Genomic DNA, 65,279 nt, shown 5'->3' with positions numbered 1-65,279 from the left:
CTTTTCCACATTCATTACATTCATAGGGCTTCTCTCCTGAATGGCTTCTATAGTGTACAGTGAGGTTTGACATCCGAGAGAAGACTTTCCCACATTTACTACATTCATAGGGCTTCTCTCCCGAATGGATTCGGTGGTGGATGGTAAGATAGGACTTCTGAGAGAAGAACTTCCCACATTCATAACACTCATAGGGCTTCTCGCCTGTGTGCACTCTTTGATGTCTGAAGAGGGATGAATTATGGGAGAAGGTTTTCCCACATTCACTGCACCCATAGGGTTTCTCTTCAGAATGACTTCTGTAATGTATTGTGTAGTAAGACAACTCAGAAAATAATTTTCCACAGATGTTACATTCATAGGATTTCTCCCCTTTTGGAAGCGACTGGTGCCCATTGAAGGTTGAACTGTCAAGGAAGATTTTCCCACACTCATTACATTCATAGGGTTTGTCTCCCAAAGGAGCTGTAGGATGGTCAGTGAGATATGAGAACTGAGAGAGTTTCCCGCATTCACTACATTCGTGGGGTTTCTCATCTGTGTGTACCTTCCGATGTCTAATGAAGGCTGAATTTAAATTGAAGGTTTTCCCACACTCGTTACATTCATAGGGTTTCTCTTCTAAGTGACTTCTGTAATGTATAGTGAGGTATGACACTCGAGAGAAGAACTTCCCACATTCACTGCACTGATAGGGTTTCTCTCCTGTGTGTGTCCTCTGATGTGTAATGAGGGTAGATTTTCGGTAGTAGGATTTCCCACATTCATTACATTTGTAAAGTTTCTCTCCTGTATGCGTTCTTTGATGGTCACTGAGGGCAGACTTGCGGGAAAAGGATTTCCCACATTCGTTACAAGGATAGGGTCTTTCTCCTGAATGATTCCTCTGGTGTAGGGTGAGATGGGTCTTCTGGCAGAAGGTTTTCCCACATTCATTACATTCGTAGGGCTTCTCACCTGAATGAGTTCTCAAGTGTTGGGTGAGATGTAACTTCTGACAGAAGGTTTTCCCACATTCGTTACATTTATAGGGCTTCTCCTCTAAGTGTGATCTCCGATGGACAGTGAGAGTCCCCTTTTGACTGAAGGATTTCCCACAAACATTACATTCATAAGGTTTCTCCCCTGTATGGGCCCTTTGATGTATGATTAATTTTGACTTTTTACAGAAGGATTTTCCACATTCGCTGCATTCAAAGGGCTTCAATTCCATCTGTGATCTCTGGTATACATTAAAACTTGACATCTGGATGAAGTCTGACCCAGAGTCATTCCATTCATAGGGCTTTTCCCCTATATAAGCTCTCTTATGAGCAAGGAAAACAGCTTCATTGTCTAAGGCTTCCATGCATTCATTATATTCAAAGGGTTTCTCCAAAATATTAATTTTCTGAAGAATACTTTCTTCATTTTGAGAATAGCTTTCCCCATTTTGATTACATTCATAGGGTTTCCCTCCATGGTACATCTTCCCGCATTCACTACACTCATCAGGTTTCTTTCTTGCATAGCTTCCATCACTAATAATTAATTCTGAAGTAGATTCTAAATTCTTTCCACATGAGACACAAGTATGAGATATTATGCTTGAAGGAACAAGGCTTGTTTCCACATTATATGTTTTATCAAATACATTCTCTCTCTCTTCAATCAGGGTTTTGTCATTGACAGAAATAGCTTGCCTTGAATGTTCTTCTTCATTTCCTGGGATTCTCTCTATCAGGTCATCAACCTTCCAGACTTCTACAAAGGAATAAAATTAAACAAATTTTGAGAATCTGAACACACAGGTATCAAATGGGAGTGTTACTCAAGTGCCCTACTGTGGAGCTGACTCTGGCTTTACAGCCAATCTCCACAAATAAAAATCATCACAAGTATACAGACCCCCTTTCCCCTTGATTTGTCACATAAGACAGACCCCCACACACACATGGGAGTGGGGTGGGGTAGGCACAGGGAATGGATGACGGGGGACAGGACTCAGCACTAGAAAAAAAAGGGATAGTAAACTCACACTGAACACAAGTACCTTTGTTACTTCACAAACATGTTCAAAACTGGTAGAAAAGGTGAGATAAACCCAAGAACTGGTGAGCAGAGGGCAACATCACTGTAAGAGCACAGATTAAGGCAGAAATGGGAGGTCTCTTGACTACGTCAGTTCAGCGAGAGAGCAAGAGCAATTGATGCATGAATGTTCAAAGAAAACATCCAAGTATGGATTACACTGGCAGTAAGAGATAGCAATTATATTAAACTGTGAAGTACTACTTCATACTAAGATTACTATGATGACATCCTCACTGGCCCACACCCTTCAAAATCTGTCTTTCTATTCTGCACATAAATCCAAATAAACATTTTACAAATTCCTATCTCCTCATCTTTAGAGATAATCCTACAACCAGGGCTCCAACTCCCCAGTCCTTGTTCACATTTACCTGGAAGCAGATATCTAGGCATATAAATATCCAAAGGAAATGTAAGATGGGACCAGATGACAAGAGACCAAGCCACTAACATCAGCTTTCAGAAGTGTTCCCATGGCTGACTCAACCCTAACTGCACCTGTTTGCACAACAGAGTAGGTGGCTAAAAGAGCAGAGATGAGGCTACCTCGATTCAGATCCATCTCCAATGTACTACTGGCTGGGTCTTGAGCAAGTTATTTAACTGTGCTGCAGCTTCACACAGCTGAAATGTGCCCAAAATACAGCACTGGGAAAGGACCAACTGAGTGCATGTAAATCTCTCAGAACAGTATATGATAAAAAACAAACACCATCGATTTTCTTTCAATTTGCTGACTTAAATTTCATATCAGTCACATCACAACACTGAGTCCTGAAAACCAGCAAGAGTTGCATAGGTGCAGATTTTGTTTAGTGTAAAACCTTAAATCACAGATTTCTAAAGCTGCCCCTACAGGATTAACTTTTATTTCTATGTCTCTCACAAATTTTTGGAGCCTCAGAGCTACTGTTAGCTGTCTTCATCCACAATCAGTGCAACACCAACTGTTCTGTGCTCAGAAATTTACACTACTCCTGGGCCCCAAAGTTCCAAATACCAACAGGAAAACAAAAAAACAAAAACAAAAACAAAAAGAACAACAACAAAAAACAGAAGTTATCATTTACCAGTAAGATTTTTCATTACCTGGACTCACAAATATATTCAAACTATCATTTCACCAATCTTCCAAAATACCTTCTGCTACAGGAAGCCAGGCTATGCCCATTTATTTCCAACCACCAGCCTGTACTCATGCTCTTATTCACCAATATGGCTTCCAGCAGTAGCTATACTTAACATCTGTTTATAGTTCAGGGGAAGCTTTAAAAGATTTATCAAATCACTTCTTACCCACTTAACTTCCATTAATTTTTAAAATAGCATGATTACAAAATTGCATGTAACACATACTTGAAAGTAAGTACTCTATATGAAAGCTCCATCTGAACAACCCAGGCAGCCATGTTCCCCTTTCCTAACTAAACCCGGTATCTGAGAAGGGTATGGCTACATTTCCTAGTTTTCCTGGACTCTGTGATTAGAAGCTAAAGTACTTCCTAACTGATCAAATGGGGTGCTTTCAGGTACCACCTTAATCCTGTTTTTTGTTTTTTTTTTAAGATTTTATTTATTTATTCATGAGGGACAGAGAGAGAGGCAGAGACATAGGCAGAGGGAGAAGCAGGCTCCCTGCAGGGAGCCCAATGCATGATTCGATCCCCAGATCCCCAGACCCTGGATAGTCTGGATCACGCCCAGAGCTGAAGGTAGACACTCAACTGCTGAGCCACCCAGGCATCCCCACCATCCCCATTTTATCAAATCCCCAGTTGAGGATAAATTATGTCTCAACCGATCAGTAATAAAGGGCTTTCATCCCTAGGTTTTCAGTCTGTGAAAAATCTACAGAATGCCTTCAATATGTCACATATCAAAGCAGAGTGAAAAGATCCTTACTCTTTGGGAGACTTTAATTCAGGTAGAGAAAGGCTCAAGTAACAAATACACAATCATATCTAACTTTTGTGGTAACTGTGGAATGGGGATCAAGAGAAGGAATAGACAAATGTGGTGAATGAGCAATTAAGGAAAGCTTAAATAAGAGGTGAACTTTTTTTTTTTTTAGAGGTGAACTTTTAAGGGTAAAGTTCTAGAGGTTCTATTGCACAATAATGTGAATATAGTTAATTATCTTTGAACTGTATGCTTAAAAATGTTAAAATGGTAAATTTTGTTATGCATCTGTGTTTTTCTGAGCCTTGATATTTCTTTTGGGGTAGGTTTTTAAATTTTTTATTATTTATTTATTTATTTATTTTTTTAAAGTTTTTTTTTTTTAATTTTTTATTTATTTATGATAGTCACAGAGAGAGAGAGAGAGAGAGAGGCAGAGACACAGGCAGAGGGAGAAGCAGGCTCCATGCACCGGGAGCCCGACGTGGGATTCGATCCCGGGTCTCCAGGATCGCGCCCTGGGCCAAAGGCATGCACCAAACCGCTGCGCCACCCAGGGATCCCGGTTTTTAAATTTTTTAAATTTATTTTTCAAATTCAAATATAATTAACATACAGTGTTATATTAATTTCAAGTATATATTGTTATCTCTTTATAAGTACAAAAAAAGAAGGAAAGAAATCAATTTGAGTAAGAAAAGTGCATGTGGAGGGACTATGATAGTCTTGAAATCTAGACAAAATGGGATTTAACAAGAGTCTGGGGAAACAGGACATGAATTTTGATGGGCAACATCGCATCATATTGGTTGGGACCTGAAAAGAGAATATAAATTCTATTTCAGAAGACACAGAAGAAAGACAGGCTCATCCTGTCAGCCCAGTGTTAAATCAAGTGGATATTTCAGATGAACAGCCTTTGCAATTTTCAACTAGGATTCACTGTAATCCAGGTATGAGAAAATATCCTTTACGATGATGTCAGAAGAAATTAAGAATATGCAGGAACTTTTTAAAGCATTTCACAAAAGATAAGAAACAGCAACCTTTTTAAGGGACCTGAAGAAAACTAAAGAACGGAAAACAGGCTCCTTTCCTCTATTAGTTGTTTGAAGCTCAGAGGTCATCATGAATGACCCACGAACTATGCCATCCAGGAAGTTCACAACCGAGAGACAACTTCAGGAGACACAAATGATCACTGATGTTCTTCGTCCCAGGAAGGCCACAGTAATTTGGGAACAACTAGCCACAGCGTACAAGACCACAGCACGCGTCAGCTTTTTATTTGGAATAGGAAATTCTGGTGGTGGCAAGACAACAGGCTTTGGCATGATCTAGGATTCCTTGGATTATACCAAAAAAAGGGAACCAAATACAGACTCACAAGACATGGCTTATACAAGAAGAAAAAGACCTTCAGGAAACACTGAGAGAACGCAAGAGCAGGACGAAGAAAAGTCAGGGGGACTGCTGGCAAATGGTGAGCCTGAGACTGGAAGACAGAAGTAATGACTCTGCAGTGACTTTATCTGAAGTGATTGTGAGGATTTTTCATGAGGATCAATACACTCAGAACTTTTCAAAAAAGAATGGCCAACGGGGTCCTGGGGGCTAACCTTACTTATGAGTGAACACTCCCTGCATATCCCTGGTGGCTGCAGGCGTGGGAACACAAAGGAATGCAGGGGGAAAAGAAGAAGGCCTCACTCATTGCCGCTCTGCCACACCGAAACCGCTTAAAGCACAAAGCTGAACAAAAATCAAGATGGTTGCACCGATGCTGCAGCAAAGCTGGATTTTATTTTTTAATTTTTTTTTTTTAATTTTGTAAAAGATTTTATTTATTTATTCATGAGCGACACAGAGAGAGAGAGGCAGAGACACAGGCAGAGGGAGAAGCAGAGTCCATTCAGGGAGCCTGATGTGGAACTTGATCCCAGACTCCAGGATCATGCCCTGGGCCAAAAGGAAGGGGCTCAACTGCTGAGCCACCCAGGCATCCCAAAGCTGGATTTTAAAGTACGCTTTTCTCTCACTCCTGCAAACCTTCCTTACCATCCTTCTTAGCTTGTGGTCTCAGGACCTGGCTCCACCCTGAAAACAACTGCTAAGGCTGGCAGCATATAGACAATTCCTGTGAAACCGGCTAGATCCTCTATTTCCCTATAACCCCCCACCTCAAACCCCTTCCTCGCAGTTTGTGAAGGCCACATCCCACTGCAGCCTCCTCTGCCTGACAAAGCAACAAGCTCTTTATTATTATTTTTTAAAAGATTTTATTTATTTTTTCATGAGAGACAGAGAGAGAGAGAAGCGGAGACATAGGCAGAGGGAGAAGCAGTCTCCTCACAGGAAGCCCGATGTGGGACTTGATCCAGGAACCGGGATTACACCCTAAGCCAAAGGCAGACGCTCAACCGCTGAGCCACCCAGCTGTCCCAGCAACAAAGCTCTTATTCCTCTTTATCCCCAACTGTCTTCAAGTTATATTTGGGCTCCGAAGCACGGGGGGCCAGTTTTCAACATCATCACCACGGGAGGACTGGCTTAGAGGCCTGTACTCATCACTGCCCAACAGCACACAGATGCACCCATGGCACGGCAGTGGCCGCCCTCCGCCCTCAACCAGCTCAGGGAGGGGACAGGTTTTGGTATCTGAGTGGTACTTGGCACAGAGAAGGGAGTGAAAACAGGCAGAAAACCAGCCTGAGGCACTTCACAGCAAAGAAGAATGAAAATGGAAGACAAAAAGAACGAATGAGAAAGCCTCAAGTTCATTTTTCTCTTAGACTTCTGAATGCCTGCAAACAACGGAATTCTGTACTCTCACGAGTAGGTGAGTTACTAAGAACGCAGGAGGAAGTGACTGGATCCTTGGCATTAGCTGGCACGGAAAATGCCTTCAGGTGTACATCAAATGTAAAATCAGGAGAACAGCCTGCCTGCTGCACTGGAGGGAGCAACGTGCTGCCTGTGCCCTGGGATGTGTCGCTGAAGCACGAGAGGCAGAGGCTCGGGGTGACCATGTTCACAACAATACCATGCTAACTTACCCAGATGACTCTGACATGGCAGTTCACCTTCAGCTACCCATGGCTCCTCTCCCTGTTCCAATTTGAGGATCACTTTCGGTTTGGTGCTGTCATACCCTGTGAGAAACAGAGGCAGACTCAGATGGGCTGCTGGGCTCTCTGAACTCTGAGTCTGAGATCCTGTCCCAGAGGCCTAGAGGCTACAGGATAAAATGGGCCAGTTTCGCACCTTTGCAAAGTCAGAATGCTTCAATGGAGGCAAACGTACAAATACCCTATCTGGTGCCCAAAAGGAGTGAAAAGGTCCTATCACTTATTTCTTCAAACCTGAGGGAAAAATTAAATAGGCAGTTGCCCCTCATACCCCACCCCCGGGGCAGCAACCCAGACAGCAAGCTCTTCTCACCCACGGAGACGAGATGGCTGTAGTTCTCCAGCATCACATCCCTGTAGATGGTCTTCTCATGGCTCCAGCTGCTGCCACTCCTCCTGGGTGAAGTCCACAGCCACGTCCCTGAACGACACTGGCCCCTGTAATGGCATTGCGTTGGAAATAGTAACATGGAAGAGGTGTGCGTGCATAGGAGCTTACCAAGTTCACCTGATAAAGCCACCTGTAACATTGAAAAACCTGACTGTATGTTAGACCCTGGAATGAAAACAAACCACAGTGGAAACACACTGCCTCTTGGTTTTCACATGACCCCTAAGAAACCAAACCCCCAAACCAGAAAACCAGAGTTCTTGTTGGTTCAGTTCCAGAGTTTTGCAACTGAACTGAGTTCTGGGGGACATTAAGATGAATAAAATAGCATTCCTGCCCTCAGTAAGCTTCTGGTCTGGCAAAGGAAACACAACATGGATAAACAGGCATTTGATTCCCTGGACCTTCCCTTCAGCCACCTTGATGGGGTCTGCTGTAGGACTGAGGGGGAAAGAAGATGCAGAGGTGTGAACATACCAACGGCAGGAACAGTGGCAGCAGCGACACTGAAGAGGCTGGTAGGAGGAAGAGGGCGGCGGGACCCTTTCTTAGGGGCAGCTCTCTACAGTACAAGATGATTCTCATTCAGGAGAATAAACTGCACAGTTACCTCCCTGCTCCCAAAACAAAACCAAACCCCCTAAAAGTCCAATTTGAAGAATACAAAAACAGAATCTTGGAACACGAAGGCTGTTCCCTGGGCAGGAATTTCTCTGAGGAGACTCCTGACACAAGGAGTTTGAGGAGAAGACGAAAACCCGGAGCTGCTGAAGGCAGGGCTTTACACTCAGCACACACTGGGCGCCAGCAAGAGTGGACTGCGGGCTGCCCTTGAGAATCCCAGGCCCATCAAGAGGGGCCCAGAATCCCTGCTGGCAGCCGAGGTGAAGAGCAAGTAACCACAGGAGCACCTGAGGAGCCCGAGCAGCTCCATTTTTGGTAACCCAGAGCAGCCAGATGACAGTTGGCTGTGAAAACCTCTTGGCCGTGGACACCGCGGCCATACACATGGAAGAGTGCAACATACTTCAGCCTCCACATGGAGGTGGTGGTCACACATTCACTGGCCAAATAGACTTCAGTCTGTGATAACTGTTAAACCGGAAGGAATATGGGTGCAATCCAAGAGTTTCTTGGGCAAACCAGGACACACACATTAACTCCATCTGTGTTGAACATGGGTGATCTTCCTGAAGGCAGCTCTCAGAGAACTACACTCAGAGGAAAGCGACTCACACGACTTAACCATGTCTCCCAACTTTTGACCGGTTCAAAAACAGGGGTGGTTGCCTACAGATTCTGTGGCCTAAGAGACACAATCCACAGAAGAAAAAAGATAACCTAGAAAATGGGAAAAATTTCTGCCAACTATGTATTTTGGTAAGGGATTCATACCACCAATATAGAGAGAACTCCTAAGCCCCAACAACAGATACCTACATGATTCAAAATGGGCAAAAGACCTGAACAGACATTTCTCAAAGACAACACATAGGTGTCCAATAAGCACGTGGGAAAATCCTCCACATCACTAGTCATGAGGGAAATGCAAATCAAAGCCACAATGAGTTACCACCTGCCATCTCTTAAGATGTCTAATACCAGAAAGCCAGGAAATAACACATGTTGGAGAAATTAGAACCCTCGTACACTGTTGGTGGAATGCAAACTGATGCAGCCACTGTATGCATGAGAGCTCCTCAAAAATTAAAGATAAATTACCATATGATCCAGCAATTCCACTTTTGGGTATATACTTAAAAAGAACTGAAAGCAGGGTCTCAAACGTATTTATACACCCATGCTTGTTGCAGCATTATTCACAACAGCCAAAATGCAAAAGTAATCCAAGTGTCCATCAACATATCAAGAGACAAGTAACATGTGGTCTTATGTACAATGGAGTAAAATCCAGCCTTAAAAGGAAGAAGATTCTAGCACCGGCTACATAATCCTCAGTGAAATAAACCAGTTACAAAAAGACAAATACTACATGATTCCATTTAGGTGATGGTACTTAGAGCAGTCATAATCATAGCTACATAATGTACAATGGTTGCCAGGGGCGAGGCGAGGCAGGGTGGGAAGTTAATTATTTAATGGAGACAGAGTTCCAGTTATTTGCAAAGATGAGAACGTTTTCCATATTGATGGTGGTGATGGTTGCACAACAATGTGAATGTACTTAATGCCATGAACTGTATGTTGTAAAATAGTTAAAATAGTAAACTTTACATAATGTGTAATTTACAATAAAAAAAAACGGAAGAAAAAGCTGAAGTGATGTCTATCTAAATATATTTCCCTAATCCATTAACTTCCAGAGCTCTGCAGTCATCCCCTCCATAAAGAAAAGAGCGAAAAGGGGTCATTATTTGAGTATATTCATGTTAGCTAGTAGTAATTTTTCTCTCAAAAACTGAAAAAATCAAGAATCATCAGCTAATTGAGGAAAACAGTGTAAATAAAAGATAAGCATCAAGATGAGCAGCTCAAACAATGATAGAATCAATTTCATAAAGAAAAACAACTTACATTTTTTCTAACGATTTACATTTTTCAATAAATTAAGAAGGATACTTCTTCCATAAAAGGAGAACATTCTCCCAAAAGCAGTCAGCAAAGATTACTTAGAAATTAAAGATTAAATAATTTAAATTAAATTATTGAATTTTTAAAACTCCCAAGAGGCTTAAATAACAAACGAGACACAGAATATGCAATTTAGGAAAATCTCTCAGATAACAAGAAATTGAAATGATGGAAAAGAGATGCTTGAGATACAAAAGCCCATATGTGATCGGTTTCAAGTTTTCAGAAAGAGAAAACAAGAAGGATGGACACAAAGAATCAAAGACAGAATGGTAAATGATACCTGAGCTGAAGGATAGCATAAGCCTTCACTTCACAAGGGGCCATCCAATTTGCAACAAGAATATTGGGGGGGAAATACAGATCTAGAAATTTCCTCATAAAATGCCCAAAACCAAAAAAATAAAGGAAAACTTCTAAAAAGTTACAGGTGGGGAAAAATCACCCCTCTAACTGCCTTGGTAGTTAAAAAAACACCCTGGTAACCCATTCTACTTCTCACCTGAAAAAAACCCTTGGACAACTGCCTATGACTTGTGAAAGAAAAAGATATTGGACCCAGAATTGCACAGCAACCCAAGCTATCATTTCAGCCCATGAACATTAGACACTTTCAGGAAAGCAAGGCCAATTTATTATCAAAGGAAACACTTCTCTCAAATGTTCAAGATATATGCCATCTAATATGGTTAAGAAAATACTTTTTCCTCCACAAAGATGCTGAAAAAACCTTAACAATATTCAAAATACATACGTGATTTAAAAAAACCTTCAAGAAAACAGGAATGGATACTTCACTAGCACAAATATATGTATACACACAACATCCTTATATCCTAACCTTAATACGCATAGTATGAGTGATACCATAGACATCTCAATCACATGCAAGCACATTTATGTGTTAGGTTATATGCTCAGGTATATTTATGCAAGTCCTCTCAGTTCTAAAGTCAGAGTTTTACTTAATGGACAAACACTAGAAGCATTCCCAGCAAGACCTGGAACAGGACAAAATGCTCACTATCTCCGCTGGAAAAAACAATTAGAGGCATACTAATCAATAGAGAAAGAATAAAACCATTTCTATTTGCAGGTGATATACTATATCCAGAAAACTCAGAGAATCAAAACAACAAACCAACTCAATAAAAGAATATTATTAGGTAAGAGAATACAAAAATCAACACATATAAAGCAACAGCCTGGCTGGCTCAGCTGGAAGAGCATAAGACTCTTGATCTTGGGGTCGTAAGTTTTCGCCTCATGTTGGATGTAGAGATCACTTAACTTAAACACAAGGAAGAAAAAGAAAATCATTAAAAAAACACACACACACACAAAACCCAACAGCCTTGGTTACATATTAGACTAAGACAGAATTCAAACATGCACACAGTTTATGGAGTACAGAAAAGATAAAACTGTTAGTAAGAAATGTTACCAGGGGATCCCTGGATGGCTCAGCGGTTTGGCACCTGCCTTCAGCCCGGGGCGTGATCCTGGAGACCTGGGATCGAGTCCATGGACAGGCTGCATGGAGCCTGCTTCTCCCCTCTGCCTGTGTCCTCTGCATCTCTCTCTCTCTCTGTCTCATGAATAAATAAAATCTTAAAAAAAAAAAAAAAAGAAAGAAATGTACCAATCTATCCTAGGAACATTTTAAAAACACTCCTGAAAGACACAGAAGCACACTGAAACAAATAAAATGAAAAAAAAAAAAAAAAAAAACAAAACAAAACCTCAAAGAACAAATAAAAGATGCTCCTTGTTCCTGGACAGGTCAACTCAATAATACAAATAGGTAAATCACCCTACTCTCAATTATTTTATAGATATGTGATACCAACAAAAATACCAAAAAAGCTTTTTCCTGGAACTAGGTGAGCTAGCACTAAAGTTCATATTGGGGGGGGGGGGGGGGGGGAGAGGAGATCAAGAACTGGAAAATCGCCAAAAAAAAAAGAAGCTGGTTTAGGGAGGCTAACCCCTACCAGACTTAAAAAACACAAACCTTCATGATTAAAAGCGTTTGGTATTGGCATATGGATGGAGATTGGATCAATGGAATAGAGCACAAAATCTAGAAATAGACTTGTGTTATTACATGACATATCATGAGAATGCGTGATATCATAATACAATATAACAATCCACAGAACTGATTTTTAATAAACACTGTTAGAGCAACTATAGTCATTTGGGCGTGGACCAAACTAATCCATGCCTTATACTATGTAGAAAAAAAGTCCAAGTGAATCACTAATCTAAATATAAATATTAAACCACACAGAAAAAAAAATAGGTGAAATTTCCCTATAACCAAGATGTGGGAAAAGGTTTCTAACTATGACTAAAAATATAGGAGTCAGGACTGCTTCCAACCAAGATGAACAAGGAGCAGATTTACCCTGCCTCCTGAAAGCACACTGAAAAACAAAATATACGAAACACTGGTTTTTAAGACATGGATCTTGAAGCAACGAAGGACAGGAATCAGAGTGGGAGATAACAAGAGGAGGCCTGTTTGTTACTGCTAAGAGGACTTCCAGCCCTGGAGCAGGGAGGGAGAACTATGACAGAGGAAGGAAGGATTGACAAACAGGGTAAACACACAGGAAAATAACCAGCCATACAGAAAATCATTCATCTACTGAAATGGGCCTAGAACAGATGTGGATGTTACAAGTGGTAGAGAACTTGTAAAATAGTTTACAACTGTATTCCTCATGTTCAAAACATTTGAATAGGAAGAGGGAAGACATAAAAAAAAAGACTCAAATCAAACTTCTACACATAAAGACTACAGTGTCTGAAATGAAAATTACACTGCACTAGATTAGCACAACACGGAAAAAAAACATCAGTGAACCAACAAGCATAGCAACAAAAGCTTATGTAAAATGAAACACATACAGAAAAAGGAATTTAAAGAGAATGAAGAGTGTCAGTGGGTTGTGGGACAAACTTCGACCAGTGAAACAAACAAGTAAGAGGAATCACTGAAGGACAGATAGAGGCGGGGGGAAATTTGAAGAAATGTGGTAAAAAATTTCCCAAAGTTGATGAAAATCATAAACACACGGATCCAAGAAGTTCAATGATCCCCAAACACAGACATAAAGAAAACAATATCAAGAGATAACACAATCACATTGCTCAAAACCAGAATAAAGAGAAACATTTAAAAGCAGCTAGAGGAAAAACAAGACAAAAACCACATAGAGAGGAAAGAAGGTGAGAGAATGATGTCACATTTCTCTTAGAAATGATGTGAGAACACAGTAGAGGAACATGTCTGAAGAATACGAGAAAACCAGCAAACCTCCCTTGAAACAAAACCAAGGCAAAAAAAAAAAAGCATTTTCTGATATGAGAGCTGAAAGAATTCATTAGCAACTACAAGAAATGTTCCAGGGGCCCCCTGGGTGGCTCATTTGTTGATTTCAGCTCAGGTCATGATCTCAGAGGCCTGGGATCAAGCCCCAAGTCCAGCTCTGTACTCAGAGCTGAGTCCGCTTGGGACTTCTCTCTCCCTCTGCCCCTCCCCTCCACTCTTGCTCTCTCTTCCTCCCAAATAAATAAATAATGCTTAAAAAAAAAGTGTTCTAAAATCTATAAAGGAACTTATCAACTTAACATGCAAAAAACAAATAGTCCAGTTAAGAAATGGGCAGAGACGTGAAGAGACATTTTTTCCAAAGACATCCGGCATTCTTTCAAAGAAGATATCCAAAGAAGACAGACACATGAAAGATGCTCAACATCACTTATCACCAGAGAAATATAAATCAAAACCATGATGAGATATTCACCTCACACCTATCAGAAAGGCCAAATAAAAATTCAAAAAACAACATCCCTCTTCTACTGTTGGTGGGGAATGCAAACTGGTACAGCCATTCTGGAAAACAGTATGGAGGTTCCTCAAAAAGTTAAAAATAGAGCTACCCTAGGATCCACCAATTGCACTATTGCTAAGTATTTACCCAAAGGATATAAAAATACAGATTCAAACATTCTGATGTTTATATCCGCATTATCAACACCAGCCAAACTATGAAGAGAGTCCACACTTGATCTTAGCCAAAAGGCCGAGAAGCGATTATGAAGAGAGTCCAAATGTCCTTTGAGTAGTGAATGGATAAAGAAGAAATGGTTGGACCATAAAGTTCAGGGTCCACTTCTGGATTCTCTATTCTGTTCCAATGATCTATGTGTCCTGTTTTTGTGCCAGTACCACACTGTCTTGATGACCACAGCTTTGTAGTACAACCTGAAATCTGGCATTGTGATGCCCCCAGATATGGTTTTCTTTTTAAAATTCCCCTGGCTATTCGGGGTCTTTCTGAATATTCGATAAAGGAGGAAAGACTATCCATTGGAAGAAGGACAGTCTCTTCAATAAATGGTGCTGGGAAAATTGGACATCCACATGCAGAAGAATGAAACTAGACCACTCTCTTTCACCATACACAAAGATAAACTCAAAATGGATGAAAGATCTAAATGTGAGACAAGATTCCATCAAAATCCTAGAGAAGAACACAGGCAACACCCTTTTTGAACTCGGCCATAGTAACTTCTTGCAAGATACATCCACGAAGGCAAAAGAAACAAAAGCAAAAATGAACTATTGGGACTTCATCAAGATAAGAAGCTTTTGCACAGCAAAGGATACAGTCAACAAAACTAAAAGACAACCTACAGAATGGGAAAAGATATTTGCAAATGACATATCAGATAAAGGGCTAGTTTCCAAGATCTATAAAGAACTTATTAAACTCAACACCAAAGAAACAAACAATCCAATCATGAAATGGGCAAAAGACATGAACAGAAATCTCACAGAGGAAGACATAGACATGGCCAACATGCATATGAGAAATGCTCTGCATCACTTGCCATCAGGGAAATACAAATCAAAACCACAATGAGATACCACCTCACACCAGCGAGAATGGGGCAAATTAACAAGGCAGGAAACAACAAATGTTGGAGAGGATGCGGAGAAAAGGGAACCCTCTTACACTGTTGGTGGGAATGTGAACTGGTGCAGCCACTCTGGAAAACTGTGTGGAGGTTCCTCAAACAGTTAAAAATAGACCTGCCCTACGACCCAGCAATTGCACTGTTGGGGATTTACCCCAAAGATACAAATGCAATGAAACGCCGGGACACCTGCACCCCGATGTTTATAGCAGCAATTGGCCCACAATAGCCAAACTGTGGAAGGAGCCTCGGTGTCCAACGAAAGAATGAATGGATAAAGAAGATGTAGTTTAGTGTATACAATGGAATATTACTCAGCTATTAGAAATGACAAATACGCACCATTTGCTTCAACGTGGATGGAACTGGAGGGTATTATGCTGAGTGAAGTAAGTCAGTCGGAGAAGGACAAACATTATATGTTCTCATTCATTTGGGGAATATAAATAATAGTGAAAGGGAATATAAGGGAAGGGAAGAAGAAATGTGTGGGAAATATCAGAAAGGGAGACAGAACGTAAAGACTGCTAACTCTGGGAAACGAACTAGGGGTGGTAGAAGGGGAGGAAGGGTGGGGGGGTGGGAGTGAATGGGTGACCGGCCCTGGGGGTTATTCTGTATGTTAGTAAATTGAACACCAATAAAAAATAAATTAAAAAAAAGAAGAAATGGTGTATATACACAATGAACTACTTAGGCATCAAAATGAATGGACTCTTGCCATTTGCAATGACATGGATGGAAGTATACTATCCTAAGTAAAGTAAGTCAGAGAAAAAACAAATACCGTATGATCTCATTCATATTGGAATTTAAGAAAGCAGATGAATATATGGGAAGGGGGAAAAAAAGAGGGACACAAACCATAAGATTCTTTTTTTATTCTAAAAGATTTATTTATTTATTCAGGAGAGACGCAGACAGAGAGAGAGAGACAGAGAGAGAGAGGCAGAGACAGAAGCAAGCTTCATGCAGGGAGCCCGACGAGGGACTTGATCCAGGGCCTCCAGGATCAGGCCCTGAGCTGAAGGCCGCTCTAAATCCCTGAACATCGAGGCTACCCAACCATAAGATTCTTAAGGACTGAGAACACACTGAGGGTTGATGGAGGGATGTGGGTGGGGGGAGGGGCTAGAAGGGGGAATGAGTATGAAGGAGGGCACGTGTGATGAGCACAACGTGTCTCATATATGTGGTTAATCACTGAATTCTCCTGAAACCAATACGGCACTGCATTTTCCCTAACTAAAATTTAAATAAAAATTAGGAAAAAAACAAAAACAAAAAACCCCGAGTGTTCAAGAAAGTCCATCAGGCAGAAGGAAAATCACAGGAGATCTAAACCTGGATAGACATAAAACATAAAGAAACCAAGAGTACCAGAAATGGTAACTATGTTATTTTCTTATTCTTTACAAATATAACTCTTTACCTAAAAATCACAATATCTTCGGGGATTCATTCTACCTGTAAAAGTAATATCAACAAGAACATAAGGACCAAGAGGGGAAAAATGGAAATAACAACAAGCTCCCTATAGTTGAAGTGAAACAGTACATTACCTGAAGATAAAACGTAAAATATTAAAGCTGCATATTACAAACCCCAAAGCTATAAAAACATAACAGTGTTAGAGCTAATGATCCCGCAAAAGATGTAAAATGGAATAAAAAAAAAATACACAATCCATTCGAAGGAAAGAAGTTCACAAAAGCAAAAAAGAAACAAAGCCAAAAATACAAAGAGAAAACAAAACCAGACTACAACCTAACTGGTTATATCAATAATCAGATTACATATAAGGTGGTTTAAGCAACCCAATTAATAAGCAGAAACTGTTAGACTGGATTTAAACACCAAAATCCAACTAACTGCACTTCAAATATAAAGATGGAAATAGGGGAGATCCCTGGGTGGCCCAGTGGTTTGGCGCTTGCCTTTGGCCGAGGGCACGATTCTGGAGTCCTGGGATCGAGTCCCACGTCGGGCTCCCTGCATGGAGCCAGCTTCTCCATCTGCCTGTGTCTCTGCCTCTCTCAAGATCTCTCTATCATAAATAAATAAATTAAAAAAAAAAAAAAAAGGATGGAAATAGGCTAAAACTGAAGGGTGAAATCACACACAACACGTCTCAAAAGCAAGCCAGACTGGCTACATGACAATGTTATAAAAATATACCACGTCTGGAATTCACCCATCAATCAATATTCTTGATTTTAGTAGGTATAATCTGAAGAGGGACTTGACAGATGACATCTGCTGTCAAATGATTCAGATAAGAATATATATATATATATATATATATATATATATATATATACACACACACACACACACAAACACACACACAGCTAATAAAGCAAATGTGGGGAGAGGTAAAAAAACTGGAGTATCTGGGCAAAGGGAACATGGGAGTTCTCTAAGATCCTTGCGACTGTTGTGAAAGTTTGAAGTTTTTTTTCAACATAAAATGTTGAATAAAAATGAATGTTATCAAATACATAGAGGATGTTGCAAAAGGACTCAGAAACCCATGTGAAGGGATTCCTCTGGTCAAACACAGAACCACTTAGACATCAAACAGAAAAACGACTTCAATGTACTGAAATACTTAAAATATGTGTAAACCCATGAGCTCATAACGGTAACAAAATGAAACAAAGAAAATCCCAGTTGCTTAGGAGCCCACTGGATATTGTGAAAATATCTTGTCTGTAAGAACCACAGAACTATTTAAAGAGATGTTGTTCTTTAGGAAAGTATTCTAGCTGGGAAACAAAGAAATGGTAAAGTAACATAGCACCATCTTGTCTCCCCTAAAGAATTGGGGGATCTTGGCAATGAACACCAACCAATAGATGCTAACGTCACAAAAACAAAGGAAGAAGATATGGCCCTCGAGGGGAAAGCGGATAGTAGTCATGAGCAGCAAAGACTTGCAAAAGAACTGAACAGAACTGGGTCAACGTCCAGAGCTAACTACCAATTATAGAAGGCATATGGGTAATGACAAAAGTCGTCGAGTTAGAATGACAGCAACGAGGTCCACACAATCCAGACTACGGGAAACACAGGATAGACAAAATTTCTTCAAAACATAGATTACAAAGCAGTAACATAACACACATACAAGGAAACCATCAGTAAATGATTTAAAAGACTTAACCACCTGGAGAGAGTGGTCTCTGTGTGTATGCTGATTGAAAAGAACCATCTCAAACACATCCAGAAGATGGCGAAACTTTCAACACCAGATATTATATACTCAGAAAAATAGGTATTGCAGGTTACCCTCACCTACTTTTTCAAACACCCCTGATCAGTTAAAGAGCAAAAATATCTGCAGGTGAACCTTTTTAAAAGCCAAGCAGGGATCCCTGGGTGGCGCAGCGGTTTAGCGCCTGCCTTTGGCTCAGGGCGCGATCCTGGAGACCCGGGATCGAGTCCCACGTCAGGCTCCCGGTGTATGGAGCCTGCTTCTCCCTCTGCCTGTGTCTCTGCCTCTCTCGCTCTCTCTGTGTGTGACTATCATAAATAAATAAAAAAAAAAATTAAAAAAAAAAAAAAAAAAAAGCCAAGCAAAGGGAGACTCCACGAAGAAAAGACACGTGGAAGTAATACGTCAGACGAATGATCACGGGAGGTAAGAGCTGGATGATGTCTGATGCATCTGACTGTACTGAGATCACCGCTAATCTTTTTTTAAAAAGATTTTATTCATTATTTGATAGTGAGCAACACAGTGAGAGAGATAGCAAGAGAGTGAGAGCACACACAAGTGGGGGGAGGGACAGAGGGAGAAGCAGACCCACAGAGCAGGGAGCCCAACTCGGTGTTCGATCACAGGGCCCCAGCGTCATGACCTGAGCCAAAGGCAGACACTTAGCTGCCTGAGTCACCCAGGGGCCCAGGTCACTGCTAATCTGTAGCAATACGTTCCAGAGAGGGGTGAGGACAAAATCAAGATGCTAAGAATTGAAATGGGAACGGCAGTGACTGCATATTTACTAGGGAATACCTCGCTGTATTATGTACTGCACAACCCGAACAAGTAGGAATAACAGAAGCCACCTGAAGGATGCGCAGGCCATTACACTCACGACTCAGCTTTTACCCCTGGACAAAACAGTAACAATGAAAATATGTCTCCTTGGATCACCGTATTTTGGTGCCTGGAAAAATTATACATACCAGGTCCTCGGTTTTTATAAACAAAAAATATGTAATCAGTTGCAATGATTTAATGTGATCATTAGGAAAGCTACCAGCAACTACATCAATTTCACAAACACAGTTTCACAAGTCCTAAGAAACCTTTTAAGCCCACAAGTTAAAAAATTGTTTCCTCTTATAAAAATTGAAATCATGTAACGCACCGTACCCTCCTTTTCTCTGACGACCAGGCACATGAGTCAACTATGTAGCCCTACCCCATAACTCTGCACACATGAATTCCACAAAAGACTCTGTGCTAATCTGACAGGGTGAGAAGTGCATGTTACATGATAACGTCTTTTATTTCCATACTCCCATTTTAAAATCTGGACCCATATAAATCTGCTGAAATGCATTACAAAACCAAGCACGGACACAGGAAAACTCACCTGGGATTCATTCATTTTCTGCTGCTCTTGGAAAACCATAGACTGTTAACGGTGGACCTGGGGAAGAAGAAGAAATGATAGAAGTCACTGGTCATCCTGCATAATACCTCCAAAGAAATCTCATTCCCTGTGAACACTCAGAAGAGGCTAAAAATGTGAGAAAAGAGAAAGGTACAAGAGAATTGGGGTCCCTCCCACGGATCACGAGGTGATCAGATGCGTTACTCTTTCTTTTTCTTTTTAAGATTTTATTTATTTGTTTATTCACGAGACCCAGAGAGACAGAGAGAGAGAGAGACAGAGAGAGAGAGAGAGAGAGAGAGAGAGGCAGAGACACAGGCAGAGGGAGAAGCAGGCTCCATGCAGGGAGCCCGACGTGGGACTCCATCCTGGATCTCCAGGATCACACCCTCCGCCGAAGGACCCGTGAAACCACTGAGCCACCCGGGCTGCCCTAGATGGGTTACTCTTCAATGGTTAATATAAACATCGGCTCATTTTTCAAACCGTTTGCCTTCATTAAACTAACGCTGAAAAAAACCCTCCTCTTCACGGTGCTCTCTCCGTCTTTCCTTACCTCTTCAAATGACTTAAAATCACGTATGCACAGGAACAGAAAACACCAGGTCTCTAAAGCAGGGTAAAGGTGCATCAAGGCGCACTTGTTTTCCAATGCTCTCCCTTCACTGGCTTGTGCGCTAGCTACACCGAAGAACCTTTTGATCACGAAAACTAACAGGGCGGCCAGCACGCGCGCCCAGGAGCTCAGGCCCGAGAGCAAGCCCACCCACGGACCCCGTCGCCCTGGACAAGCCGCCTCCCTTCTCAGGCCCAGGCTCCTCTGTCAACCAGGCAGCCGCAGCCCGGCCCTCCTCGCACACCGGCCCTGCGCTCCACCGGCAGATGCCCCAGGGCACAACGCAGCCGGCTCCGCACACACTCCTGGGCGCTTAGAGACCCGTCTGCAGGCTGGACAGGGCGACGGCGCAGCAAGCGGGGGACGGGGCAAGGGGAGGCGGGAGCCCCTTGCGCCCCCGGGAAGCCGGGACCCCACGAGTCCCGCGTCCCGGGGGAGCGCCCATCCCTCCCCGCCCGCGCGCACTCTGGCCGCCCGGAAGATCCACAACCGCCAGGAGGCCCGCGAGCGCACGACCTACCCCGTCGGGACCCGCCGAGCTGCCCCAAGGCTCGCGAGGGATCCGGGGCGGGGGCTGCTCCTCCTGCGCCTCCCGGGGCCGCCGTTCCCGGGGCGCCGGCTCTGGAACTAGCGCGCAAACTCACTTCGGGCCGACCACCCTCCGGGGCCCCAAACGGCCGCCTGACGCCTCGCCGTCCTGCGGCCGCAAACCGGCCGGACCCGGGCCCCGCCGCCGCCGCCGCCGCCGCCGCCACTCGACCGCCCGGCTCCTCCGGCCCAGGCCCGCGGGCTCCGGGGCTCGCGCTGGGGGGATCCCGCTCGCGCCTCCGCCCGGCCCGCGCGGACCCGCGCCCGCTGGGTGCCGGCCCGGCCGGACGGCGGACAGCCCCGCGGGGTACCGGGGAATCCTCGGCCGCCGGAGGCCGAAGCCTGGGAACCGCGGCGAGCGGTGACCTGCGCACGCACAGGAAGCGAGAGCAGCGCGGCCGCACTGCGCCTGCGCCAACACGCACACAGGCCGAGCTGCACATGCGCACCACGGCGCCGGCGTGCGGCCCGGGTCCTGCGGGAGCCCCCTGGGGGAGCGGCACAAACACCCGGACTCTGTTTCCCGGGAGTCCAAGCGCCCACACGCTAGGGGACGTCTCGAAAGTCTCCACCTCCTCGGGTGGGTAAGAAGCACCGTGCTCAGAGGATTGACCATCCGGACCTACTGCCCGATGTCCCAGTCGTCTTCGCTCCCGTGAGGAATCGAGGAGACGTGTCGCTTCTAGCAGCGGCTGTGCCTGCGTCCTGGATCCCTGGTCCTTTCCTTGCCCTGAGGTCTGTCTGTCGGCTTGGCACGGAGACTTCCACAAGCAGGAGAGGACGGGGAAGGGTGCACGTGTGCACGTCACTGAACTTTGACAAGTTGCACCAACACACTGGGATACGATTACTACTCAGCGAGGACATAAGAGAGGCGCATGGTTTCTCCAAGAAAGGAGAAGCAAATAGAAAAGGTAGCTTGTCCAAGTTGCACAACGAATGCAAAGTACAGACTGTGGAACAACCGGGTTTCACACACACACAAACCCGAACCATATCCCTGGGAATTTGCCCGTCCGACGAATTAAATGTCTGTTAGGTTAAAGTGCCATGTTTTGACGAGGAGGTCCTAAGGACAAGGATTGAGCAGTATTTTGGGGGAGAGATTATATAACGGCGCGCCTGGCCAAGTGCTTCTTCGACGCCGCGGGGTGGTGGAGATTAAAAGGAGAATCTCCCGGTCGCCTGGGTGGCTCAGCAGTTGAGCGTCTGCCTTGGGCTCAGGCGGTGATGCCCAGGTCCAGGGTGGAGTCCCGCATCGGGCTCCCTGCAGGGGGCCTGCTTCTCCCTCTGCCTGCCTCTCTGCCTCTCTCTGTGTCTCTCAGGAGTAAATAAATCTTAAAAAAAAAAACAAAAAACAAAACCTTCAAAAAACCTTCTCCTGCCATCCAGAAAATCCTCTCCACAAATATAGAAAGAAGAGAACGATTGTTATGTTGGTTTAAACGATTTATTTGAGAGAGAGAGGGGGGAGAGAGAGGGCGTGAGAGCAGGGGGAGGGGCAGAGGGAGAAGAAGAGAGAATCCCCAGCTGACTCCAGGCTCAGCCAGCAGCCCCACGGAGGGCTTCATTCCACAACCCTGACATCCGGACCTGAGCCCAAACCAAGAGGCAGCTGCTTACCTGGCTAAGCCACCCAGGCCCCCCATCCTACCGTTAAATAACCTTTAAACCAGACTGTGTCGCACATCACAGGCAAACCACTAACAAGTTTGCAAGGAGAACCCGGAGACTTGTCTTTCCTTGTAGCTCAGCCCATAGTTCTCATCCTAAGTGGTAAACCTGTTTCACACCTACAGGACTCGTCAGCACCATTTGCTATGCATTTTTCATAGTTCATCCTAAATTCACCTGGTAATCGGGGTGCTGGTCCATCCTAGTTGTCTCTGTGTGAAGGAGGAGAAAAAAGTTCTTACCTTTCTCTGTCAAGCAGGTAGTTTACAGCTCATAGCAAGATGCCTAGAGACCATGCTTACCCCCTCCCGGAGACACAGAGGGACACTATCTTCCTTGAGGTTTACAGGTCAAAGAGATGGCTCCCAGGCCCTTAAGAACAACCTTCCTGGGTTGTAATGTGGGCAATACAATTGTTCAGCTTCAAACGATATTTAGATACATATGAGATCAACAGAGGAAGTATTTATATTACAAGTTTACTCAGGTAATGCTTTTATCTTTTTAAAAGATTTCATATTCCTGAGACACACAGAGAGAGGGGAAGAGACATAGGCAACTGGAGAAGCAGGCTGCCTGTAGGGGGCCTGTTGTCGTGTTGTGGGACTCCATCCCAAGACCCCAGGATCACACCTGAGCCAAAGACACCCGCTCAACCAGAGCCACTCAGGTGCCCCACTAACACTCTTATGTTTTTGTGGGTTTTTTTTAAGATTTTATTCATTTGTTCAAGAGAGACACAGAGAGAGAGAGAGAGGCACAGACACAGGCAGAGGAAGAAGCAAGCCCCCGGCAGAGAGCCTGATGCAGGACATGATTCCAGGAGCCCGGGATCACGACCTGAGCCTAAGGCAGATGCTCAACGACCGAACCACCCACGGCCCCCCGCCCGTAAATCTCTTCTAAAAAGTAACAGTAAGTACTCTTTTATACCAATGAACGGGCACATAACCCATTCCCGATTTCCCTTAGCCGAGCTGCTGCATCAAACTAATCCCTCACAAAGGGTGTGCTTCTCCCGAAGCTGCCGATGGCAGTGGCAGTGTAGCCAGGAGCAGTCTTGCCCAGCTCTTGCTGCTAGGAAGTGTGGCTGGTGCCGGAATGCTCACCGAAGGAGTGCTGCAGTTGGAGCCAGGCGGTCACACCTCCCCTGGGCCTGAGCCTAGAAGATCTCCAGGCACATCCCTTCCATATCCTTTTCCGTATTCAGCAGGTAAAGGACAGAAGGTGCGCTGAGCACGTCGGTGAAGACAGGCAGAACCCCAGTCCCCTGGGTCCTGGCCTTCAGCCCCTGCTCCCCCCACCACCACCCCAGTGCACTGCCTGGCTCAGCTGAAGACCGGGACAAACCCTCCCACCTCTCCCCTCTGGCTCTCTGCCTGTGAACTCTGGCTGCCGTGCCCCTCCCCGTGAACATCCTACTGCGTTCCTGCAACTGACACACGTTGGGCTGCCCCACAACCCTCAGCCCCCTACCTCGGCCTCAATACTCTCTGGGCACTGAAATGGACACTCTTTTTTTTTTTTTTTAATTTTTATTTATTTATGATAGTCACAGAGAGAGAAAGAGAGGCAGAGACACAGGCAGAGAGAAGCAGGCTCCATGCACCAGGAGCCGATGTGGGAATCGATCCTGGGTCTCCAGGATCGCGCCCTAGGCCAAAGGCAGGCGCCAAAACCGCTTGCGCCACCCGGATCCCTGAACTGGACACTCTTAAGGCTCACCCTTCACTCCAGATAGCTAAAATTCTGTCATTTCATATTTTCATCTATCTCCTCCTTCTAGAAACCTATTAACCTGGAGGGCAAATCTTCACCTCGTGTGTCCGTCTGGGCCAGAAGCAGCAGACCCTGCATCATTTCATATTGTTTAAAATCTCTTCATGCATTAGTATTTAAAAATAAAAAGTTTTCTCTTTCTGTATTTGAAAAAAAACACAAATATTTCTCCCATTTAGCATCAGCTTTATTTATTCTTTCTTTCTTTCTTTCCTTTCTTTCTTTCTTTCTTTTCTTTCTTTTCTTCTTTCTTTCTTTCTTTTCTTCTTTCTTTCTTTCTTTCTTCTGTCTTCTTTCTTTATTCTTTCTTTCTTTCTCTTCATTCATGAGAGATGCACACAGAGAGGCAGAGACACAGGTGGAGGGGAGAAGCTGGCTCCCCCAGGGTAGTCCGACGGGGCCAATCTGGATCTCAGGACCCCAGGACCATGCCCTGGCCAGAAGGCAGAGACCCAACTAAAAAGCCACCCAGGCGACCCAAGTCATTGATCTTTTTAACCTAATGTTTTACTTTATTTTCTGTCATATGGATATTGTTTCTTCTGTGTTCAAATCGTTCACTTCCTCTTCATACTTTTCATCTGTTTAGACACTGTCTTTTTTTTTTTTTTTTTTTTTTAATTTTTATTCATTTATGATAGAGAGAGAGAGGCGCAGAGACACAGGCAGAGGGAGAAGCAGGCTCCATGCACCGGGAGCCCGACGTGGGATTCGATCCCGGGACTCCGGGATCACGCCCTGGGCCAAATGCAGGCGCCAAAACCGCTGCGCCACCCAGGGATCCCTAGACACTGTCTTTGAAGAAGCCTTTCCCACCCTTAATTTCCTAAGTAGTTGCCTCGGTTTGCTCCCGTTTATTTTTCTCTCTTTAATGCATCAGTTTTATTAAGCTAACTGACACCCATCTTCAAGATTTGTAAATCATTCTTCTCTTGAAGTCTTTCCACCATGTTTTCCAAAATGAACAGTCACCTTGACCAGGAAATGCCAGAGGCTAAGAAAGCTCAAGGTTCTAATCTGTGTGAAAGAACCCATTCTTCTTTGAAGCCTCCCGACATGGACGCGTCTTGCTTTGGGGGAAAGGGGCAGCAGAAGTATCAGGAAAGTGACTGTCAAATCTGAATTCCCTCTTCTTCAAAAATACTGTGTGGATCTGCCTACAGGGAAGCTGTAACAAAGTAGACAAACCAGGCAGCTTTCAGGCTGTCACGACAAACGTACATTCTCTCACTGTTCTGGAGGCTGGGAGTCTGAGATTCAGGTGTGGGCAGGGCTGGTTCCTTCTGAGTGCTGTGGGGGAGGGGCTGTTGCATCCTCCCGCCCTGGGCTGGTAGATGTCAGTCTTCTCTCCCTGTGTCATCCCATTCTCTTCTCTGTACTTGGATGTTTGCGTCCAAATTTTCCCTTTAAAAAAAAAAAAAAAAAAAGTTATGCATTCATTTTACAAAGAGAGGACAAGCAAGCCAGGGGAGGGGCAAAACGGGGGGGGGGGGCAGGGAAAGGGAAAGAGAAAGAGAGAGAGAGAGAGAGAGGAGAGAGAAGCAGACAACCCCTCTCGGGTGTGGAACAGACACCTCTCTGGGGCTTGATGTGGGGCTCAATCTAACAACCTTGAGAGCAGGGCCTGGACCAAAATCGAGTTGGGATGCTCAACGAACTGCGCCCCCCAACCCCCCCCTCAATTTTCCCTTCATAAAGGACAGCATGCTACAGACCCCACTTTACCTTGGTTCTTCCATAAGGACCCCCACCACTAAATACAATCACATTCTGAGGTACCAGGGCGTGGTACACATGAATGGGGTGGTGGGGGGTGCGAGGGGGCACACAATTGAACCCTAGCATTTGTACACCTGGTCATGTCAAATTGGCTCTCTCACTGTCTTGGTTATGCTGTAAGGGAAGAGCGCTTACACATTATCTTATCTAAGTATTTTAGTTTACAGGTGAAGAAACGGGGGCCTGGAAGAAGGAAGGATTTGCCTAGGGGCACAGGCTGCTTTGTAACAAAACCATATCGTTCCCACCTCCCCACCACCCCCATCTTTTAGCCAGGTATTCTATCTCCTGCTTTATGTCCTCCAGATTGTCTATCCTCAGGAGTCTGGGCAGACAGAGAAGGGGACAGAGTGAATAGGTTACAGGATTTGAATCAAAACAGCTGAAGTGAATCCTGGGGTCCGCTTTGGTCTTTTGGGTTTCACAATCCTTGTTTCCAGAAAACAAATCCTAGTACCCTGCTCTCTCAACGCAGCAAAGAAAAGGAGGAGACATTCCTCCTGCAAATGTCTTATAAGGATAGATCTTTGATTGAAAACAAGATTTGCAAACCAACATGGGCAAATTGGTAAGTAGACACCATTTCAGAACATTTCAAAGAGGCGATAATAACAGACGATACACCTTAATACCTGACTTTGGGACCCACCAAGTATATGTCAGCCAGGGTGCAGGGGAGTATAAAAGTCAAAGACTAAGATTTACCTTTAACACTGAGCTTCAGACACCAGATCTTCGAAGTCGGTATCCAGAACCTCTTCCCGTCTCCCCATCCCAGAAATTCTGTTCTGTGAGTTAGCACTGCAAGCCGTCTTCCTAGGGTGTCTCTAGGTCTTAAGGGTCACAGAAGGGAAACACAGAAACCATTACTCACTAGAGAATGACAGGCCAGGGTGAGCAGCCCCTGGCTAGCTGTGACTTAGTGGAGAGGGCAGGTGTTGTTGTTGTGTGATTTTTTTTTTTCCTTGAGTTTTCATTCATTTATTTGAATGAGAGAGAGAGTGAGAGAGAGAACACAGGCAGCGGGGAGAGAGGAAAGCAGGCGCCCCATGAGCAGGGAGCCTGATATGGGGCTTCAATGGGTGCAGACTTCCAGTTTGAGGGAAGATGACCAAGTTCTAGAGACGGAAGTTGCTGATGGCAGCACAACAACGCAAATGTGCTTAAGGCCACTTAATGATACGCTCACCAGTGATTAAAATGCTGTATTTTATGTTGTGTTATTTTATCACCAAAAGAAGGAAAGAGCAAGCAAGACTCAGATGCCCAGGTGAAAAGCAGAGGAAGGAGGTACGAGGTGTGGAAGAAGCTTCCCCTGATACCACAGGACAGCCAGTCAGTTATTTTGTGACTGCATCTGTGCTCCTGGGGGCTTCCCACCTTCTCAATAAAACAGATTCTGCCTCCAATTGGAGGTTTTTCCACTCAGCCTTTGTGGGCACGTCACAGTTTATTCATAGGATACACAAGGAGTAGTGAAATTCCTAGGTCAAGGGTAATACACATGCTCAAAATTTTACATGCAAGCTAGAGCTGATTAACTGCAATCAAGGGGCAGGTTTTGGGTGATCCATGGACTTCTGAAGTCGGGGACAGCATCTGATGTGTGTGGGAGCACACGTACAATTTTCTAGGAGTAGGCTCTCAAAATACCTCTCGGGCTCAGGGACAACCGGAGAGTAGAGCATGAACGCTCCCCCAGCACAGAATCCCCAACACAGCATCAGTAAAACAAGTGAGAGAGCTCTGCCAAATTAAGCGACGTAAACTAACTTTTCAATCCAACAAGTCCATGTGCCTGGACCTTCCCTACATACTTATTTCACTCTTGTAAGATCTTACCTTCCCTCGTCTGTTTCCTCCCTCTGCTGCCAGACTGCACCGTGAAACAGGAATAGAAGGATGCAGAGAGCCCCGCATCTGCTGGAGAGGAGTAGAGTGATCCAGACACCCCGAGGACAGTTTTGGAGGACGGTTGCAGGCTGGATCGGCGACATGAGATAGCCTTGATCCTGAACTCCAGAAGTGGACCTCGGTCTCGCAGTTGCAAAACTGGTGGCATCACGATTTCAAACTTCAAGCTCTGTTACAAAGCAATATTCAAATGACAGCATAGTACTGGCACAAAAACAGACACATAGATCAATGGAACAGAATAGAGAATGTAGAAATGGACCTTCAACTAATCTTCGACAAGGCAGGAAAAATATCCTGTGGAAAAAAGACAGTCTCTTTAACAAACGGTGCTGTGAAAATCGGACAGCCACATGCAGAAGAATGAAAGTGGACCATTTCCTCACACCATACACAGAAATAGACTCAAAGTGGATGAAAGACCTAACTATGAGTCAGGTGTCGATCAAAATGCTAGAGGAGAACACAGGCAGCAAACTCTGTGACGTCTGCTGCAGCAACGTCTTACGACACATGTCTCCAAAGGCAAGGGAAACAACGGCAAAAATGAACTATTGGGACTCCATGAATATTGAAAGCTTTTGCCCAGCAAAGGAAACAGTCGAGGAAACCAAAAGATACCCAACACAATGGGAGAAGATATGTGCAAATGACATATCAGATAAAGGGCTAGTATCCAAGATCTATAAAGAACTTCTCAAACTCAATACCCAAAGAACAAATAATCCAACAAGAAATGGGGAGAAGAAAAAAAGGTGCTCAGCAGTTGAGCACCTGCCTTTGGTTCAGGTCATGATTCCAGAGTCCTGGGATTGAGTCCCACATCAGGCTCCCTGCGAGGAGCCTGCTTCTCCCGCTGCCTGTGTCTCTCCCTCTCTCTCTGTGTCCCTCATGAATAAATAAACAAAATATTTTTAAAACTCAAATGGGCAGAAGACATGAACAGACATTCCGCCAAAGAGGACATACAAATGGCCGACAGACACATGAGACTACGCTCCACATGCCTTGGCATCAGGGGAATAGAAATCAAACTACACTGAGATACCACCTCACACAAGTCAGAGTGGCTAAAATTGACAAGTCAGGAAATGATAGACGTTGGCAAGGATGTGGAGAAAGGGGGACCCTTGTACACTGTTGGTGGTAACGTAAGCTAGTGTAGCTACTCTGGAGGTTCCTCAGAAAGTTCCAAATAGACCTACCGTATGACCTGGCATTTGCACTACTGGGTATTTACTCCAAAGACACAAGTGTAGTGATGCAGAGGGGCATCTGCACCCCAATGTTCATAGCAGCAATGTCCACAGGAGCCAAACTATGGAAAGAGCCCGGATGTCTACAACAGATGAATGGATCAAGAGGACGTAGTGTGTGTGTGTGTGTGTGTGTGTGTGTGTGTGTGTGTGTGTGTTTGTAATGGAATATTACTCATCCATCAAAACGTGAAGTCTTGCCATTTACAGCAACATGGATGGAACTAGAGGCTATTCCACTAAGCGAAAAAAATCATCGAAAGACAATTATCATATGATTTCACTTAAACATGGAATTTAAGAAACAAAGAAGAGGAGCATAGGAGAAGAGAGGAAAAAATACAAGACGATATCAGAGAGAGACACAAACCATAAGTGACTCTTAATCATAGGCAACAAATGGAGGGTCGCTGGAAGAGAGGGGAGTGGGGGAATAGGACGACTCTGTGACGGACATTCAGGAGGGACATTAAGGAGGGACTGGGTGTTACATGAGGCTGATAAATCATGACCTCTACCTTTGTAACCAATAATCCATCATATGTTAATTAATTGAAGTGTTTGTTTTTTAAAAAGAAGAAGAATATGGAGGCATGTCCTCTTGAAGAGAAATCAGCACTATCCCACCTTAATCTAAAATAAATTCTTGACACATAGTCGTAAATATTAAAAAAAAAAAAGGAAAGGAAAAGAAAAACGGGCTAAATGAACCACATCCCCATTAAGCGACAGTATCATTGAACAGTGAACAGATGAGACTGATGTGATGACCACAAACATCATGAAGGGAAGAAGACATCTCTTTATTATGATTCCCCGAGAGACACCTTTCAGTGTCCTCTTTAATAACCTAAAATAACATACAAACATGTCATCAAGGCAGTTAAAAAATGACACCTGGTTCTCACAGTTTAATAACGAAGACTATCAAACAAACATTTACAGTTAGAAGAACATGAGGGAACTAACCCGTCTGGTTATAAGTATAACTGATGTATTATATAAGTATAATAAAAACAAAACCTATCCAGAATATGTAAACAAAGTTATAGTTATGCAGCAGCTGAAATCTCATCACAAAACTACGTTGGAACAGCATGTGTTGGAAACTATGACTGTTTTCAGAACTATTTAAAATAAATACGTAAATAAAAACTAGAGAAACAAGTATAATCTAAGGGCAACATTTTCAAAATGAACAACTGAAATTCCTGACGTATGTTTGGCTGTCACAATCCTTTGGGTTCTAATTTTATATTTTTGAGGGTAATTTCCTCCTCACCTTTGTCCCAGTGCATGAAAAAATGGGACCTCCAACCTCTACCTCAGCAGAGATTCAAATTAAGTAATGTGAAATATTTTGATGGTGGCCCAGGAGGGGATGGACGTGAAAAACCCTGGTTTTTTTTGTCTCTCCATGGACTCCTCCATGGACTCCCAGCTCCTAGGAGTACAACACGATAACTCCATTGAGCTCGTTCTGGAAGGTCCTGGGTTCTTCTAGATTATCTGTGAAAGAAACTCCTGTGTTCCTGACTTCCTACCGAAAACGTGCGTCTCCCCGGGGCTCAGGGATCTGCAATTGAGAAAGAGAGGAAGGACGTCAGATTGTAAGGAGGCAACTCTCCAGATATAGAGATTATTCACCTTCTCAGTCCATTGTAATCAGAGTTGAGACGAATTATAAGTCCACTTATCCCTAATCATTCGTTCTAAAACCCCAGTTCATTTTCAAGTATGACTTTGTGGACTTTGGTGATCCTGGCTCCAAAAACTTCTTCATGTACCTAAGACAGGCCCAGTCATCTACTTTATAGCCAGGGCTCTAGGTGATTCTGTTCAGGGACCAAAACAACAAACCTTGAGAGGATGTTGCTTTAGACTGGACACTCACCTTGGTCCTTTTGTGCTACTTAGAGTCTGAACTAATCACCATACCGCAAACATCACTCACACATCAACATCATGAACCATGAGTCCAGATGCCTAATCCCCCATTCTAACCCTACATCCCGATGTTCAACCATAACACCTAGTCCTAAAGTTGGTCAGTGCTATGTGGTCTGAATGTTTGTATCCCACACGCACACCCCAATCATATATTGAGATCCTAACCCACAAGGTGATGGTGCTAGATGGGGCCACTGGGATGATTAGGGCATGGGTGGGGCCCTCTTGAATGGGATTAGTGCTCTGATAAAAGAGACCCCCAGTGACCTGGCTCTCCCCTTCCACCATGTGAGGACACAGCCAGAAGGTGGCAATCTGCAACCCAGGAAAGGTCTGACCAACCCAGTAAAGGTTCTGACACTCTGATCGCAGACTTGTCCCCTCCAAATTGTGAGAAATAAATGTCGGTTGTTCATAAGCCATCCATCCACTCTGTAGTCCTCTGATGTAGGAGCCTAAATGGACTAACAGAGCTATAGTTCACATTGAGTTAAAACCCAATCTTTACTTAATCCTCTACCCAAATCTATAAGTTTATGTGTCGATCACAATAAGCCATGCTGAAACTATTATTTCTTAAGCTTCACTTGTTCTGACAAACTTCCTTGACCAAAAACCTGAGGGGAAAGGTATAATTGAACAAAATGGGACACTGGTCCGGAAGCAGGCAGGGAACATGAAAAATGCACAGGCAATCTGGCCGTAAGCAATGTGCTGAAAGGAAATTTGGATGAAAGCATAACTAGACATAATTTCTTTTGTATTACTAGATAGGGTCGACTCTTCCATCAAATATCCTACTGTTAGACATGTACTTTGTTGTAAATAAGTCCCTGTGGTTGATACCTGTGAGGGATGAAAGGCCAAAAATGAATTAGAAGTCTGGGGGATCCCCGGGTGGCTCAGCGGTTTGGCGGCCTGCCTTCGGCCCAGGGCATGATCCTGGGAGTCCCGAAGTCGAGCTCCCACTTCAGGGAGACCTGCGTGGAGCCTGCTTCTCCCTCTGCCTATGTCTCTGCCTCTATCTCTCTGTCTCTCTCTCTGTCTCTCTCTCTTTCTCTGTGTCGGTGTCTCTCATGAATAGATAAATAAATTTTTTTCCTAAGATTTTTACTTATTTATTCATGAGAGGCACAGAGAGAGAAGGCAGGCAGAGACCCAGGCAGAGGGAGAAGCAGCTCCACGCAGGGAGCCCGCGCGGGACTGGATCCCGGGTCTTCAGGAGCACACCCCGGGATGCAAGCGACACTAAACCGCTGCGCCACCGCGGCGGGCCCTGGTGACCACACCGCGGCTGCCCTGGATAATAAACTCTTAAAAAAGAAAGAAAGAAAGTGAATACATAATTTATGGAATCAATTGAAAACTTACTCACTTTCCACAGAAAATCAACATTTCATGAAAGCTATCATTTGGGCCCCATTGCCGTGAATGGAATTATTTCAGCCATGCCTCTGTGACAAACTGGTTTTCCCCTAGTCTGGCCCCCACACATCTCCCTGAGGTCATGCCTATGTGTGGTTGTGAGCATGTGGCTGGGACCTGAGTCAGCGTCTGGCTGCGTGGCTGCTCGACTTTACAGTGTGTGGGAAGGCTCATGTGTGGGGCAGGGGAGAGGAAGCGTGGTCTAGCAATTGGATTCCTCAGATTTCCTCAATACACAATAAGTCATGGTGCCTGGACCCGTGAGGACCACAGACGTACCTCCCCTCAGGCCGATGACCTCGGGCCTCCATGGTCCCTCTAGGGTATGAGGGTGCGATCTCGCCCCCACACCCACAGATCTGGATCGAAAGCCTGGATCTGGAAGACAAAGAGATCCCTGAGAAGACAAACCTCCAGGTGGACTCCCCCTCCCTCCCACTCTGCAGTCTCGTCCTGAATCCCATGTCCCCTCCACGTCCCCCCCCCTTCCATTGTCCCACCCCAAATCCCCACAGCCCACCCACCTCCTCGCACTCTTCCCTGGACACCCTGGTCCTCCATCCCATGGATCGGATGAATTGCAATCGCAGTTTGTGGAACAAGGGACGCTGGGAACGGTTCTTCCCATAAAGGAATGAAAAGATGGCTTGTTTGGGGGCCTGGTTGTCCTCTTCCATATCATTGGCCAGGTAGCTGGAGAAAGACATGAGGTTGCTGGTCAGGAGGAGCAGGACAGGAAGGACCCCCCACCTGAGCTCAGCTTCCCAGAAAAGATGCAGTCGGCTTCCTACCCAGCGTCGTAGAGCGCCCCCCAGTCATCAAGAAGGCACGGCTGGGCAGAGACTTCTCCCGCTTTGAGGAGAAAGACAACTCACCCAGAAGCTTGAGGCATATGCTGCTCTGTTTCCCATCCCTGAGCCCACCCCCTTCCCTTCAGCCTGTCTGTGCACACCCCTGTCGCCCCTGTGGAGCAGGGGCATGTATACAGCTCCTGCTCTATTTCTGTAGTCCTGGCTTTCCTCCCAAATGACTAATATAGGACTGGGTTCATGTAGGTGCAGTAATTCAACATGCACTTGTTTCTCTCTTCCCATCGCCTCATGGTCCCTGGCACATCAGATGTACTTGTAAGTTTTTGTTGAATGAATAAATGAATGCTTTCTCTCACGGTCAAGGGCAATACTGATTACCTCCTCGTAGACCCGACCTAACTTAAACATTTGCAAAATGTAAGGAATTGTCTGAGTGTTTTTGAGAGCCTGGTAATATTTTGACAAGACCTGCCTCAACAGGTGTCTCGTATGTAATGGGATTGGGGAAGGGGGGAAAGGGGCAGAAGAGGGTAGTGAATGAGAAATAACGGTGGTCCAAAATGCCCATGAGACTAGAATTTTAACAGAAGTGCTACTAGGGTGCAGAAGTCAGGGAGGTTAGGGGGGCATCTGAAGATTTGGGGTTGGAATCAATCTTGAGGAAAGGTCGTTTTCTTCAGGGAGACGTGCAAAATCACCTAGACAGGAAACACAGTACAGAAACGGAGGGAAGGGTCCTTGGAAGGATGAAACACGAAGAGGGTGCACAAGTTGGACGGAGACGAGGGGGTTGGAGCTAAGCTGGAAACTCTGACCTTGACCACTAGCACCCCTGGCCCATGAGATTGTTATGGAGCGCAGAGCAGGAGACGATGCTTTGGAAAGACTTCAGGCATATAGCACCCACTGGCTTGGGACGGATTTGTAAGAAACACCAGCGGGAGCCTTTACGACAGATCTGTGCTATGTCTTGAGGCTGAATTGAGGCATTTGTGCTGGGAATGCAGAGGAGGAGGACAGTTATGCTTGGTATTGCCATGGGAAGAAGACAGATCTCAAGGATCAGAACTGGCTGCTGCTTGAGCCTAGTTGCTTGGGGCAAGGCAGCGTCTGTTCTTTCCTTCACTCCTCTTTGGAGAGTTTTTGTTTCCTTCTCTTCAGGGGGTCTCTTAGCTGATGTTAGGGGCATTTGTGTTTGCAATAATAGTATAAAAAACCCCTATACTCTAATTCTACTGTTTTTATACACAGACTAAACAGGCTCAAAAAAAAAAAAAAGATAAATGAATAAATAAATAAAACCCGCAAGATTTAAAGAGTTACAAACAGGTTGAAAAAAAGAGCCGAAAGATCAGAGTCCCACTTCTGCCCTCCTTCCTCCCAGGTTATTGACTACTGCTGATGGATGAGGCGAAATACTCACAGTGCCAGGAAGAAATGAATTCGCTGGTACTTGCCAGGAAGAAGAGACCAGCGCGGCTAAAATAGGCGATGACCATGGACAAGAGATACTGGCGGAAAGAGGAGAAAAGCCGTCATAGAAGGGTCCCATCCTGGGAGAGGAAGACCAGTGAGGTGAGGGGACAGGAGGCTGGAGCAGGTGGTGCCTCTTGACATGTTGGGTGAACCTGCTTCTTTGGTGTCAGACAGTTGGTTACAAACTGGGGAAGGCAAGGGAAGAGTTTCAGGTGCTCCCAGGACGGGAGGTTGTGCTGGTTGAGGGCTTGTGTTTAGGACAGCCAGCTTCAGGAGGGTCTTTGATAAGCTGGAGCCAAAGGAAGCCCCCCAAGAGCAGAGAGGCAAAGGGACTTAAGGTAGCAACAGCCAGAGGGGCACACCTGGTGCTCAGGTCCCAGGGATGCTGCAAAAGCCACGAGGTCCCCGACCAGAAGTCTTGGTAGGCATGAGGTTGGAAGAGAGGGTTGAGGAGGCTTTCCCCTGCCCCCAGGACAGGTGTTGGAGCAAGAGTCTATCTTAGTGGAGAACAACAATACCTTGTCGGATACTCTCAGATCTTTGTCCCAGGCCAGAAATCTTTTAAGACAGGATCCTCTGTGAAAAGAGGGCAGATGTCTGTCAAGTTGGCAACTGGAATGGGGTTACTGTGGGAACGTTCCAGAGCAAAGAGAACAGTACCTCCCTGGGGAAGTTTCAGGGATGTAGCCAAGGGTGAGGCTGATGGGCAGAGGGGAGAAAAGACCATGGACTGGCCAAGAAAGTTGGCGGCTCCCCCTGTCGGGTGACTGAGAGAGAGGCAGGTGTCAGCAGTGCATCTGCAGGATGGGATCTGAAGATAAGTAGTGATGCTGTCTCATCATGCATGGATGTGCCACTGCAGAGACCATAACATCATCCGCTGTCATTTTCTCATTCCACAGTGGCATCCGGGGTACAAAGATGGCCTGTCCTCCCCTCCCCGCCCCTGCCCCGACACACAGCCGAAGGCACTTAGATTCAAAAAGGCCAGTAGCGCTAAGATGTCTCAGGAGTGCCAACTGCAGCTAAGCTTTCTCATCCCTCTGTCATTTTTAAGTGTCCCCGATGAGGGGTCAGTATGGAGTCCTCCAAGGATGGAGAGAGAGAGCTCAGCGACCTGCAAAGAATTATTTTCCATTGGAAAAGCGTCGCTCGTTGGAAGTTTTCTGGTGTTTTCAGGAAAAAGAATAAGGTTGGAGGGTGCTGTTCCTACCGAGCAGCCTGTTGAACGCCTCGTGGGTGCTCAGGGAGCACTGAAGATAGCCTCTGTCTCTTCAGCTTCATCTTGAGGCCACTCAGTGTCTCCACCACCCAGATGTCGTTGGCCTCAGGGGCTGTCTCCTCATCGGATTCGATGTCTCTCTTCCTTCCGCGGGACTGAGCAAGGGGCAGGGTCTACAAAGGGGGCTGAGTGAAGAAACCAGGCTACAGTACAAAGCTTCTTCTGTCTTTGGAATTCAGCCAGCTTTCCACACCCCCAAACCCAAACTCCCTCTTCATTTCTCTGTGGCCTCATAGATGATTGGCCTCTCCAAACCACCTTTCAATCTTTGTCCTTCATTCATATGCATTTGCCCCCATTCATCTTTGCCACTGTTTCATACCTCCCCACCACGCCCTCAAAACTCTTCTCGGTAGATCATTTCTCCATGAGGATAATGGGATAATTTCCTGTCTTCCTTTATCTCCTCTTTGGATTGTCATCTCCTTAACCCTCCTTCCTTGCTTCCTGGGTTTTCCTTCCAGTGCGATACCCTTGTCCCCGGCTCCCGTGCTCTCTTCTCCAATCACCCTGGCTTCTGAATCTCTCCTGTCACGTGCAGTCTAGTCAGACACACCTTCCTGGCTTCCTGTACCCATTTGTACTCACTAGTCAAGCCTGTCAAGTCCCTTCTCCCTCCTGCTTCCTCACCTGATGGTCCTGGGCTTTCTTCATCTACCACGGCCTCCGGGGGGTTACCCTGATGTGCTAGGCTGGGGGCTCTGCCCTCAGACTGGGCGGACGGTTGACAACTGGCCATGATTTCTCCCAAGCTCTTTGTGCCCTCCCAGGAGACTCAGACCCTCCTCTTCTCAAACTCCCGTTCTGGCTTCTGGGTGAACCCAAGCCCTGTTATCCCTTCTCTAAGCCGGGGCCAAGCTAGGAGTATGGACATGCTCTGCGAAGATTGCTCTTGTCCACCTCCGTTTGCCAAGAACCATGGAGTCCAGTCTTTCCAATCAGGAAGGTCAGAAGCCTCTGATGTCATGCACCATTCCAGCCTGGCAGCCATTTTGAAGGAAGACACGTGCAACTGCGAGACCGAGGTCCACTTCTGGAGTTCAGGATCAAGGCTATCTCAGGTCGCCGATCCAGCCTGCAACCGTCCTCCAAAACTGTCCTCGGTGGTGTCTGGATCACTCTACTCCTCTCCAGCAGATGCGGGGCTCTCTGCATCCTTCTATTCCTGTTTCACCGGTGCAGTCTGGCAGCAGAGGGAAGGAAAACAGACGAGGGAAGGTAAGATCTTACAAGAGTGAAATAAGTATGTAGGGAAGGTCCAGGCACATGGACTTGTTGGATTGAAAAGTTAGTTTACGTCGCTTAATTGGCAGAGCTCTCTCACTTGTTTTACTGATGCTGTGTTTGGGGATTTGTGGGGGAGCGTTCATGCTCTACTCTCCGGTTGTCCCTGAGCCCGAGAGGTATTTTGAGAGCCTACTCCTAGAAATTGTACGTGTGCTCCCACAACACATCAGATGCTGTCCCCGACTTCAGAAGTCCATGGATCACCCAAAACCTGCCCCTTGATTGCAGTAATCAGCTCTAGCTTGCATGTAAATTTTGAGCATGTGTATTACCCTTGACCTAGGAATTTCACTACTCCTTGTGTATCCTATGAATAAACTGTGACGTGCCCACAAAGGCTGAGTGGAAAACCTCCAATTGGAGGCAGAATCTGTTTTATTGAGAAGGGTGGAAGCCCCCAGGAGCACAGATGCAGTCACAAAATAACTGACTTGGCTGTCCTGTGGTATCAGGGGAAGCTTCTTTCCACACCTCGTACCTCCTTCCTCTGCTTTTCCACCTGGGCATCGAGTCTTGCTTGCTCTTTCCTTCTTTTGGTGATAAAATAACACAACATAAAATACAGCATTTTAATCACTGGTGAGCGTATCATTAAGTGGCCTTAAGCACATTTGCGTTGTTGTGCTGCCATCAGCAACTTCCGTCTCTAGAACTGGTCATCTTCCCTCAAACTGGAAGTCTGCACCCATTGAAGCCCCATATCAGGCTCCCTGCTCATGGGGCGCCTGCTTTCCTCTCTCCCCGCTGCCTGTGTTCTCTCTCTCACTCTCTCTCTCATTCAAATAAATGAATGAAAACTCAAGAAAAAAAAAAAAATCACACAACAACAACACCTGCCCTCTCCACTAAGTCACAGCTAGCCAGGGGCTGCTCACCCTGGCCTGTCATTCTCTAGTGAGTAATGGTTTCTGTGTTTCCCTTCTGTGACCCTTAAGACCTAGAGACACCCTAGGAAGACGGCTTGCAGTGCTAACTCACAGAACAGAATTCTGGGATGGGGAGACGGGAAGAGGTTCTGGATACCGACTTCGAAGATCTGGTGTCTGAAGCTCAGTGTTAAAGGTAAATCTTAGTCTTTGACTTTTATACTCCCCTGCACCCTGGCTGACATATACTTGGTGGGTCCCAAAGTCAGGTTAAGGTGTATCGTCTGTTATTATCGCCTCTTTGAAATGTTCTGAAATGGTGTCTACTTACCAATTTGCCCATGTTTGTTTGCAAATCTTGTTTTCAATCAAAGATCTATCCTTTATAAGACATTTGCAGGAGGAATGTGTCCTCCTTTTCTTTGCTGCGTTGAGAGAGAGCAGGGGTACTAGGATTTGTTTTCTGGAAACAAGGATTGTGAAACCCAAAAGACCAAAGCGGACCCCAGGATTCACTTCAGCTGTTTTGATTCAAATCCTGTAACCTATTCACTCTGTCCCCTTCTCTGTCTGCCCAGACTCCTGAGGATAGACAATCTGGAGGACATAAAGCAGGAGATAGGATACCTGGCTAAAAGATGGGGTGGTGGGGAGGTGGGAACGATATGGTTTTGTTACAAAGCAGCCTGTGCCCTAGGCAAATCCTTCCTTCTTCCAGGCCCCCGTTTCTTCACCTGTAAACTAAAATACTTAGATAAGATAATGTGTAAGCGCTCTTCCCTTACAGCATAACCAAGGCAGTGAGAGAGCCAATTTGACATGACCAGGTGTACAAATGCTAGGGTTCAATTGTGTGCCCCCTCGCACCCCCACCACCCCATTCATGTGTACCACGCCCTGGTACCTCAGAATGTGATTGTATTTAGTGGTGGGGTCCTTATGGAAGAAACCAAGGTAAAGTGGGGTCTGTAGCATGCTGTCCTTTATGAAGGGAAAATTGAGGGGGGGTTGGGGGGCGCAGTTCGTTGAGCATCCAACTCGATTTTGGTCCAGGCCCTGCTCTCAAGGTTGTTAGATTGAGCCCCACATCAAGCCCCAGAGAGGTGTCTGTTCCACACCCGAGAGGGGTTGTCTGCTTCTCCTCCTCTCTCTCTCTCTCTCTCTCCTCTCTCTCTCTTTCCCTTTCCCTGCCCCCCCCCCCCGTTTGCCCCTCCCTGGCTTGCTTGTCCTCTCTTTGTAAAATGAATGCATAACTTTTTTTTTTTTTTTAAAGGGAAAATTTGGACGCAAACATCCAAGTACAGAGAAGAGAATGGGATGACACAGGGAGAGAAGACTGACATCTACCAGCCAGGGCGGGAGGATGCAACAGCCCCTCCCCCACAGCACTCAGAAGGAACCAGCCCTGCCCACACCTGAATCTCAGACTCCCAGCCTCCAGAACAGTGAGAGAATGTATTTTTGCGTGCCCACATCCTGAATCTCAGACTCCCAGCCTCCAGAACAGTGAGAGAATATACGTTTGTCGTGACAGCCTGAAAGCTGCCTGGTTTGTCTTACTTTGTTACAGCTTCCCTGTAGGCAGATCCACACAGTATTTTTGAAGAAGAGGGAATTCAGATTTGGACAGTCACTTTCCTGATACTTCTTGCTGCCCCTTTCCCCAAAGCAAGACGCGTCCATGTCGGGAGGCTTCAAAGAAGAATGGGTTCTTTCACACAGATTAGAACCTTGAGCTTTCTTAGCCTCTGGCATTTCCTGGTCAAGGTGACTGTTCATTTTGGAAAACATGGTGGAAAGACTTCAAGAGAAGAATGATTTACAAATCTTGAAGATGGGTGTCAGTTAGCTTAATAAAACTGATGCATTAAAGAGAGAAAAAATAAACCGGGAGCAAACCGAGGCAAACTACTTAGGAAATTAAGGGTGGGAAAGGCTTCTTCAAAGACAGTGTCTAAACAGATGAAAGTATGAAGAGGAAGTGAACGATTTGAACACAGAAACAATATCCATATGACAGAAAATAAAGTAAAACATTAGGTTAAAAAGATCAATGACTTGGGTCGCCTGGGTGGCTTTTTAGTTGGGTCTCTGCCTTCTGGCCAGGGCATGGTCCCTGGGGTCCTGAGATCCAGATTGGCCCCCGTCGGACTCCCCTGGGGGAGCCAGCTTCTCCCTCCACCTGTGTCTCTGCCTCTCTGTGTGCATCTCTCATGAATGAAGAAGAAAGAACGAAAGAAGAAGAAAGAAAGAAAGAAAGAAGAAAGAAAGAATAAAGAAGAAAAGAAGAAAGAAAGAAAGAAAGAAAGAAGAAAGAACGGAAAGAAAGAAAGAAAAATAGAAGAAAGAAGAAAAGAAATGAATGAATAAATAAAGCTCGCTGATAAATTGGGAGAAATATTTGTGTTTTTTCCAAATACAGAAAGAGAAAACTTTTTATTTTTAAATACTAATGAATGAAGAGATTTTAAACAATATGAAATGATGCAGGTCTGCTGCTTCTGGCCCAGACGGACACACGAGGTGAGATTTGCCCTCCCAGGTTTAAATAGGTTTCTAGAAGGAGGAGATAGATGAAAATATGAAAATGACAGATTTTAGCTATCTGGAGTGAAGGGTGAGCCTTAAGAGTGTCCAGTTCAGGGATCCCTGGGTGGCGCAGCGGTTTGGCGCCTGCCTTGGCCTAGGGCGCGATCCTGGAGACCCAGGATCGATTCCCACATCGGCTCCTGGTGCATGGAGCCTGCTTCTCTCTGCCTGTGTCTCTGCCTCTCTTTCTCTCTCTGTGACTATCATAAATAAATAAAAATTAAAAAAATATAAAAAAAAAAGAGTGTCCATTTCAGTGCCCAGAGAGTATTGAGGCCGAGGTAGGGGGCTGAGGTTGTGGGGCAGCCCAACGTGTGTCAGTTGCAGGAACGCAGTAGGATGTTCACGGGGAGGGGCACGGCAGCCAGAGTTCACAGGCAGAGAGCCAGAGGGGAGAGGTGGGAGGGTGTCCCGGTCTTCAGCTGAGCCAGGCAGTGCACTGGGGTGGTGGTGGGGGAGCAGGGGCTGAAGGCCAGGACCCAGGGGACTGGGGTTCTGCCTGTCTTCACCGACGTGCTCAGCGCACCTTCTGTCCTTTACCTGCTGAATACGGAAAAGGATATGGAAGGGATGTGCCTGGAGATCTTCTTAGGCTCAGGCCAGGGGAGGGTGACCGCCTGGCTCCAACTGCAGCACTCCCTTCGGTGAGCATTCCGGCACCAGCCACACTTCCTAGCAGCAAGAGCTGGGCAAGACTGCTCCTGGCTACACTGCCACTGCCATCGGCAGCTTCGGGAGAAGCACACCCTTTGTGAGGGATTAGTTTGATGCAGCAGCTCGGCTAAGGGAATCGGGAATGGGTTATGTGCCCGTTCATTGGTATAAAGAGTACTTACTGTTACTTTTTAGAAGAGATTTACGGGCGGGGGGCCGTGGGTGGTTCGGTCGTTGAGCATCTGCCTTAGGCTCAGGTCGTGATCCCGGGCTCCTGGAATCATGTCCTGCATCAGGCTCTCTGCCGGGGGCTTGCTTCTTCCTCTGCCTGTGTCTGTGCCTCTCTCTCCTCTCTGTGTCTCTCTTGAACAAATGAATAAATCTTAAAAAAAAACCCACAAAAACATAAGAGTGTTAGTGGGGCACCTGAGTGGCTCTGGTTGAGCGGGTGTCTTTGGCTCAGGTGTGATCCTGGGGTCTTGGGATGGAGTCCCACAACACGACAACAGGCCCCCTACAGGCAGCCTGGCTTCTCCAGTTGCCTATGTCTCTTCCCCTCTCTCTGTGTGTCTCAGGAATATGAAATCTTTAAAAAGATAAAAGCATTACCTGAGTAAAACTTGTACTATAAATACGCTTCCTCTGTTGATCTCATATGTAATCTAAATATCGTTGAAGCTGAACAATTGTATTGCCCACATTACAACCCAGGAAGGTTGTTCTTAAGGGCCTGGGAGCCATCTCTTGGACCTGTAAACCTCAGGAAGATAGTGTCCCTCTGTGTCTCCGGGAGGGGGGTAAGCATGGTCTCTAGGCATCTTGCTATGAGCTGTAAACTACTGCTTGACAGAGAAAGGTAAGAACTTTTTCTCCTTCCTTCACACAGAGACAACTAGGATGGACCAGCACCCCGATTACCAGGTGAATTTAGGATGAACTATGAAAAATGCATAGCAAATGTGCTGACGAGTCCTGTAGGTGTGAAACAGGTTTACCACTTAGGATGAGAACTATGGGCTGAGCTACAAGGAAAGACAAGTCTCCGGGTTCTCCTTGCAAACTTGTTAGTGGTTTGCCTGTGATGTGCGACACAGTCTGGTTTAAAGGTTATTTACGGTAGGATGGGGGGCCTGGGTGGCTTAGCCAGGTAAGCAGCTGCCTCTTGGTTTGGGCTCAGGTCCGGATGTCAGGGTTGTGGAATGAAGCCCTCCGTGGGGCTGCTGGCTGAGCCTGGAGTCAGCTGGGGATTCTCTCCTTCTTCTCCCTCTGCCCCTCCCCCTGCTCTCACGCCCTCTCTCTCCTCCCCCTCTCTCTCTCAAATAAATCGTTTAAACCAACATAACAATCGTTCTCTTCTTTCTATATTTGTGGAGAGGATTTTCTGGATGGCAGGAGAAGGTTTTTTGAAGGTTTGTTTTTTGTTTTTTTTTTTTAAGATTTATTTACTCCTGAGAGACACAGAGAGAGGCAGAGAGGCAGGCAGAGGGAGAAGCAGGCCCCCTGCAGGGAGCCCGATGCGGGACTCCACCCTGGACCTGGGCATCACCGCCTGAGCCCAAGGCAGACGCTCAACTGCTGAGCCCACCCAGGCGACCGGGAGATTCTCCTTTTAATCTCCACCACCCCGCGGCGTCGAAGAAGCACTTGGCCAGGCGCGCCGTTATATAATCTCTCCCCCAAAATACTGCTCAAATCCTTGTCCTTAGGACCTCCTCGTCAAAAACATGGCACTTTAACCTAACAGACATTTAATTCGTCGGACGGGCAATTCCCAGGGATATGGTTCGGGTTTGTGTGTGTGTGAAACCCGGTTGTTCCACAGTCTGTACTTTGCATTCGTTGTGCAACTGGACAAGCTACCTTTTCTATTTGCTTCTCCTTTCTTGGAGAAACCATGCGCCTCTCTTATGTCCTCGCTGAGTAGTAATCGTATCCCAGTGTGTTGGTGTGCAACTTGTCAAAGTTCAGTGACGTGCACACGTGCACCCTTCCCCGTCCTCTCTGCTTTGTGGAAGTCTCCGTGCCAAGCCGACAGACAGACCTCAGGGCAAGGAAAGGAACCAGGGATCCAGGACGCAGGCACAGCCGCTGCTAGAAGCGACACGTCTCCTCGATTCCTCACGGGAGCGAAGACGACGGGGACATAGGGCCGTAGTCCGGATGGTCAATCCTCTGAGCACGGTGCTTCTTACCCACCCGAGGAGGTGGAGACTTTTCGAGACGTCCCCTAGCGTGTGGGCGCTTGGACTCCCGGGAAACAGAGTCCGGGTGTTTGTGCCGCTCCCCCAGGGGGCTCCCGCAGGACCCGGGCCGCACTGCCGGCGCCGTGGTGCGCATGTGCAGCTCGGCCTGTGTGCGTGGTTGGCGCAGGCGCAGTGCGGCCGCGCTGCTCTCGCTTCCTGTGCGTGCGCAGGTCACCGCTCGCCGCGGTTCCCAGGCTTCGGCCTCCGGCGGCCGAGGATTCCCCCGGTACCCGCGGGCTGTCCGCCGTCCCGGCCGGGCCGGCACCCAGAGGGCGCGGGTCCGCGCGGGACGGGCGGAGGCGCGAGGGGATCCCCCCCAGCGCGAGCCCCGGAGCCCGCGGGCCTGGGCCGGAGGAGCCGGGCGGTCGAGTGGCGGCGGCGGCGGCGGCCGGCGGCGGGGCCCGGTCCGGCCGGTTTGCGGCCGCAGGACGGCGAGGCGTCAGGCGCCGTTTGGGGCCCCGGAGGGTGGTCGGCCCGAAGTGAGTTTGCGCGCTAGTCCAGAGCCGGCGCCCGGGAACGGCGGCCCGGCGGCGCAGGAGGAGGCAGCCCCCGCCCCGGATCCCTCGCGAGCCTTGGGGCAGCTCGGCGGGTCCCGACGGGGTAGGTCGTGCGCTCGCGGGCCTCCTGGCGGTGTGGATCTTCCGGGCGGCCAGAGTGCGCGCGGGCGGGGGGGAGGATGGGCGCTCCCCGGGACGCGGGACTCGTGGGGTCCCGGCTCCCGGGGGCGCAAGGGGCTCCCGCCTCCCCTTGCCCCGTCCCCCGCTGCTGCGCGTCGCCTGTCCAGCCTGCAGACGGGTCTCTAAGCGCCCAGGAGTGTGTGCGGAGCCGGCTGCGTTGTGCCCTGGGCATCTGCCGGTGGAGCGCAGGGCCTGGTGTGCGAGGAGGGCCGGGCTGCGGCTGCCTGGTTGACAGAGGAGCCTGGGCCTGAGAAGGGAGGGCGGCTTGTCCAGGGCGACGGGGTCCGTGGGTGGGGCTTGCTCTCGGGCCTGAGCTCCTGGGCGCGCGTGCTGGCCGGCCCTGTTAGTTTTCGTGATCAAAAGGTTCTTCGGTGTAGCTAGCGCACAAGCCAGTGAAGGGAGAGCATTGGAAACAAGTGCGCCTGATGCACCTTTACCCTGCTTTAGAGACCTGGTGTTTTCTGTTCCTGTGCATACGTGATTTTAAGTCATTTGAAGAGGTAAGGAAAGACGGAAGAGAGCACCGTGAAGAGGAGGGTTTTTTTCAGCGTTAGTGTAATGAAGGCAAACGGTTTGAAAAAATGAGCCGATGTTATATTAACATTGAAGAGTAACCCATCTAGGGCAGCCGGGTGGCTCAGTGGTTTCACGGGTCCTTCGGCGGAGGGTGTGGATCCTGGAGATCCAGGATGGAGTCCCACGTCGGGCTCCCTGCATGGAGCCTGCTTCTCCCTCTGCCTGTGTCTCTGCCTCTCTCTCTCTCTCTCTCTCCTCTCTGTCTCTCTCTCTCTCTGTCTCTCTGGGTCTCGTGAATAAACAAATAAATAAAATCTTAAAAAGAAAAAGAAAGAGTAACGCATCTGATCACCTCGTGATCCGTGGGAGGGACCCCAATTCTCTTGTACCTTTCTCTTTTCTCACAATTTTTAGCCTCTTCTGAGTGTTCACAGGGAATGAGATTTCTTTGGACGGTATTATGCAGGATGACCAGTGACTTCTATCAATTTCTTCTTCTTCCCCAGGTCCACCGTTAACAGTCTATGGTTTTCCAAGAGCAGCAGAAAATGAATGAATCCCAGGTGAGTTTTCCTGTGTCCGTGCTTGGTTTTGTAATGCATTTCAGCAGATTTATATGGGTCCAGATTTTAAAATGGAGTATGGAAATAAAAGACGTTATCATGTAACATGCACTTCTCACCCTGTCAGATTAGCACAGAGTCTTTTGTGGAATTCATGTGTGCAGAGTTATGGGGTAGGGCTACATAGTTGACTCATGTGCCTGGTCGTCAGAGAAAGGAGGGTACGGTGCGTTACATGATTTCCAATGTTATAAGAGGAAACAATTTTTTAACTTGTGGGCTTAAAAGGTTTCTTAGGACTTGTGAAACTGTGTTTGTGAAATTGATGTAGTTGCTGGTAGCTTTCCTAATGATCACTTAAATCATTGCAACTGATTACATATTTTTTGTTATAAAAACCGAGGACCTGGTATGTATAATTTTCCAGGCACCAAAATACGGTGATCCAAGGAGACATATTTTCATTGTTACTAGTTTTGTCCAGGGGGTAAAAGCTGAGTCGTGAGTGTAATGGCCTGCGCATCCTTCAGGTGGCTTCTGTTATTCCTACTTGTTCGGGTTGTGCAGTACATAATACAGCGAGGTATTCCCTAGTAAATATGCAGTCACTGCCGTTCCCATTTCAATTCTTAGCATCTTGATTTTGTCCTCACCCCTCTCTGGAACGTATTGCTACAGATTAGCAGTGACCTGGGCCCCTGGGTGACTCAGGCAGCTAAGTGTCTGCCTTTGGCTCAAGGTCATGGACGCTGGGGCCCTGTGATCGAACACCGAGTTGGGCTCCCTGCTCTGTGGGTCTGCTTCTCCTCTGTCCCTCCCCCCACTTGTGTGTGCTCTCACTCTCTTTGCTATCTCTCTCACTGTGTTGCTCACTATCAAATAATGATAAAATCTTTTTAAAAAAAGATTAGCGGTGATCTCAGTACAGTCAGATGCATCAGACATCATCCAGCTCTTACCTCCCGTGATCATTCGTCTGACGTATTACTTCCACGTGTCTTTTCTTCGTGGAGTCTCCCTTTGCTTGGCTTTTTTTTTTTTTTATTTAATTTTTTTTTTATTTATTTATGATAGTCACACACAGAGAGAGCGAGAGAGGCAGAGACACAGGCAGAGGGAGAAGCAGGCTCCATACACCGGGAGCCTGACGTGGGACTCGATCCCGGGTCTCCAGGATCGCGCCCTGAGCCAAAGGCAGGCGCTAAACCGCTGCGCCACCCAGGGATCCCTGCTTGGCTTTTAAAAAGGTTCACCTGCAGATATTTTTTGCTCTTTAACTGATCAGGGGTGTTTGAAAAAGTAGTGGAGGGTAACCTGCAATACCTATTTTCTGAGTATATAATATCTGGTGTTGAAAGTTTCGCCATCTTCTTGGATGTGTTTGAGATGGTTTCTTTTCAATCAGCATACACACAGAGACCACTCTCTCCAGGTGGTTAAGTCTTTTAAATCATTTACTGATGGTTTCCTTGTATGTGTGTTATGTTACTGCTTTGTAATCTATGTTTTGAAGAAATTTTGTCTATCCTGTGTTTCCCGTAGTCTGGATTGTGTGGACCTCGTTGCTGTCATTCTAACTTCGACGACTTTTGTCATTACCCATATGCCTTCTATAATTGGTAGTTAGCTCTGGACGTTGACCCAGTTCTGTTCAGTTCTTTGCAAGTCTTTGCTGCTCATGACTACTATCCGCTTCCCCTCGAGGGCCATATCTTCTTCCTTTGTTTTTGTGACGTTAGCAATCTATTGGTTGGTGTTCATTGCCAAGATCCCCCAATTCTTTAGGGGAGACAAGATGGTGCTATGTTACTTTACCATTTCTTGGTTCCCAGCTAGAATACTTTCCTAAAGAACAACATCTCTTTAAATAGTTCTGTGGTTCTTACAGACAAGATTATTTTCACAATATCCAGTGGGCTCCTAAGCAACTGGGATTTTTCTTTGTTTCATTTTGTTACCGTTATGAGCTCATGGGTTTACACATATTTTAAGTATTTCAGTACATTGAAGTCGTTTTTTGTTTGATGTCTAAGTGGTTCTGTGTTTGACCAGAGGAATCCCTTCACATGGGTTTCTGAGTCCTTTTGCAACATCCTCTATGTATTTGATAACATTCATTTTTATTCAACATTTTATGTTGAAAAAACTTCAAACTTTCACAACAGTCGCAAGGATCTTAGAGAACTCCCATGTTCCCTTTGCCCAGATACTCCAGTTTTTTTACCTCTCCCCACATTTGCTTTATTAGCTGTGTGTGTTTGTGTGTGTGTGTGTGTGTATATATATATATATATATATATATATATATATATATATATATCTTATCTGAATCATTTGACAGCAGATGTCATCTGTCAAGTCCCTCTTCAGATTATACCTACTAAAATCAAGAATATTGATTGATGGGTGAATTCCAGACGTGGTATATTTTTATAACATTGTCATGTAGCCAGTCTGGCTTGCTTTTGAGACGTGTTGTGTGTGATTTCACCCTTCAGTTTTAGCCTATTTCCATCCTTTTTTTTTTTTTTTAATTTATTTATTTATGATAGAGAGATCTTGAGAGAGGCAGAGACACAGGCAGATGGAGAAGCTGGCTCCATGCAGGGAGCCCGACGTGGGACTCGATCCCAGGACTCCAGAATCGTGCCCTCGGCCAAAGGCAAGCGCCAAACCACTGGGCCACCCAGGGATCTCCCCTATTTCCATCTTTATATTTGAAGTGCAGTTAGTTGGATTTTGGTGTTTAAATCCAGTCTAACAGTTTCTGCTTATTAATTGGGTTGCTTAAACCACCTTATATGTAATCTGATTATTGATATAACCAGTTAGGTTGTAGTCTGGTTTTGTTTTCTCTTTGTATTTTTGGCTTTGTTTCTTTTTGCTTTTGTGAACTTCTTTCCTTCGAATGGATTGTGTATTTTTTTTTTTCCATTTTACATCTTTTGCGGGATCATTAGCTCTAACACTGTTATGTTTTTATAGCTTTGGGGTTTGTAATATGCAGCTTTAATATTTTACGTTTTATCTTCAGGTAATGTACTGTTTCACTTCAACTATAGGGAGCTTGTTGTTATTTCCATTTTTCCCCTCTTGGTCCTTATGTTCTTGTTGATATTACTTTTACAGGTAGAATGAATCCCCGAAGATATTGTGATTTTTAGGTAAAGAGTTATATTTGTAAAGAATAAGAAAATAACATAGTTACCATTTCTGGTACTCTTGGTTTCTTTATGTTTTATGTCTATCCAGGTTTAGATCTCCTGTGATTTTCCTTCTGCCTGATGGACTTTCTTGAACACTCGGGGTTTTTTGTTTTTGTTTTTTTCCTAATTTTTATTTAAATTTTAGTTAGGGAAAATGCAGTGCCGTATTGGTTTCAGGAGAATTCAGTGATTAACCACATATATGAGACACGTTGTGCTCATCACACGTGCCCTCCTTCATACTCATTCCCCCTTCTAGCCCCTCCCCCCCCACATCCCTCCATCAACCCTCAGTGTGTTCTCAGTCCTTAAGAATCTTATGGTTGGGTAGCCTCGATGGTTCAGGGATTTAGAGCGGCCTTCAGCTCAGGGCCTGATCCTGGAGGCCCTGGATCAAGTCCCTCGTCGGGCTCCCTGCATGAAGCTTGCTTCTGTCTCTGCCTCTCTCTCTCTGTCTCTCTCTCTCTGTCTGCGTCTCTCCTGAATAAATAAATAAAATCTTTTAGAATAAAAAAGAATCTTATGGTTTGTGTCCCTCTTTTTTCCCCCTTCCCATATATTCATCTGCTTTCTTAAATTCCAATATGAATGAGATCATACGGTATTTGTTTTTCTCTGACTTACTTTACTTAGGATAGTATACTTCCATCCATGTCATTGCAAATGGCAAGAGTCCATTCATTTTGATGCCTAAGTAGTTCATTGTGTATATACACCATTTCTTCTTTTTTTTAATTTATTTTTTATTGGTGTTCAATTTACTAACATACAGAATAACCCCCAGGGCCGGTCACCCATTCACTCCCACCCCCCACCCTTCTCCCCTTCTACCACCCCTAGTTCGTTTCCCAGAGTTAGCAGTCTTTACGTTCTGTCTCCCTTTCTGATATTTCCCACACATTTCTTCTCCCTTCCCTTATATTCCCTTTCACTATTATTTATATTCCCCAAATGAATGAGAACATATAATGTTTGTCCTTCTCCGACTGACTTACTTCACTCAGCATAATACCCTCCAGTTCCATCCACGTTGAAGCAAATGGTGCGTATTTGTCATTTCTAATAGCTGAGTAATATTCCATTGTATACATAAACTACATCTTCTTTATCCATTCATTCTTTCGTTGGACACCGAGGCTCCTTCCACAGTTTGGCTATTGTGGCAATTGCTGCTATAAACATCGGGGTGCAGGTGTCCCGGCGTTTCATTGCATTTGTATCTTTGGGGTAAATCCCCAACAGTGCAATTGCTGGGTCGTAGGGCAGGTCTATTTTTAACTGTTTGAGGAACCTCCACACAGTTTTCCAGAGTGGCTGCACCAGTTCACATTCCCACCAACAGTGTAAGAGGGTTCCCTTTTCTCCGCATCCTCTCCAACATTTGTTGTTTCCTGCCTTGTTAATTTGCCCCATTCTCGCCGGTGTGAGGTGGTATCTCATTGTGGTTTTGATTTGTATTTCCCTGATGGCAAGTGATGCAGAGCATTTTCTCATATGCATGTTGGCCATGTCTATGTCTTCCTCTGTGAGATTTCTGTTCATGTCTTTTGCCCATTTCATGATTGGATTGTTTGTTTCTTTGGTGTTGAGTTTAATAAGTTCTTTATAGATCTTGGAAACTAGCCCTTTATCTGATATGTCATTTGCAAATATCTTTTCCCATTCTGTAGGTTGTCTTTTAGTTTTGTTGACTGTATCCTTTGCTGTGCAAAAGCTTCTTATCTTGATGAAGTCCCAATAGTTCATTTTTGCTTTTGTTTCTTTTGCCTTCGTGGATGTATCTTGCAAGAAGTTACTATGGCCGAGTTCAAAAAGGGTGTTGCCTGTGTTCTTCTCTAGGATTTTGATGGAATCTTGTCTCACATTTAGATCTTTCATCCATTTTGAGTTTATCTTTGTGTATGGTGAAAGAGAGTGGTCTAGTTTCATTCTTCTGCATGTGGATGTCCAATTTTCCCAGCACCATTTATTGAAGAGACTGTCTTTCTTCCAATGGATAGTCTTTCCTCCTTTATCGAATAGCCAGGGGAATTTTAAAAAAGAAAACCATATCTGGGGGCATCACAATGCCAGATTTCAGGTTGTACTACAAAGCTGTGGTCATCAAGACAGTGTGGTACTGGCACAAAAAACAGACACATAGATCATTGGAACAGAATAGAGAATCCAGAAGTGGACCCTGAACTTTATGGTCAACCATTTCTTCTTTATCCATTCACTACTCAAAGGACATTTGGACTCTCTTCATAATCGCTTCTCGGCCTTTTGGCTAAGATCAAGTGTGGACTCTCTTCATAGTTTGGCTGGTGTTGATAATGCGGATATAAACATCAGAATGTTTGAATCTGTATTTTTATATCCTTTGGGTAAATACTTAGCCAATAGTGCAATTGGTGGATCCTAGGGTAGCTCTATTTTTAACTTTTTGAGGAACCTCCATACTGTTTTCCAGAATGGCTGTACCAGTTTGCATTCCCACCAACAGTAGAAGAGGGATGTTGTTTTTTGAATTTTTATTTGGCCTTTCTGATAGGTGTGAGGTGATATCTCATCATGGTTTTGATTTATATTTCTCTGGTGATAAGTGATGTTGAGCATCTTTTCATGTGTCTGTCTTCTTTGGATATCTTCTTTGAAAGAATGCCGGATGTCTTTGGAAAAAATGTCTCTTCACGTCTCTGCCCATTTCTTAACTGGACTATTTGTTTTTTGCATGTTAAGTTTGATAAGTTCTTTATAGATTTTAGAACACTTTTTTTTTTAAGCATTATTTATTTATTTGGGAGGAAGAGAGAGCAAGAGTGGAGGGGAGGGGCAGAGGAGAGAGAAGTCCCAAGCGGACTCAGCTCTGAGTACAGAGCTGGACTTGGGGCTTGATCCCAGGCCTCTGAGATCATGACCTGAGCTGAAATCAACAAATGAGCCACCCAGGGGCCCTGGAACATTTCTTGTAGTTGCTAATGAATTCTTTCAGCTCTCATATCAGAAAATGCTTTTTTTTTTTGCCTTGGTTTTGTTTCAAGGGAGGTTTGCTGGTTTTTCTCGTATTCTTCAGACATGTTCCTCTACTGTGTCTCACATCATTTCTAAGAGAAATGTGACATCATTCTCTCACCTTCTTTCCTCTCTATGTGGTTTTTGTCTTTGTTTTTCCTCTAGCTGCTTTTAAATGTTTCTCTTTATTCCTGGTTTTGAGCAATGTGATTGTGTTATCTCTTGATATTGTTTTCTTTATGTCTGTGTTTGGGGATCATTGAACTTCTTGGATCCGTGTGGTTTATGATTTCATCAACTTTGGGAAATTTTTTACCACATTCTTCAAATATTCCCCCCGCCTCTATCTGTCCTTCAGTGATTCCTCTTACTTGTTTTGTTTCACTGGTCGAAGTTGTCCCACAACCACTGACACTCTTCATTCTCTTTAAATTCCTTTTTCTGTATGTGTTTCATTTTACATAAGCTTTTGTTTGCTATGCTGTTGTTCACTGATGTTTTTTTCCGTGTTGTGCTAATCTAGTGCAGTGTAATTTTCATTTCAGACACTGTAGTCTTTATGTGTAGAAGTTTGATTTGAGTCTTTTTTTTTTATGTCTTCCCTACTTCCTATTCAAATGTTTTGAACATGAGGAATACAGTTGTAAACTATTTTTAAAGTTCTCTACCATCTTGTAACATCCACATCTGTTCTAGGCCCATTTCAGTAGATGAATGATTTTCTGTATGGCTGGTTATTTCCTGTGTGTTTACCCTGTTTGTCAATCCTTCCTTCCTCTGTCATAGTTCTCCCTCCCTGCTCCAGGGCTGGAAGTCCTCTTAGCAGTAACAACAGGCCTCCTCTTGTTTATCTCCCATCTCTGATTCCTGTCCTTCGTTGCTTCAAGATCCATGTCTTAAAAACCAGTGTTTCGTATATTTTGTTTTTCAGTGTGCTTTCAGGAGGCAGGGTAAATCTGCTCCTTGTTCATCTTGGTTGGAAGCAGTCCTGACTCCTATATTTTTAGTCATAGTTAGAAACCTTTTCCCACATCTTGGTTATAGGGAAATTTCACCTATTTTTTTTTCTGTGTGGTTTAATATTTTATATTTAGATTAGTGATTCACTTGGACTTTTTTCTTACATAGTATAAGGCATGGATTAGTTTGGTCCACGCCCAAATGACTATAGTTGCTCTAACAGTGTTTATTAAAAATCAGTTCTGTGGATTGTTATATTGTATTATGATATCACGCATTCTCATGATATGTCATGTAATAACACAAGTCTATTTCTAGATTTTGTGCTCTATTCCATTGATCCATCTCCATCCATATGCCAATACCAAACGCTTTTAATCATGAAGGTTGTGTTTTTTAAGTCTGGTAGGGGTTAGGCCTCCTAAACAGCTTCTTTTTTTTTTTGGCGATTTTCCTAGTTCTTGATCTCCCTCCCCCCCCCCCCCCCCCCATATGAACTTTAGTGCTAGCTCACCTAGTTCCAGGAAAAAAGCTTTTTGGTATTTTTGTTGGTATCACATATCTATAAAATAATTGAGAGTAGGGTGATTTACCTATTTGTATTATTGAGTTGACCTGTCCAGGAACAAGGAGCATCTTTTATTTGTTCTTTGAGGTTTTGTTTTGTTTTTTTTTTTTTTTTTTTTTTTCATTTATTTGTTTCAGTGTGCTTCTGTGTCTTTCAGGAGTGTTTTTAAAATGTTCCTAGGATAGATTTGGTACATTTCTTTCTTTTTTTTTTTTTTTAAGATTTTATTTATTCATGAGACAGAGAGAGAGAGAGATGCAGAGACACAGGCAGAGGGAGAAGCAGGCTCCATGCAGCCTGTCATGGGACTCGATCCCAGGTCTCCAGGATCACGCCCCGGCTGAAGGCAGGTGCCAAACCGCTGAGCCATCCAGGGATCCCCTGGTACATTTCTTACTAACAGTTTTATCTTTTCTGTTACTCCATAAACTGTGTGCATGTTTGAATTCTGTCTTAGTCTAATAATGTAACAAAGGCTGTTGGGTTTTGTGTGTGTGTGTTTTTTTTAATGATTTTCTTTTTCTTCCTTGTGTTTAAGTTAAGTGATCTCTACATCCAACATGAGGCGAAAACTTACGACCCCAAGATCAAGAGTCTTATGCTCTTCCAGCTGAGCCAGCCAGGCTGTTGCTTTATATGTGTTGATTTTTGTATTCTCTTACCTAATAATATTCTTTTATTGAGTTGGTTTTGTTGTTGATTCTCTGAGTTTTCTGGATATAGTATATCACCTGCAAATAGAAATGGTTTTATTCTTTCTCTATTGATTAGTATGCCTCTAATTGTTTTTTCCAGCTGGAGATAGTGAGCATTTTGTCCTGTTCCAGGTCTTGCTGGGAATGCTTCTAGTGTTTGTCCATTAAGTAAAACTCTGACTTTAGAACTGAGAGGACTGCATAAATATACCTGAGCATATAACCTAACACATAAATGTGCTTGCATGTGATTGAGATGTCTATGTGTATCACTCATCTATGCGTATTAGGTAGGATATAAGAGTGTGTGTGTATACATATATTTGTGCTAGTGAAGTATCCATTCCTGTTTTCTTGAAGGTTTTTTTAAATCACGTATGTATTTTGAATATTGTTAAAGGTTTTTTCAGCATCTTTGTGGAGGAAAAAGTATTTTCTTAACCATATTAGAATGGCATATATCTTGAACATTTTGAGAGAAGTGTTTCCTTTGATAATAAATTGCCTTGCTTTCCTGAAAGTGTCTAATGTTCATGGGCTGAAATGATAGCTTGGGTTGCTGTGCAATTCTGGGTCAAAATCTTTTTTCTTTCACAAGTCATAGGCAGTTGTCCAAGGGTTTTTTTTTCAGGTGAGAAGTAGAATGGGTTACCAGGGTTGTTTTTTTTAAGCTACCAAGGCAGTTAGAGGGGTGAGTTGTTTCTCCCCACCTGTAACTTTTTTAGAAGGTTTTCCTTTATTTTTTGGTTTTGGGCATTTTATGAGGAAATTTCTAGATCTGTATTTCCCCCCCAATATTCTTGTTTGCAAATTGGATGGCCCCTTGTGAAGTGAAGGCTTATGCTATCCTTCAGCTCAGGTATCATTTACCATTCTGTCTTTGATTCTTTGTGTCCATCCTTCTTGTTTTCTCTTTCTGAAAACTTGAACCTATCACATATGGCTTTTGTATCTCAAGCTCTTTTTCCATCATTTCAATTTCTTGTTATCTGAGAGATTTCCTAAATTGCATATTCTGTGTCTCGTTTGTTATTTAAGCCTCTTGGGAGTTTTAAAAAATTCAATAATTTAATTTAAATTATTTAATCTTTAATTTCTAAGTAATCTTTGCTGACTGCTTTTGGAGAATGTTCTCCTTTACTGGAAGAAGTATCCTTCTTAATTTATTGAAAAATGTAAATCGTTAGAAAAAATGTAAGTTGTTTTCTTTATGAAATTGATTCTATCATTGTTGAGCTGCTCATCTTGATGCTTATCTTTTATTTACACTGTTTTCCTCAATTAGCTGATGATTCTTGATTTTTTCAGTTTTTGAGAGAAAAATTACTACTAGCTAACATGAATATACTCAAATAATGACCCCTTTTCGCTCTTTTCTTTATGGAGGGGGATGACTGCAGAGCTCTGGAAGTTAATGGATTAGGGAAATATATTTAGATAGACATCACTTCAGCTTTTTTCTTCCGTTTTTTTTAATTGTAAATTACACATTATGTAAAGTTTACTATTTTAACTATTTTACAACATACAGTTCATGGCATTAAGTACATTCACATTGTTGTGCAACCATCAACCACCATCAATATGGAAAACGTTCTATCTTGCAAAACCTGGAACTCTGTCTCCATTAAATAATTAACTTCCCACCCTGCCTCGCCTCGCCCCTGCAACCATTGTACATTATGTAGCTATGATTATGACTGCTCTAAGTACCTCACCTAAATGGAATCATGTAGTATTTGTCTTTTTGTAACTGGTTTATTTCACTGAGGATTATGTACCCGGTGCTAGAATCTTCTTCCTTTTAAGGCTGGATTTTACTCCATTGTTACATAAAGACCACATGTTACTTGTCTCTTGATATGTTGATGGACACTTGATTACTTTTGCATTTTGGCTGTTGTGAATAATGCTGCAACAAGCATGGGTTATAAATACGTTTGAGACCCTGCTTTCAGTTCTTTTAAGTATATACCCAAAAGTGGAATTGCTGGATCATATGGTAATTTTATCTTTAATTTTTGAGGAGCTCTCATGCCTACAGTGGCTGCATCAGTTTGCATTCCACCAACAGTGTACGAGGGTTCTAATTTCTCCAACATGTGTTATTTCCTGGCTTTCTGGTATTAGACATCTTAAGAGATGGCAGGTGGTAACTCATTGTGGCTTTGATTTGCATTTCCCTCATGACTAGTGATGTGGAGGATTTTCCCACGTGCTTATTGGACACCTATGTGTTGTCTTTGAGAAATGTCTGTTCAGGTCTTTTGCCCATTTTGAATCATGTAGGTATCTGTTGTTGGGCTTTAGGAGTTCTCTCTATATTGTGGTATGAATCCCTTACCAAATACATAGTTGGCAGAAATTTTTCCCATTTTCTAGGTTATCTTTTTCTTCTGTGGATTGTGTCTCCTTAGGCACAGAATCTGTAGGCACCACCCCTGTTTTGAACCGGTCAAAAGTTGGGAGACATGGTTAAGTCGGTTGAGTCGCTTTCCTCTGAGTGTAGTTCTCTGAGAGCTGCCTTCAGGAAGATCACCCATGTTCAACACAGATGGAGTTAATGTGTGTGTCCTGGTTTGCCCAAGACACTCTTGGATTGCACCCATATTCCTTCCGGTTTAACATTTATCACAGACTGAAGTCTATTTGGCCAGTGAATGTGTGACCACCACCTCCATGTGGAGGCCTGAAGTATGTTGCACTCTTCCATGTGTATGGCCGCGGTGTCCACGGCCAAGAGGTTTTCACAGCCAACTGTCATCTGGCTGCTCTGGGTACCAAAAATGGAGCTGCTCGGGCTCCTCAGGTGCTCCTGTGGTTACTTGCTCTTCACCTCGGCTGCCAGCAGGGATTCTGGGCCCTCTTGATGGGCCTGGGATTCTCAAGGGCAGCCCGCAGTCCACTCTTGCTGGCGCCCAGTGTGTGCTGAGTGTAAAGCCCTGCCTTCAGCACTCCGGGTTTTCGTCTTCTCCTCAACTCCTTGTGTCAGGAGTCTCCTCAGAGAAATTCCTGCCCAGGGAACAGCCTTCGTGTTCCAAGATTCTGTTTTTGTATTTCTTCAAATTGGACTTTTAGGGGGTTTGGTTTTGTTTTGGGAGCAGGGAGGTAACTGTGCAGTTTATTCTCCTGAATGAGAATCATCTTGTACTGTAGAGAGCTGCCCCTAAGAAAGGGTCCCGCCGCCCTCTTCCTCCTACCAGCCTCTTCAGTGTCGCTGCTGCCACTGTTCCTGCCGTTGGTATGTTCACACCTCTGCATCTTCTTTCCCCCTCAGTCCTACAGCAGACCCCCATCAAAGGTGGCTGAAGGGAAGGTCCAGGGATCAAATGCCTGTTTATCCATGTTGTGTTTCCTTGCCAGACCAGAAGCTTACTGAGGGCAGGAATGCTATTTTATTCATCTTAATGTCCCCCAGAACTCAGTTCAGTTGCAAAACTCTGGAACTGAACCAACAAGAACTCTGGTTTTCTGGTTTGGGGGTTTGGTTTCTTAGGGGTCATGTGAAAACCAAGAGGCAGTGTGTTTCCACTGTGGTTTGTTTTCATTCCAGGGTCTAACATACAGTCAGGTTTTCAATGTTTACAGGTGGCTTTATCAGTGAACTTGGTAAGCTCCTATGCACGCACACCTCTTCCATGTTACTATTTCCAACGCAATGCCATTACAGGGGCCAGTGTCGTTCAGGGACGTGGCTGTGGACTTCACCCAGGAGGAGTGGCAGCAGCTGGAGCCCAATGAGAAGACCATCTACAGGGATGTGATGCTGGAGAACTACAGCCATCTCGTCTCCGTGGGTGAGAAGAGCTTGCTGTCTGGGTTGCTGCCCCGGGGGTGGGGTATGAGGGGCAACTGCCTATTTAATTTTTCCCTCAGGTTTGAAGAAATAAGTGATAGGACCTTTTCACTCCTTTTGGGCACCAGATAGGGTATTTGTACGTTTGCCTCCATTGAAGCATTCTGACTTTGCAAAGGTGCGAAACTGGCCCATTTTATCCTGTAGCCTCTAGGCCTCTGGGACAGGATCTCAGACTCAGAGTTCAGAGAGCCCAGCAGCCCATCTGAGTCTGCCTCTGTTTCTCACAGGGTATGACAGCACCAAACCGAAAGTGATCCTCAAATTGGAACAGGGAGAGGAGCCATGGGTAGCTGAAGGTGAACTGCCATGTCAGAGTCATCTGGGTAAGTTAGCATGGTATTGTTGTGAACATGGTCACCCCGAGCCTCTGCCTCTCGTGCTTCAGCGACACATCCCAGGGCACAGCAGCACGTTGCTCCCTCCAGTGCAGCAGGCAGGCTGTTCTCCTGATTTTACATTTGATGTACACCTGAAGGCATTTTCCGTGCCAGCTAATGCCAAGGATCCAGTCACTTCCTCCTGCGTTCTTAGTAACTCACCTACTCGTGAGAGTACAGAATTCCGTTGTTTGCAGGCATTCAGAAGTCTAAGAGAAAAATGAACTTGAGGCTTTCTCATTCGTTCTTTTTGTCTTCCATTTTCATTCTTCTTTGCTGTGAAGTGCCTCAGGCTGGTTTTCTGCCTGTTTTCACTCCCTTCTCTGTGCCAAGTACCACTCAGATACCAAAACCTGTCCCCTCCCTGAGCTGGTTGAGGGCGGAGGGCGGCCACTGCCGTGCCATGGGTGCATCTGTGTGCTGTTGGGCAGTGATGAGTACAGGCCTCTAAGCCAGTCCTCCCGTGGTGATGATGTTGAAAACTGGCCCCCCGTGCTTCGGAGCCCAAATATAACTTGAAGACAGTTGGGGATAAAGAGGAATAAGAGCTTTGTTGCTGGGACAGCTGGGTGGCTCAGCGGTTGAGCGTCTGCCTTTGGCTTAGGGTGTAATCCCGGTTCCTGGATCAAGTCCCACATCGGGCTTCCTGTGAGGAGACTGCTTCTCCCTCTGCCTATGTCTCCGCTTCTCTCTCTCTCTGTCTCTCATGAAAAAATAAATAAAATCTTTTAAAAAATAATAATAAAGAGCTTGTTGCTTTGTCAGGCAGAGGAGGCTGCAGTGGGATGTGGCCTTCACAAACTGCGAGGAAGGGGTTTGAGGTGGGGGGTTATAGGGAAATAGAGGATCTAGCCGGTTTCACAGGAATTGTCTATATGCTGCCAGCCTTAGCAGTTGTTTTCAGGGTGGAGCCAGGTCCTGAGACCACAAGCTAAGAAGGATGGTAAGGAAGGTTTGCAGGAGTGAGAGAAAAGCGTACTTTAAAATCCAGCTTTGGGATGCCTGGGTGGCTCAGCAGTTGAGCCCCTTCCTTTTGGCCCAGGGCATGATCCTGGAGTCTGGGATCAAGTTCCACATCAGGCTCCCTGAATGGACTCTGCTTCTCCCTCTGCCTGTGTCTCTGCCTCTCTCTCTCTGTGTCGCTCATGAATAAATAAATAAAATCTTTTACAAAATTAAAAAAAAAAAAATTAAAAAATAAAATCCAGCTTTGCTGCAGCATCGGTGCAACCATCTTGATTTTTGTTCAGCTTTGTGCTTTAAGCGGTTTCGGTGTGGCAGAGCGGCAATGAGTGAGGCCTTCTTCTTTTCCCCCTGCATTCCTTTGTGTTCCCACGCCTGCAGCCACCAGGGATATGCAGGGAGTGTTCACTCATAAGTAAGGTTAGCCCCCAGGACCCCGTTGGCCATTCTTTTTGAAAAGTTCTGAGTGTATTGATCCTCATGAAAAATCCTCACAATCACTTCAGATAAAGTCACTGCAGAGTCATTACTTCTGTCTTCCAGTCTCAGGCTCACCATTTGCCAGCAGTCCCCCTGACTTTTCTTCGTCCTGCTCTTGCGTTCTCTCAGTGTTTCCTGAAGGTCTTTTTCTTCTTGTATAAGCCATGTCTTGTGAGTCTGTATTTGGTTCCCTTTTTTTGGTATAATCCAAGGAATCCTAGATCATGCCAAAGCCTGTTGTCTTGCCACCACCAGAATTTCCTATTCCAAATAAAAAGCTGACGCGTGCTGTGGTCTTGTACGCTGTGGCTAGTTGTTCCCAAATTACTGTGGCCTTCCTGGGACGAAGAACATCAGTGATCATTTGTGTCTCCTGAAGTTGTCTCTCGGTTGTGAACTTCCTGGATGGCATAGTTCGTGGGTCATTCATGATGACCTCTGAGCTTCAAACAACTAATAGAGGAAAGGAGCCTGTTTTCCGTTCTTTAGTTTTCTTCAGGTCCCTTAAAAAGGTTGCTGTTTCTTATCTTTTGTGAAATGCTTTAAAAAGTTCCTGCATATTCTTAATTTCTTCTGACATCATCGTAAAGGATATTTTCTCATACCTGGATTACAGTGAATCCTAGTTGAAAATTGCAAAGGCTGTTCATCTGAAATATCCACTTGATTTAACACTGGGCTGACAGGATGAGCCTGTCTTTCTTCTGTGTCTTCTGAAATAGAATTTATATTCTCTTTTCAGGTCCCAACCAATATGATGCGATGTTGCCCATCAAAATTCATGTCCTGTTTCCCCAGACTCTTGTTAAATCCCATTTTGTCTAGATTTCAAGACTATCATAGTCCCTCCACATGCACTTTTCTTACTCAAATTGATTTCTTTCCTTCTTTTTTTGTACTTATAAAGAGATAACAATATATACTTGAAATTAATATAACACTGTATGTTAATTATATTTGAATTTGAAAAATAAATTTAAAAAATTTAAAAACCGGGATCCCTGGGTGGCGCAGCGGTTTGGTGCATGCCTTTGGCCCAGGGCGCGATCCTGGAGACCCGGGATCGAATCCCACGTCGGGCTCCCGGTGCATGGAGCCTGCTTCTCCCTCTGCCTGTGTCTCTGCCTCTCTCTCTCTCTCTCTCTCTGTGACTATCATAAATAAATAAAAAATTAAAAAAAAAAAAACTTTAAAAAAATAAATAAATAAATAAATAATAAAAAATTTAAAAACCTACCCCAAAAGAAATATCAAGGCTCAGAAAAACACAGATGCATAACAAAATTTACCATTTTAACATTTTTAAGCATACAGTTCAAAGATAATTAACTATATTCACATTATTGTGCAATAGAACCTCTAGAACTTTACCCTTAAAAGTTCACCTCTAAAAAAAAAAAAAGTTCACCTCTTATTTAAGCTTTCCTTAATTGCTCATTCACCACATTTGTCTATTCCTTCTCTTGATCCCCATTCCACAGTTACCACAAAAGTTAGATATGATTGTGTATTTGTTACTTGAGCCTTTCTCTACCTGAATTAAAGTCTCCCAAAGAGTAAGGATCTTTTCACTCTGCTTTGATATGTGACATATTGAAGGCATTCTGTAGATTTTTCACAGACTGAAAACCTAGGGATGAAAGCCCTTTATTACTGATCGGTTGAGACATAATTTATCCTCAACTGGGGATTTGATAAAATGGGGATGGTGGGGATGCCTGGGTGGCTCAGCAGTTGAGTGTCTACCTTCAGCTCTGGGCGTGATCCAGACTATCCAGGGTCTGGGGATCTGGGGATCGAATCATGCATTGGGCTCCCTGCAGGGAGCCTGCTTCTCCCTCTGCCTATGTCTCTGCCTCTCTCTCTGTCCCTCATGAATAAATAAATAAAATCTTAAAAAAAAAACAAAAAACAGGATTAAGGTGGTACCTGAAAGCACCCCATTTGATCAGTTAGGAAGTACTTTAGCTTCTAATCACAGAGTCCAGGAAAACTAGGAAATGTAGCCATACCCTTCTCAGATACCGGGTTTAGTTAGGAAAGGGGAACATGGCTGCCTGGGTTGTTCAGATGGAGCTTTCATATAGAGTACTTACTTTCAAGTATGTGTTACATGCAATTTTGTAATCATGCTATTTTAAAAATTAATGGAAGTTAAGTGGGTAAGAAGTGATTTGATAAATCTTTTAAAGCTTCCCCTGAACTATAAACAGATGTTAAGTATAGCTACTGCTGGAAGCCATATTGGTGAATAAGAGCATGAGTACAGGCTGGTGGTTGGAAATAAATGGGCATAGCCTGGCTTCCTGTAGCAGAAGGTATTTTGGAAGATTGGTGAAATGATAGTTTGAATATATTTGTGAGTCCAGGTAATGAAAAATCTTACTGGTAAATGATAACTTCTGTTTTTTGTTGTTGTTCTTTTTGTTTTTGTTTTTGTTTTTTTGTTTTCCTGTTGGTATTTGGAACTTTGGGGCCCAGGAGTAGTGTAAATTTCTGAGCACAGAACAGTTGGTGTTGCACTGATTGTGGATGAAGACAGCTAACAGTAGCTCTGAGGCTCCAAAAATTTGTGAGAGACATAGAAATAAAAGTTAATCCTGTAGGGGCAGCTTTAGAAATCTGTGATTTAAGGTTTTACACTAAACAAAATCTGCACCTATGCAACTCTTGCTGGTTTTCAGGACTCAGTGTTGTGATGTGACTGATATGAAATTTAAGTCAGCAAATTGAAAGAAAATCGATGGTGTTTGTTTTTTATCATATACTGTTCTGAGAGATTTACATGCACTCAGTTGGTCCTTTCCCAGTGCTGTATTTTGGGCACATTTCAGCTGTGTGAAGCTGCAGCACAGTTAAATAACTTGCTCAAGACCCAGCCAGTAGTACATTGGAGATGGATCTGAATCGAGGTAGCCTCATCTCTGCTCTTTTAGCCACCTACTCTGTTGTGCAAACAGGTGCAGTTAGGGTTGAGTCAGCCATGGGAACACTTCTGAAAGCTGATGTTAGTGGCTTGGTCTCTTGTCATCTGGTCCCATCTTACATTTCCTTTGGATATTTATATGCCTAGATATCTGCTTCCAGGTAAATGTGAACAAGGACTGGGGAGTTGGAGCCCTGGTTGTAGGATTATCTCTAAAGATGAGGAGATAGGAATTTGTAAAATGTTTATTTGGATTTATGTGCAGAATAGAAAGACAGATTTTGAAGGGTGTGGGCCAGTGAGGATGTCATCATAGTAATCTTAGTATGAAGTAGTACTTCACAGTTTAATATAATTGCTATCTCTTACTGCCAGTGTAATCCATACTTGGATGTTTTCTTTGAACATTCATGCATCAATTGCTCTTGCTCTCTCGCTGAACTGACGTAGTCAAGAGACCTCCCATTTCTGCCTTAATCTGTGCTCTTACAGTGATGTTGCCCTCTGCTCACCAGTTCTTGGGTTTATCTCACCTTTTCTACCAGTTTTGAACATGTTTGTGAAGTAACAAAGGTACTTGTGTTCAGTGTGAGTTTACTATCCCTTTTTTTTCTAGTGCTGAGTCCTGTCCCCCGTCATCCATTCCCTGTGCCTACCCCACCCCACTCCCATGTGTGTGTGGGGGTCTGTCTTATGTGACAAATCAAGGGGAAAGGGGGTCTGTATACTTGTGATGATTTTTATTTGTGGAGATTGGCTGTAAAGCCAGAGTCAGCTCCACAGTAGGGCACTTGAGTAACACTCCCATTTGATACCTGTGTGTTCAGATTCTCAAAATTTGTTTAATTTTATTCCTTTGTAGAAGTCTGGAAGGTTGATGACCTGATAGAGAGAATCCCAGGAAATGAAGAAGAACATTCAAGGCAAGCTATTTCTGTCAATGACAAAACCCTGATTGAAGAGAGAGAGAATGTATTTGATAAAACATATAATGTGGAAACAAGCCTTGTTCCTTCAAGCATAATATCTCATACTTGTGTCTCATGTGGAAAGAATTTAGAATCTACTTCAGAATTAATTATTAGTGATGGAAGCTATGCAAGAAAGAAACCTGATGAGTGTAGTGAATGCGGGAAGATGTACCATGGAGGGAAACCCTATGAATGTAATCAAAATGGGGAAAGCTATTCTCAAAATGAAGAAAGTATTCTTCAGAAAATTAATATTTTGGAGAAACCCTTTGAATATAATGAATGCATGGAAGCCTTAGACAATGAAGCTGTTTTCCTTGCTCATAAGAGAGCTTATATAGGGGAAAAGCCCTATGAATGGAATGACTCTGGGTCAGACTTCATCCAGATGTCAAGTTTTAATGTATACCAGAGATCACAGATGGAATTGAAGCCCTTTGAATGCAGCGAATGTGGAAAATCCTTCTGTAAAAAGTCAAAATTAATCATACATCAAAGGGCCCATACAGGGGAGAAACCTTATGAATGTAATGTTTGTGGGAAATCCTTCAGTCAAAAGGGGACTCTCACTGTCCATCGGAGATCACACTTAGAGGAGAAGCCCTATAAATGTAACGAATGTGGGAAAACCTTCTGTCAGAAGTTACATCTCACCCAACACTTGAGAACTCATTCAGGTGAGAAGCCCTACGAATGTAATGAATGTGGGAAAACCTTCTGCCAGAAGACCCATCTCACCCTACACCAGAGGAATCATTCAGGAGAAAGACCCTATCCTTGTAACGAATGTGGGAAATCCTTTTCCCGCAAGTCTGCCCTCAGTGACCATCAAAGAACGCATACAGGAGAGAAACTTTACAAATGTAATGAATGTGGGAAATCCTACTACCGAAAATCTACCCTCATTACACATCAGAGGACACACACAGGAGAGAAACCCTATCAGTGCAGTGAATGTGGGAAGTTCTTCTCTCGAGTGTCATACCTCACTATACATTACAGAAGTCACTTAGAAGAGAAACCCTATGAATGTAACGAGTGTGGGAAAACCTTCAATTTAAATTCAGCCTTCATTAGACATCGGAAGGTACACACAGATGAGAAACCCCACGAATGTAGTGAATGCGGGAAACTCTCTCAGTTCTCATATCTCACTGACCATCCTACAGCTCCTTTGGGAGACAAACCCTATGAATGTAATGAGTGTGGGAAAATCTTCCTTGACAGTTCAACCTTCAATGGGCACCAGTCGCTTCCAAAAGGGGAGAAATCCTATGAATGTAACATCTGTGGAAAATTATTTTCTGAGTTGTCTTACTACACAATACATTACAGAAGTCATTCTGAAGAGAAACCCTATGGGTGCAGTGAATGTGGGAAAACCTTCTCCCATAATTCATCCCTCTTCAGACATCAAAGAGTGCACACAGGCGAGAAGCCCTATGAGTGTTATGAATGTGGGAAGTTCTTCTCTCAGAAGTCCTATCTTACCATCCACCACCGAATCCATTCGGGAGAGAAGCCCTATGAATGTAGTAAATGTGGGAAAGTCTTCTCTCGGATGTCAAACCTCACTGTACACTATAGAAGCCATTCAGGAGAGAAGCCCTATGAATGTAATGAATGTGGAAAAG

The 65,279-nt window shown here is 44.6% G+C and overlaps 1 protein-coding gene, 1 long non-coding RNA gene and 2 pseudogenes across 2 annotated transcripts; 2 read left to right on the top strand and 2 right to left on the bottom strand.

Annotated features, from left to right (window-relative positions):
* Positions 1–4: 4 nt before the first annotated feature.
* Positions 5–20,740, bottom strand: LOC119878741 (annotated as a pseudogene).
* A 9,976-nt stretch (positions 20,741–30,716) lies between these two features.
* LOC119878740 lies at positions 30,717–36,990 on the bottom strand (annotated as a pseudogene).
* A 434-nt stretch (positions 36,991–37,424) lies between these two features.
* Positions 37,425–39,865, top strand: LOC119878742. Its single transcript, XR_005387104.1, has 3 exons — positions 37,425–37,469; positions 38,474–38,600; positions 39,678–39,865. It is a non-coding gene; the product is annotated as an uncharacterized LOC119878742 (long non-coding RNA).
* A 17,862-nt stretch (positions 39,866–57,727) lies between these two features.
* LOC119878743 (RB-associated KRAB zinc finger protein) lies at positions 57,728–65,261 on the top strand (the record flags this gene model as incomplete). Its single annotated transcript, XM_038589314.1, has 3 exons — positions 57,728–57,866; positions 58,156–58,251; positions 63,537–65,261. Coding segments are annotated over exons 1-3 (1,960 nt in total), but the record flags the coding sequence as incomplete, so codon positions are not given.
* Positions 65,262–65,279: the final 18 nt, after the last annotated feature.

The sequence above is a fragment of the Canis lupus genome, unplaced genomic scaffold, assembly GCF_011100685.1.
Source record: "Canis lupus familiaris isolate Mischka breed German Shepherd unplaced genomic scaffold, alternate assembly UU_Cfam_GSD_1.0 chrUn_S1874H2071, whole genome shotgun sequence".
NCBI lineage: Eukaryota > Metazoa > Chordata > Mammalia > Carnivora > Canidae > Canis > Canis lupus.
Note: the sequence above shows the minus strand (reverse complement) of the source record. Positions and strands in the feature narration are given on the sequence as shown.